Source organism: Lagenorhynchus albirostris, chromosome 6, assembly GCF_949774975.1.
Source record: "Lagenorhynchus albirostris chromosome 6, mLagAlb1.1, whole genome shotgun sequence".
Lineage (NCBI taxonomy): Eukaryota > Metazoa > Chordata > Mammalia > Artiodactyla > Delphinidae > Lagenorhynchus > Lagenorhynchus albirostris.
The window spans coordinates 16,844,752-16,916,840 of record NC_083100.1 but is presented as its reverse complement, the minus strand read 5'-3'; positions in this window follow the sequence as shown (position 1 = coordinate 16,916,840).

The following is a 72,089-nucleotide window of genomic DNA, read 5'->3' as shown; positions in this document are numbered from 1 at the left end:
GGGAGCCACTGGAAAGTTCAGAGCAGATAATGTGACATATTAAATTTTTACTTCAGACGGATTCCATTGCAGGATCTGGGAGGATAATAAACAATGATACAGCTGACTATAAAAACACACACAACCATTTTGGGGGAGAGAACATGTAAAAGAGGAAAGGAGGCTGATTTCTACCAGATAAAATAAGACCTCATTAATTTATACCCTGCTCTTAAGAAAATTGGTTTAAGTCAACGTCGGCTGAACTAAAATTTACCTTTGCATTGTTGCAAAAACAAACAAAACAATACTATTGTCAAGCAAGATAATACTGTGTAAATGAGATTTCTGTGAGGTGGTTTTTAAAGAACAAACTCTTTTCCTGGTTTTGTTGAACTAGTAGAGTATATATACACTTACTTACCAGAAATGTCCCTGGATGATTCCCAATGAGAATTATTTATTCATTAATGCAGACATGGTAGTTCAGTGATCTTAAAATTACAAAACTTCATTAAAAATAAAAAAATTTAGACTGGCGTCTCTCCAATATAAGGAGTTACTCTCCCAGGTTTAACTGATTTGCCCAGGAGGTTAGCAAGCAATTTTGGAATTGTGTAATCAAAATCTAAATGGATCTTAATATCCCCCCAAAATTAATATGTCTGTTACAACATGAGCAAGTTATTCCCTTCACACCAGTAGATTCTGGTTCAGTGATTATTAAATTCTGGATTATTTGTAAGAAAAACATTCTATGAACAAAGTCATCTTTTAGATTTGCCTGTTTTGTTTGATTTTGTTTATTTTCTTTGGGTCTCTTCCATCTATAGAAAGTCATTCATTTCTCAAATACAGGGCACAGCTATGTGCCCACACTGTGCTATTCATTGCAAGGTCTTGGTTGACAAGGGCTCCATCTCTGCCTTCAAAGGGATCAGCATCTGCTGAGGGATATTGTGACATAAACAAACCTCTATTAAATGATGCAATAGATCCCACAGTGAGAGTTTACTTCGGGGGTGATGGGAATACAGAAGAGCAAGAACCCCATTGTCCAGAGGGTAAGTTTAGGGAAGGTTCCCTGGGAGAGGTGACTAAGCAGCTTGATGAAAAGTTCGAGAAGATTTCTTCTGCATTTTAGGTAGAAGGAACGAAGACATGAAACTACATTGATTGTGTGTAAGAAAGAGTGACTAGTTAAGAATGGACAGAAATGTTTTATGGGGAAAAGATATGGGGGGAAGGATAAGAATGTAAGTGAGGAATATTGAATGGTGTTTCTCACCCCAGGCTGAGTGTCTTACAGGCAGCTGTTAAAGCATCTCTACACGAATTTCACGCTGATACCCATTGCTCTAGCCGTGGAAAGCTATTTACTTCTGTCCCATCATCCCCAGGAGGTGTTGACCTCCTGATCAAATGATGGGGAAGTGATAGATTCTGGGATCCCCAGAAGTGAAGCCTGATGTCTTTCCTCACATAGTTTACAGGTTAATAAAATTATGCTCAGCCTATCTGCTTTCATTACTTTTATAGTCCCCTCCATGGACACTCAGATAAGATTTTTAAAAGGCAAGTGAAATTAAGTACCAGTCATTTTGATCACACAAACACACACACACAGTGAGCCAAAATAATTTTAAAATATGAGGAAACGTGGTGGGAAAATCTATCCAGAATCTTGTGTGTGCCCGCATGTATGTGTTTGTGCTCACTTTCTTTTACCCCCATCTATTTAAGCAGAAGTAGGTTTTTGAGAAGTCCTACCCTTGGAGGAAGCAGTTTCAAAAACTTGATTTAACTATCAAGAGCAAATACTGGAAGACTCAGAGCAAAGCGTTTATGTCATAAATCTTCGTGTGGGGAAGAATCCAGGATGATGCAAGAGTTGTTTTCCGGCCAGCCCATGAGGGGATTTGAATCTTCTTGTGTAGGAGAGAGAGAGAGGGAGAGATAAAGCAGAAAAGAGAGACTAGTGTGGGATACCTGGGGTGGGATTCCTGTTTGAGGGCATCAAAGAAGCCCCAGAATATATCTGTGGGATTACAGAATAAAATTTAGCCAGAGAAAGAGAATTTTTCCTAGAAAAGTCACTCCCTTCTTAGAAGAGCCAAGCCCTTCTCCTGTAGTGGGGGAGAGAAGCTGACAGGGCAAACCTACCTAAAGGAGGGCCTGAGAGTCCCTGGCCACGGAGCAGCAGAATGAAGCAGACCAAAGCTTTCTGCGCCTCCAGGAGGGCCAGAAGAATATGGAAGACCCAGAAGTAGTTGACCCTGGTGTTGGGACCAGGAGGGGACAGTGCTTCAACTCAACACACGTGGCCACAGCAGGAGTACTGACTAGCTGAAGCCACACAAGTAAAGGGTGACGACAGGACCTGCAGGACTGGTTACCTGCCCAGAGGGCTGGCAGGTTGGAAGACGCGCAAGGACCAATGCAAGCCTGCTTTCAACCTAGAAGCAAAAGGTCTAGGGGGAAGAGATACTGAATTGATTGGGCAGCTACTCCAGAGTGAGTGACTTTTCAACCCCAAATGATGGAGTGACCTTGATTTGGCAAAACTATGTTCTCTGACACAGCAGAAATGGGATCTTGTGAGCTTGGTAGACCTCAGTAATTTAGAAATAAATTCTATTTTGTACACCTGAATTCATCAGTGCACAATTTCTCTTCATGGCACACATATTCCATCTTAAAGGAGGCAAGTGGAACACCCCAAAAGGTCTCCTCTAAACTATGAAACAACAAGGAGCTTAGTTGGTGGATATAAAATCAATGCAGAGAGCTTTGCATTCGTTGTCAATCATGAAATACGGAGAAATGAATCGGTCCATATTGGAATCAACTCAACAAGCTTGAGTTTACTGGCATAATTCTCTTCAAACTGGCTTAGCATGTAGGTGGAAACATAAAACAGGGATCTTAAGCCTCTTGAGGAGCTGATTCCCCTCCAATCCTGCCTTCCAAATGGCAGAAAACTGGGGGAGCTGGAGTAAATGGCCACTGGGTTCTATGCGTCACCCCGGGGGACCTGTATGGGACATTCTTTGCCCCAGCTGTGTGAGGAGTCCTCTGTAGAAATGACTTCCTAAAGGCCACATCCACGGTGCCTGTCATTACAAAACCTGATAAGACACTTATGAGAAGAGGCTGGGGGTCAGTCCTGTCTTAAAGGACAAGTAAAATATACAGTGCTCCTAGAGGTCCTTTAATAAGCCCAGCTATCAACACCCTTTTGGGGGATACAAACTAGGTTTGTTACCCAACATCCAATGGGCCATATAGGAAAATTCTATCCCACACTCTAAATACCTGAGGTGTAAACTTATTGCCAGGGAAGAAAAAAAAGTGTCAGAAAACCTCACATTACCCCCAAACTATACTATATAAAGAAATCAGGTCAAATAGTTGGCTCTAGAAAGATGGGGTTTTTTCAGTGTAGTCATTGTGTTTAACTGGAGAAAGCAAAATGGACCTCTACAAGTCAGGACCTAGAAACAAGTGTGTAATTACTAATTATATACACTTAGGGTTTATTCTCCCCTAGATACACATGCCCAACTCCCACCAAAATTAATCTGCATTGCTTTCAAGTGTGGAGGGAAAAATAGGCTCCCTGGCTGTAACTGCAGAAGTCATGAAATGCCCTTATAAGCTCACGTTGCCTCTTAATAATACTCCAGTATCGAAGCTTGTTTGTTAAATAGCAAAGACTCACTACAACTATTCACTGTGAAGCCTTTCCAGGAAAAGACCCCAGCGTGCATTGAATATTTTAGTGTTTTCTTAGAAATGATTAGTTTTTTAATTACTTTAAGCAGGGGGAAAACAACGCTTTCAAAATTATTCAGGGGAGGGGTGATTTATAACCATTTGGGTTTGAAGGTGGAGCTGGGGCATGGGTAGAAACAGGATTTTACCAAGTCCTTCAGTTTTCCCTCTACTTTTCAAGCACATTGAACCACATATTTCTTAATGAATGAAATAATGAAATAACATACAGCAAAGAGTAGGGAGTGAAACTGTTGCTTGAAAAACAACAAAAACAATGGAAAGGAAGAGACTTAAGCTATACTTTTTAAAAATAGAAACCTAAATTGCCACTTACTGTACTTAAGCATATTTTTTGACCTTAATTATTTTCTGCTTGTAGTTTAATATTCATTGGAGAGAAATTAGAAAATACAAGGAAAGAAATAAAACTCACTTTTAAACATCACCACCCAGACACTATCATGTTCATATTTTCTGGGTTTTGGCTATTTTCACTGATATACTTTATTTTTATGAAATTAAAATTCAGAATCTATACAGTCATGTGTTGCTCTTTTATGACATTTCACGTGCATTTTAAAATTTTATTAAAAATCTGTGAAAACATTATTTTAACCAATTTGATTATTGGAATCATAATCTTAACCTCCCTCCCCTTTTGTGCTATACAGACAATAGAATGAGACCTATCCTTTTGTATTAACTCTATATAAATTATCTGAGTAAATTCCTTTATGTGAGGCCATCTTTGTAGGTTTTCCCATATCTTTTTTACTGTTTTTAACAAGTAATTCAAGGGCCTGGTGAGACAGAAGTAAAAAACAGGAACACAGTGGAAAGTCAGTCTCTCCTTTCCCACCTTTTGTCCCCAAGTTGTCTTCCTCAGAGACAGCTCCATTACCAGTTTCTTCTGTGTATTTTCAGAAAGACTGTGGCATGAAACTCTGTTTTAAAGATTTTTGGTATGCGTTCATCGACTTTTTTTCCAGCGCATCTCTTGCTATCAGTGGTACCAAGAATGAGGTGCTGGTGGGTGCAGAATTGAATGGTGATGGTTAACAGTGGCTACTGGTTCTGTTTCCCTTTCTCTTTCCTCTTCTTGGAGGAGACAAGAAAAGGCCAAGGGCAAAAGCTAGGCCAACCATAGTAAGCCACCCCCAGCCTAACACTGAAATTGTTTCAAGGATCATCACACGACCCAAGGGCCATGAGGGACCTTGAGGGCTTTTATATATGGTAATGGGGAGGGTGACCTGGCTACTTGCTGGCACTCCTCCCCTGCGGTGTTGCATTCCTGGTACAGCTTGTGGATAGAATGAAGCCAAGTCACAAGAAGCAGATCTCAGAAAGAGAAGACGGCACCGAGTGGCATCATGTGAACACCTACCTCTGCCAGGTGTGATGGTCAGTTACTAAAATCAGCGAATCCATTTGACTTTTTTTAAACTAGTTTGAGGCATGGTTTCATCACTTGTAATTGGAAGACACTGATTCCTAGAGTAAGAGATGCCCTTTTCATGTGTAAATGCAACCTGCCAGCAGTAAAAAGAACCCATACAGCAACCCTGATGCCAGGGAAAAATACAGCTAGAGAGAAGCTCTCAGGAGGGCAGCCTCTGTGAAACAACATACAGGCGCTCACCAGACTTGAGAAACTGAGGCGAAATATACCACAAACTCTATGCTGTGCATCTGGTGTGTGCAGGTGTTTGTACAGAATGGAAGATGGGAGAGCCCTTGCAGACACCTGCCCTGGTGCAGCCTGCAGGGTAAAACTATGCAGCTTCTGTGCATTCGAGTTAGTTGTATCTGGATTATTATTTTATGAGTTTTGAGGTTTTTATCACTTTGCCTGAATTAGAGAAAGAACATAGAGTAACTACTTAGCAAGACTGAGCTCCAAAAACACAGATTTAAACATAATTCAAGCCAGGCCTGCATTACTAGGTGGGGAGTACCCATCTCTAGCACCTAAACTAGTCCTTTCTGAAATTTGCACTTAGAAGACCCAGAACCAGCATAACACTCATTCATGTATGGATGAGGTGGACAGCCCTTGTCCTTGGACTGAACTATGATGGGCTGAGTAGAGAGAATCAATCCAGCTTAACAAAGATTTAACATATCTGCATGCACAAGCATACTCACACACTCATGCACACCTCTGCACACATATACACACATACACAGTTGCACTTATAAATGTTCCAGGCTTGATAAGTCTGTAAGCCACCGTTGCGATAACAGCGCTCGCTGTGGGAGAGGAAGACAAAACAGCAATCCAGTCTTAAGCTTCCAATGTTTCATCTGAACTTGAGTTTACACTACCAAAGAAGGAAAACGAAAAATGTGCTGGAATTTTGTCATTTGGTGACAATCATTATTTGTAACAAATCCCCAGGTAATTTGGACTCATTAATGCTCTGATGCCCGTCATCTATTTGCTCTCTTTAGCCGAGCTATTGAGGGTTGGAAGATCTAAAAATGCTCCCCACCCTCCCACATCTCTGCCTTCTGTCTTTTTGATATGAATCGTAGGAGCAAAGTAAACAGAGAGCTCTGTTAGAATTTCCCTTTTTACAAATGAGCCATAAAATTGTCCATTAATCAGTCCTGGCTCCCAGGGGCCAGTTTGCGTTGTGAAGGTTTCCTTTTCCTTTTCTGATCCCCATTTTGTTGAAGAGATTACAGAAAAGAAAAAAAAAATCACATAGCAATAAGCCCCAAAGAATAGGCTTAGGAAAGCCAGCTTTTTTCTTGGAGTAAGCAGCCTCTGGCCTGAGCCAGATTCCCATCATTCAGCACCGTTCAAAACTTTCAAATTAACCCTGCTCACTTTAGACCTCCTTTAAAATATAAAATCTTCTTCTCCCCTTCCCAGAGGTTACGTTCTCCCAATTACTCCTACAGATACTATGTGTAAGTCTTTAGCTCCATAAAAAGGCCTCTTTGGATGTCTGAGGCAAGAATCCATGAGCACACAAATAAAGAAATCCTGGAAGAATTCACTCTGAGTTTGGCATCTCATGGCTTCCCCAAACTTAACTGCTACAGGAGGTGTCAGTTCTGGCAGTTCTTGAGTTTATCTTGAGGGTGTTTCCTTTAGCAGACAGAGGAGGAAATATCAAGCCGGGAGCTGTCGGAGAGGAGAGGCAGCAGGAGGTAGACCTTTTGGCTGCAGCATCCTCATTGGACAGTTGCTTGCCCAGACCAACCTGCCCACCTGCATTTTCCCCATGAACCAGATTTCTTACCTTCAGCAAGACTCCCGTGCCACACATACAGACACTACACAAGCATCGTCAATACACAGGCTGTTTTAAAATATATATTTGCCATCCGTTTTATGTACAATAAGAAAAGAAAAAGATTGTGCAAAAACTGACTTTAATGGGACTGGAACAAAAGAACTTTCTTTGTTTGGTTTGGGGCTGCTGGCTTTTGTTAGCCTCTGAACCCTCACTGCCCCTCTCCCTCTAGTTCTCCATTTGTATTTTGTCCTTTATTTACACTAAGCATGAAACTTCCATAAGCTGCCTTAAGGGATTTCTTTATTTTTCTTTACCTTTTTTTCAAACTAAACTGTTTGTCTAACCTAGGGGAGTTTAGGAGGGAAGAAAATAGCCAGCAAAGATTTTTATGTCTAAAGGAGAGTCACCCTGAGGTTAACTTGGAAGCCAAACAGCATTAAAAGTTTATCTCACAAATGTTGAAGCTAAATGCTGTAATGCGGGGGTGCTCTGTGTAAAATAGAGCTATTTCTTTTAGAGAAACCCCTTGTTCACCTGGGAGGTGGCATCTAAGCTCTTTAAATGAGCTGAGTGTGACTAACCAGGAATCCTCCTTCTTTGGTCATTAATGTTGTTTGGGTACCACGCATGGTAAATTAAATACATTGGTCTGAATTGATTAATTGTTCCATAAATCTTCTGAGAAAGTGAATGGGCCTCATCATCATTCTTCTTTGTGAGAACTCCTGCAATAACATCGCACTTATGCACATAAAATTCTGGAAAGTCTGGACTTGTATTTGAAGTGACTCACTCACACCTATTGAAACATTCCTCCCCTTCAGAGACAACAGAAGTGTGAGTTCTTTGAATCATTGATTTCCTTCACACAAACACGTTGGATTTTACTAACATACCTTATGACTTTATTAGTCTACCTTATTTTATATGTCCTACAGGCTTTGGCAGTTTTGCACATTTAATTGAAATGCATTGGCTTCCATAAAAAGAACTTGCTTAAATCAGAAAGGAATTTCTCATAATCTCTCCGATGTTAACACTTGGACATTTGACAGTACCTGCTGCATCCTGCGGCGTCGTGTTTATGCAGCTTGGGTCTGATTTAGTGTCTGTTTCAGTCAAGCTGCAGGATATCTCTTGGCTGTCGTGCAGATGGGGAGGAAGGTCGGGTGGGATGGGGGCGGGATGATGAGTCCAGACTAGAAGCCAAGAGTGACCTTCATTATGCATACTTTCATTGGCACCTGTGTCACCCAGGAAAACTATCCTGGAAAGGGAGTAGATGACAGGTCAGCTCTTGTGCCAAGTTGCTTGGCCCATCTGCCCTGCCCCCACTGACTTTCGTGGGTTACAGGGTTAAGTAACTTAACTCCTATTTACCTCTGGGCCAGCCAACTACTGCTGAGATCCTCTGCGAGGCAAATCACAATCCCCTTCTCTGAAAAGACGATGCATTACAGGAGGAACACTTGCAGCCCTGGCCTCATTCTCTGGCATGACACTGGAAGGCAGAAGCCATTCCTGCTAGGATAAGGTGGCCAGTTAGGAGTAGGTGAACATCTCAGACGATCCACATTCCCCATGTAGCTGTTCTACTAATTCTTTCCTTATTGATCTCCACGGGGAGTGGCAAGGTTGTTCTTGGACAGTGAGGCAGAGTTGCAAGCTTACTCACACTTCACTCGGATGTACAAAGGAAATGAGTGCCTTCACGCCTCAGGTGGGTCACTAATCTCTCACAAAGCCATCTATACATACGGAGAAGTTGGGAAGAGCACCCTAGATGTAGTGCAAGTCAGCAGTTTACACTGTTTCTTGAAGCAATGGGTAAATGTTCATTTTTTCAAGTTTCTTTTTACATCTTTATTGGAGTATAATTGCTTTACAATGGTGTGTTAGTTTCTGCTTTATAACAAAGTGAATCAGCTATACATATACATATATCCCCATATCTCCTCCCTCTTGCCTCTCCCTCCCACCCTCCCTATCCCATCCCTCTAGGTGGTCACAAAGCACCAAGCTGATCTCCCTGTGCTATGCGGCTGCTTCCCACTAGCTATCTATTTTACGTTTGGTAGTGTATATATGTCCATGCCACTCTCTCAGTTTGTCCCAGCTTACCCTTCCCCCTCCCTGTATCCTCAAGTCCATTCTCTAGTAGGTCTGCATCTTTATTCCCATGGTCAAGTTTCTTTTCATCCCTGCAGTCCTCTCCAAGATGGCGCCTGGGGTTTGGGGAAGGGGGCTGGATATGGCCACGTGGAGCAGGGACTGGTGATGGTAGATGGCAGAGGGACACATGATCTGGACCTGGTTCTCTCCTTTAAGGTCTGAGGACCATCAGCCACCAGCCCTGGATGACTGGATCCCACTTCTGTGCTACCTAGTGCCATGGTCTCCAAGGTGAGTCTGTGAGTCCCGCACCATCCTTGGACCAGGTGGTCTGCACTGAGGGCCTCGGCCACCTCTCCCCACCATAGCCCCCTCATTGGCAAGCTCACCAGTCAACACCCAGAGAACACAGGAACTTCTGGATACCTTCCTCACTTCACTAAAGCCACAGAAGACTCTGAGAGCACAACTCAATCCCTGCTTCCCTCTAATCTTGTGGATTCTGATGAAGCTGCCTCAGGACAAGATGGTGGCGGAGGCAGATCTGGGTTTTGAAGCATTGACATTTTTTTTTCTTTTTTTTTTTAGCAGCCAGAGTTTATTTCTACTTATATGATACTCAAGGAACTTTCAGACAGTTAGAAGACCCAAAGACATCTTTGGGTTTAATATAATATAGCCAGGTGCTGGCTTTTGCTGCCTCTGTTTTGAAATCCTCAGGATGACCCTGGGCAGTTCAATGCCTCACTGATTCTTTTGGTCCAAGAGTGGAGTTTTCTGAGTTTCAGTGTGATCCATACATGACCATATTTCCATTAATGAGGAAAAAAAACAATGCTGGAAGCAGTGATTGTCATTGAGAGGAAGAAAGGTAAATGATCAGAGAAGAAAGCTATCAGAGCAGTTATGAAGAGCAAACATTTTAATCCGATTTAGAAAAAACAGATGTGTTTATGGAATCTGTGTGAAAACCCTTCTTGTTTTATTCTTTGAAACCAGACGCACTGACCACCAGCTTGAGTAGCTGGGATCATGAGGACTCTTTTATGATTAAATGACTCTCCTTAACAACAAGCAAACACCTTTCAAGATGTAGTATATATACATATATACATGTGTGTGTATATATATATAGAACACTACTCGGGAATAAAAAAGAATGAAATAATGCCATTTGCAGCCACATGGATGGACCTAGAGATTATCATACTAAGTGAAATAAGCCAGGCAGAGGAAGACAGATAGCATGATATCACTTATATATGGAATCTAAAAAAAGGATACAAATGAACTTATTTACAAAACAGAAATAGACCCACAGATATAGAAAACAAACCTATGGTTACAAAAGGGGAGGGGGAGGGGGGAGAAAGATAAATTAGGAGTTTGGGATTAAAATATACACTCTACTATATATAAAATGGATAACCAACAGGACTTACTATATAGCACAGGGAACTATACTCAGTGTTTTGTAATAACTTATAATGGAAGAAAATATAAAAAAAGAATATATATACTTATATATATGTATAAAAGAATCACTTTACTGCATACCTGAAACTAACACATGTTAAATCAGCTATATTTCAATAAAAATTTTTCAAAGAGACAAAACGTCTGAAGCATAGACAATTTTAAGGGCTTTCTTTAAGGAAAATAAAAGGGTGGGGGAGAAGGATGCAGTATTATCAGTACAAAATCAGGTACAAAGGTTAACATTAATTTAAGTGAAAAATAAAACAAAGTATAAAATTTTAAATGGTGGAAATTAACACGAACATTATAAAAACCAAGAAAAATATAATATTTTTGTTACATTGCTGTCTGGAGCACATCTATAAGATTTTCCCCTATAACTTTGGCTGTATGTTTTTTTATTGCTTCTTCATATGGCAGTCATTTTTATTATATTTCATAGAGAGAATAAAAATAATATGTAGTTGGATCTACTATGGTTGACCAAAATTTGTCTGTAGTATTCTTAGTTTAAAAAGTGAAATTCATCTCTAAAACATTTCATTGAGAACGTCATATAAGTTTGTAGGATTACATATTGCCAAATTTCCTTCATGTATGAAAGCTTAACATTCCATGGTATTTCAAATTGTCTTACTCAATGACAAATCTTAAATACTCTTTAATTGATAACACTGACTAACCCATTTGCTGTTGATTTCAGGCAGTAGTGGAATATCTGAACTTTAAGTTATCCATGTCAGTATTTTATATCACATCAGCAAGAAATTTAAATTTTTTCCAATGTGTTTATATTACTTATTTCTCATCATTAATTGAATTATCAAACAATCCACAAGTCTACTCATTATTGCAATAGGAAATTCCTTTCTTCCTTTTATATGACTTAAAAAAATATGTATTACAACTTGCTTTTTGGTGGTGGAATAATTTCTATTGAAGTCATAAAAAATATGAAAATAATTGCATTTTATAGCTCATTTATAATTATATATGGTGCATTATTGAGTGAATTCCTGTCAGGATAGAATTTTTATTTTTGAGTAGGTGTCAATAAAGATTGAATTCTCCATTAAAATGTTACATAAATGATGAGAGGGAATTTTTTTTTTTACAGACTAACTTCTGGTCCTGTACCCTTCACATACTGTTTCCCCTTTAGGGTCCCTACTGAGAACCAGGATATGAGAATCTTCTGTCACTACATTATGGCATCACAATAGCAGGTGAGTCAGTGAATTATAACCCTGGCTATTACAATGCAGGGCATTTGCATAAACATGCCTACACAAGAAATAACTATGAATTTCTAAATATATTCCACTAACACCAAACTGACACTCCCGCAAATCAGTTTCCCCTCAGCCATATCCCTACATTGTCTATTGAGACCTGATAGGAAGAGAAGGTGTTGTTAATACACTTTACTTTTATTTCTCTTTTTTTTTTCCCCTTCCAGGCCCTGCAGCTTAAGTTTCATTAACTTCACCATAAATTCAGCTTTTGGTAGAGCCTGCAAGGCGAATCCTTACAAACAACAGTGTTCCAAAAGTGTAGGGGCAGTGGGAGCAATCTTGTCAGAGTGTTAAAGATACGAGGGAGGATTTAAAATCCATTGACATATACACACTACCAAATGTAAAATAAATAGCTAGTGGGAAGCAGCCGCATAGCACGGGGAGATCAGCTCGGTGCTTTGTGACCACCTAGAGGGGTGTGATAGGGAGGGTGAGAGGGAGATGCAAGAGGGAGGAGATGTGGGGATATATGTATATGTATAGCTGATTCACTTTGTTATACAGCAGACTAACACACCATTATAAAGCAATTATACTCCAATAAAGATGTTAAAAAAATAATAATAATAAGACTGAACAAAAGATAGTCTGCTGTTTATTGTTACTGTGAACCAGCAATTCTAAACAATGTCAATGATTAAAATATTTTATTGTTCTAAGTCCAAAACAATTGGTGCAAAAATTATTGGGTTTTAATAATACATATGTAAAGTTCAAATTAGTACATTTTTATTATGTATCTTTTCACAAACTTGAAAGTTTATTTGGAGGATTATCAATTATACAATGAGTCCCCAAAACAGACTCAGCTACAAATACTCTTACTAGACATCTCCTCTTAGAGGTTTAATAAACATTTTAAACCCAAGAATTTCAAATATGAGCACCATATCTTCACCCCAAAATCTGGTCCATCCACAGCTTTCCTCATCTCACTTGATGGCAACTCCATCTTTCCAATGGCTCCAGTCAAAAGTCTTGAATGGATTCTTGTTTCTTCTCTTTCTTTACATCCCATAGCCAACCAGCAGATCCTGATGGCTTTACATGTTAAAATATATCCGGAATCTAACCTTCTCTGACTCACCACACCGACTCCAGTACAAATCCCCATCACCTCTCACCTGGACTACTCTAGTAGACTCTGTTCTGGTCTTCCACCATTGGATCTGCCATTGGACCCCATGGTTAGCCAGAGTGAGCTTTTAAAATCATATACTTACTGGCTCTCTGGCACAATGGATAGCGCATTGGACTTCCAAAATCATATACCAGATCATATCTCGTTTCTGCTCAGAACCTTTCAGTGGCTCTCCACTTCTCTCAAAGTAAAAGTAAAAATATTTGCAATGATTTACAAACAGGTACAGCTGGCTCCTCCTAAAGCTTTGCATGAATTAAAGTGCACAAATCGGAAAAATGACGCCTAAGACCTTTGTTCCACTAATAATCTTTCTAATAATGTATCCTAAGGACATAATCATAAATCAAAGCTAAAATTTGGATTTTATTTCTCAAAGCATTGTTTATAACAACCACAATAATAACTACAATAGATGACATTGATGGAGTGCTTATTACATGCCTTTTTCTAAATGCTTTGGACAAATCGACTAATTTAGTCCTCACAAAGCTTCATGAGATATGTATTATCATTGTCCCCATTTTATAGGCAAGGAAACCGAGGCATTGACAACTAAATTGATTAACCAAGGTCACACAGCCGGAAAAAGTATAAACAGAATCTAAACTCAGGCAGCCTATCTGCAGAAATCATGCTCTTAACTATTTTGCCAAAAGAACAAATGGACTAGAAACCAGGTAAACGTCCAACTCTACAGATTTGGTAAATAAAATAAGGGGTAACTATAGAATCATTAAACACAATATTTTCTAAATCTTTAATGATATGAGAAAATATTTGTGATGTTAAGTGAAAAATGAGTAGATCATTAATAATATTCTGAATTTAACAAGTACACATACACAGACGCATACATGTACACAGACATACACACATATACGTATTTGTGTATCAAAAAGCAAATATCAGAAGGACATTTTAATAAAGATGATTTCACAGAGGCCCAATTACTAGACGATTTTAGTTTCTTCAACATACTTCCTCTTGTTTTATACATTTTCTTCTGCAGTTGTCTTTATTTTACAACCATGAAAAAAACTTACTTAAAAAATGCTAAAAACTTTTATGTCAAAATTGCTAATTAAATGACTATGTTATAAGTTCATAATAAAGTCATGAAGATTATGGCAATATGTCATAATAGTATAACAGAATTTTCCAAACTTCTTTCTTACCAAGGAGGATTTACAATTTTCCCCATCTAAATCCCAAAGTTTGGAAAGTCCTATTTACTTGAAAAGAATGCCTTTAATTACTTTTACTCATTTAAGAAATACTCAAAGACATAGAATTGCAAGATTGATACCTTTATGATCAAACCGAGACAAGCTACTTTGCTAGAATTCCTAAAAAAAGCAAAAAAATATTCTTAATTCAGTTCAGTGAAACATAATAATATCACTAGGCTTTTTTAAATGTTGAAAATTACTTGAAGACTCTCATTTCCACCCTACAGAGAACTTTAAATTTGGAGGCACCTCTGTAAGTGATGATGATAAACTCTTAAATGAAAAGGCAGAATAGAAAATTGTTATTGCACTTGAATTTCTCTATCAGTTTGGAATGCATTTGGCTTTGAGGAACAGAAAACTCACCAAGCAGAGCTGGACACTACCAGGCATACCTGTACAGACATGTACTAACTCATTTTGTCCTCACCACAACCCCAGGAGGGGATGGCACTCTTACAGATGGAGAAAAAGAAGAACACGGTGGTTAAGAAATATATCCAAAAACATAGAGCGATGAAACGGCAGATCTGGGATTCAAGCCCAGGTGTTGGATTCCAGAATCACTTCCTTCTTAACCCAAGTCATCCTGACGACAGAAAAGGGAGGGACGCCCCATGTTACCCAGAAAAGGATTCATTGTGACTTGGGTCTCTTCCATGGTTCCTGTACATAGGGAGCTTGTGGGAAGCATAAGGAACCCAGAAGTCGGTGTATTTTTTTAATTCAAAATGGAAGCCATTTGGGACTTGTGCTAATGCAGCACTTTCTCTACCTTTCTGTCTCCAGTAAAATTGAATGAAATGCCTTCCTCCTCACAGGAAAGAACCCACAGATAAAACCAGGAGACACAGTTGCTGTCCTCGGTGAGCTGTTTGAAGGGCAGACAATTCCTAGCCCATCCATTACCATGTAAATAATTAAACACGCTGAGCCTGCAGCCAAGGTTGGGAGGTCTGTGGAGGAATTTGCTGTAAACATGAGTGAGTGCAAGCTTGCCCAGTCATTAGCTCCTCTCAGTGGCTCTCTGGCCTTCAACCAGCAGGCGGCTGAGGTGTTGCTGTCCTTGAGGAACAGAAGCCCTGAGGGAGGAGTAGCCTGAAGTTTCCTCTGAAGTGGTAAGCCCGTTCTTCACCTCTTGAGTCACAGGACCTCACCACTCAGTGTGAGCTGCTCCAGCCCTAAGCTTGGAAACTGAATTGGTCAACCGACTGCATTTGCAAAACCAGGACAGAGCATGGTATAGTCTATGTATGTGGCATTCATGACAGATGGTCAGGCGATCCTTTATGTATCACGCTATTGAGTCCAAACACAATTATTTTCTTTGCTGAAGATAAGTAGAGACATGAATAATCCAGAAAGACAAGTAATGCATTGATTTACATTTGACATTTAATTATGTTTTGCTCTTACATGTGAATGAAGGCATATCTGCCACTCTTTAGTTAATCACTTCAAGTAGTATAATAAGGCCACAACTGTCAAAAAAAAAAAAAGAGAGAGAGAGAGAGAGAGAGAGAGAGAAAGAGAAAAAAAGGTCTGGGAAGCTGTCCAGTTTCCCCAGCTTGCCCTCCTCCTCAAGTCCAATGTGGAAATTCTTCCACATTATGAATCAACAGACCACTCTCAGACTGATGCAAGAGTTCACCCTGCCCGAGACCTTCCTGGATTAGGTGAAGATGACCAGTGTTTGAGCTTCAAGGGACATTGGGCAATAAACTAAACAGAAGGAGCTGAGATGTCAACAGAGCCCTCCTTGTAGAGTGGACATCATTCATAAATTTGAAAGCCACTTGAATAAACTTGAAATCCACACTAAAATAATCTACCTGTTAGACCTGCGCGGTCTCCTAGGAGTTTCAACTCGCCCAGGAAACAACAAGAGTCGGAAGTCGATGCAAAACGCAAGAGGTTTATTGAAGGCCGGTGCACCGGGGTTCCTTGGTCCTCACGCAGGAGGTCGAAGAAGGAACCCTTTTGGGCGCGAATATGCCAGTTTTATAGGTTCCCACTTCCCCGTATGTAAATTATAGATTTGGTTGTGTTCTCCTGCTGATTGGTCCCGGCTTAGGCTCGGACCAGAGAGGGAACTTGTCCCCAGCTGCCTGCTTGGTCTTTGACAGACACCTTTTTTACATTTTGTTATCTCCCTCCTTCTCGGAAGGGGGCCGGACATCCTGGAAATTCACCCATTGTCTAAGAAGCCCCTATTGTCTGGAGAGTTCTTAATCATTAGCTGGAACAATGTCTCTCGAGTCCCACATTCCCCCCTTTTTCTTGTGACTATTGATTCCAATCATGGAATCTCAACCTTCTGTTCGTAAACTTTGGTACTGTTGTCTTAACATTAGAACTTGTACAGTACTGATACATTCTCTAATAAATGCTATCAAGCGATTTAGAACACATGGTCCAAAAGTTAAAATCAACAATAAAACAATAAGAGGTCCCAACAGAGTAGAGATTAAGGTGGTAAACCAGGGGGACTTATCAAACCATGATTGAAACCATCCTTTTTCGTTTTCTCTCTCCCTTTGCCTTTTATCTAAGCGTTCCCTTAGTTTATCCATGGTTTTGGTAATGGTTCCTGAATGATCAATATAAAAGCAACATTCTTCTTTTAGAGCGGCGCATAATCCCCCTTCTTTAAGAAACAGCAAATCTAGGCCTCTTCTATTCTGCAACACCATTTCTGAAAGTGAGGTGAGTGATTCCTTTAGTTGAGTTATGGAACTTTCTAATGCTCGAAGGTCGATGTCTACAGCCTGTCTTAAACTTGCATAATACTGGGGTTGTTGTATGAGGGCTGTGGTTCCTGTTCCTATCCCGGCAGATATTCCTAGTCCTAGAAGGACAGCCAATGTGAGGGTTACAGGTTCTCTCTTCCTTCTTGTTTTTCCCTCGTATTCATCTAAGAAGGACGAATCTGAATGATAGATAAGTCTAGGAACTAATTGCACTAGCACACAAAAATCAGCTGAATTGTTGAGAACCTCTAGAGAGACACAAGGGGTGAGCCCCGTGTTACATGCCCACCATCCATCTTGGGGAGGTACAAGATATCCCGAGCCTGAAGGGAGGCTGAAATCATGACAAAGGTGTCGATGGGACTGGGGAGGTGTTCCTATACAAGTACCATTTCCAGAAACCGAAGACAGAGTTAATTTACTGTTCCCTTTGTTTCCATCGACAATGGTCCGGGGAGCTGACATTAGTATAATTAGAACTATATCCTGTAGCATCATAATAAGGGGGAGGGGCAGCATAACAGAGCCAACATGATTTTGTAGCCTCCGGGTTTGTAGCATTAAGGACCGTAAAGGCTGCCTGCACCAAAGAAAGCACCCTATCCTGAGGAGTCCCAGCCTTAACTGTGGGTTCTTTGGATCCAGAGGTTTCATTAGTCTCATTCTTTGTTGACGTAGTTGAAGGGGCCGGGGGAAGCAAAGGGGGGCCAAGTACGGGATTTGGGCCTATTAATATAGGAGCAGGAGTCTCAATCTTTAGCTTAAGGGTCATTAATATTCCTAAATCATATCCCCTCATGTAAAATCTAACGCCCCAAGAATGACCATTTATCCATTTTTCATCTCTTTTTCCGGGATTACTAAAGGAAATTTTAAGGGGATGACACCATCCTGAACATTTACTCCAGTGTCCGGTATCCTCATTATGAGAATAATTAGCCGTTACAGTAATAAAATCCCAAGTTGAGGTGGGTTTCCAATTAGTATCCCCGGTAGTTTCACATCCCCAGCTTTTGCAATAAAAGTTTTCAGTTCCACCACATTTATAATTCAGAGATCAAGGGCGGTGGAACCCGGGGCATACGTAGAAAGTGAGGATACCAAGCATCATTCTTTTGCCTGCATTTTTGCAACCCGGCCCAAACCAGTTTCCGAAACTTTGGAAGGGGCAGTGTTCATATCATGAGAATCTTCTGTATCCCAATAAGGTGCTCCTATAGCCAATTTACAAACATCAGGAAAAAGATCTGGCCACCAGGTCCAGGGGGGTTCAGTATGACTAATGGACCAGGTTACATCTCCAGTCTGAGAAATTACCTGCCAAGTTAAACGTTGGGGGAGGTGAGGGCTAAAATCACTTACAGTCAATAAAGGCAGTAAAACCAAAATTATAAGTCCTAGGTTCGTAGAAGCTTGAGTTTGAGCGGGTTGTCGGTTCTTTGGGCCTGCCATCCTGATGATGCCGCCGCTGGTGCAGCTTTCACGTGTGAAGCATGGATCCAGGCAGCGATGCCGTCCACTTTTATGGCCGTTGGGGTGGTTAGGAGGACGGTGTATGGTCCTTTCCATCGAGGTTCCAACGTTTGGGTTCGATGCCGACGGACGTATACGGAGTCCCCGACTTGGAAAGGATGAGTTTCTCCCAGTGTTCCTGGTTGGTAGGCCTCGGCGAGTTGGGACCATATCTCCTTTTGGACCAGTTGGAGTCCCAATAGCCTAGCATACAAGTCAGTGTTATTTTGACAGTCTGGTTTTATTTCTTCTCCTAAGGTGAGAAGGGGAGGTGGGGCCCCGTATAGCACCTCAAAAGGAGTAAGATGGTACCGGGAAGGTGTATTCCTAACCCGGAACAGGGCTAAAGGAAGGAGCACCGTCCAATCTGTACCGCCAGTCTCCAAGGACAATTTGGTTAGGGTCTCTTTTAGAGTTCTATTCATTCTTTCTACCTGACCTGAACTCTGGGGTCTATATGCACAATGTAATTTCCAATCAATCCCCAAATATCTGGCCACATCCTGACTTACCTGGGCGACGAAGGCTGGACCATTATCAGACCCTATTACCTTTGGTGCTCCAAATCGAGGAAAAATTTCTTCTAAAATCTTCTTGGCTACTACAGCAGCTGTTTCTTTCTTTGTTGGGAAAGCCTCTATCCATCCTGAAAAAGTGTCTACAAAAACTAAAAGGTATTTATTACCGTACCTTCCAGGACGCACTTCGGTAAAGTCCACTTCCCAGTAAGTTCCTGGGCGGTCCCCCCTGAGTCTCTTTCCAGTTTCAAGTTTCCCTTTGTGAGCATTTACCTGTTGACATGGGACGCATTCCTGCACAATTTGTTCAGCTAATTTTGTCATTCCAGGGGTTTCGTACCCGGCTTTTTGTAACAAGGCTACCATATTTTTAGTCCCCAAATGTGTCCATCTGTGCATCTGTTGTAACATGGATTCTGCTTGCTGAGGGGACAAAGTTCCTTTTGTTGTGGCCGGGATGATTTCTTCATTGCGGCCTGGTTTTTCAGGAACTTTATCTGACAGTCCTAAAATGACTTCTCCCGATGCTATTTTTCGGGCCACTTGGTCAGCCATATTATTTCCCCTAATTATTGGGGTATTTCCTTTTTGATGTCCAGGGCAGTGGATGATACTGACTTTAGTAGGAAGCATGAGTGCAGTCAACAAAGCCACGATTTCGTCTTTGTTTTTAATTTCTTTGCCACCTGAAGTTAGTAGCCCTCTCTGTTGGTAAATGGCACCGTGGATATGAGCGGTAGCAAACGCATATCTACTGTCTGTGTAGATGTTTACTTTTTTATTCTCTGCCATCTCTAATGCCCTCGTCAGGGCAATTAATTCAGCTCGTTGGGCTGAGGTCCCTTGTGGTAGCGCCGCTGCCCATATGACTTGTTTTCCGTCTACCACGGCTGCCCCAGTTCGACGTTTACCTTCCTCCAGGAAACTGCTCCCATCCGTGAACCAGGTGAAATCAGCATCAGGGAGGGGCAGGTCCATCAGATCTGGCCTACTGCCGTGTGCTGCGGCCAGTACTTCCTGACAATCATGTATGATGGTGGAGCCTTCCAAGTCAGGATCAGGTAGCAAGGTGGCTGGATTGAGTCCTGTGGCTGGAGCAAACTTGATGCGATCTGAGTTTAGCAACAGGGTTTGGTAATGGGTCATCCTGGCATTAGTTAGCCACCTATCCGGTGGTTGACGGACTACATTTTCCAGGGCATGAGGAGCTGTTATCGTTAGATTTTGTCCTAAAGTTAGTTTGTCAGCATCTTTGACTAGAACGGCTACTGCAGCGATTATCTTTAAACAGGTGGGCCATCCTGATGCCACAGGGTCCAATTTTTTTGACAAATAAGCAACTGGGCGATTCCAGGGACCCAATTTCTGAGTCAATACTCCTTTTGCAATGCCCTTATTTTCGGCCACATATAAATGAAAAGGTTTGGTTACATCTGGCAGTCCTAGGGCTGGAGCTGAAAGTAAAGCTCGTTTGATTTGGTCAAAAGCCCGTTGTTCCTTATCGCCCCAAACGAAAGGAGTGCTGTTTTTGGTTAGGGGGTACAATGGGGATGCCAGCTCAGCAAACCCTGGAATCCATAGTCTACAGAATCCAGCCGTCCCCAAAAATTCTCTAACCTGCCTGGCGTTTTTGGGAGCCAGAATTTGGGCCACCGTATCCTTTCTGCTCTCCGTGAGCCATCTTTGCCCCCCTTTTAATAGATACCCCAGGTAACTGACCTGTTGTTGGCATATTTGTGCTTTCTTGGCTGAGGCTCTATATCCCAGGGTTCCAAGTTCCGTTAACAGTTTTTCAGTACCCTTGATACAATCTTCTTGGGTCTCAGCAGCTAATAAAATATCATCAACGTATTGGAGTAATGTTACCTGGGGATTTGATTCTCTATATAATGCCAAATCCTGATGGAGGGCTTCATCAAAGATGGTCGGGGAGTTCTTAAATCCCTGAGGTAGCCGTGTCCATGTCAGCTGACCAGACATTCCCGATGTTGGATCTTTCCATTCGAAGGCAAAGTAGGGTTGGCTCAGGGGAGAGAGTCTTAAACAGAAAAAAGCATCTTTAAGGTCCAAAACAGTATACCACGTATGTTGAGGTGGAAGAGTGCTCAGGAGGTTGTAAGGGTTTGGAACTGTGGGGTGGAGGTCTGCCACCCGTTTGTTTACCTCTCGTAGATCCTGCACCGGCCGATAATCATTTGTTCCTGGTTTCTTTACCGGCAAGAGAGGGGTGTTCCATGCTGATTGACATCTTATTAAGATGCCCAAGTCTAGTAGCCTCTGTATATGGGGACGGATACCGTCTTCGGCTTCTCTACTCATGGGGTATTGACGGACCGTTATTGGGGTGGCAGTTGCCTTGAGTTCCACTAGCACCGGGGGCCGATTTTTGGCCATCCCCATTCCGGCAGTTTCTGCCCAGGCTTGAGGGAACCGAGTTACCCAATCTGTAACATTAACTCGTGAGGATGAAGGCTGCTCGTATAATTTATATTCATCTTCTAATTTCATAGTCAATATTTGAAGTAACCTTCCTTTATTATCAGTTATGGTGGGACCTTCTGGCTGAAAGTGGATTTGAGCCCCTACTTTGGAGAGTAAATCTCTTCCCAGCAAAGGATAGGGGCATTCCGGAATAATCAAAAATGAATGGGTTACTCGTCCAATCCCAAGATCTACTGTCCTTCGTGTGGTCCATGAATATTGTTTATTCCCAGTGGCTCCTTGTACCCATCACCTTTTAGCTGAGATAGGACCTTTTGAGTGGAGAAGTCGGGAGTGCTGGGCTCCGGTATCTACCAAAAATTGAACAGGTTCCCCCTCCACTTTGAGTTATCTGGGGCTCGGGGAGAGGGTTCGAGCCCTGACTTTCCTAGTCTTCTTCTTCCAATGTTAAGATTTTGTTTCTGGTTGGCCTTCCTCCACTCTTTTTCTTAGGGCATTCTCTCGCCCAATGTCCTTTTTCTTTACAGTAGGCACATTGGTCCTTGTCTAATGGCCGCCTTCTGTCTGCCGTTCGCCCTTTCTGCCTATTTCTATCCCCTATATTTCTTCCTCCAACCACAGTGGCCAGTATCTTACTTAAATTCCTCTCCTGTCTCTTATCCCGTCTTATTTCACGGGCTTCCTGCTCTTTCTGCTTTCTTTCTTCCTTCTCTTCCTCTGTTTCTCTTTTGTTATATACTTTATCTGCCTCTTTTACTAACTCCTGAAGCGAAAATCCCTGCAAGCCATCTAGCCTCTGTAATTTCTTCTTAATATAAGGGGCCGCTTGATCTATGAAAGCCATTGCTATAGTAGTCCTATGTTCCTCCGAAGTTGGATCATAAGGGGTAAAGCGTCTAAAGGCTTCCATTAAACGTTCCAGGAACACAGTTGGAGATTCCTGGGGCCCCTGAGTGACTTCCCTTACCTTAGCCAAATTAGTGGGCCGTCTGGCCGCTCCATGGAGACCCGCCACCAGAGCCTGGCGATACACTTTCAGGCGCTCCCTACCTTCCGGGGCATTGAAATCCCAGTTTGGCCTGACGAGTGGGAAACCAGCATCAATCTCGTTAGGCAGCTGGGTAGGTTGCCCATTGGCGCCTAATACATTTTTTCTGGCTTCTAAAAGAACCCGTTGCCTCTCCTCAGTCGTTAGGAGAGTCTGGAGCAGCTGCTGACAATCATCCCATGTGGGCTGGTGGGAGAAAACAAGAGATTCTATTAAAGCGGTAAGGGCCTGTGGATTTTCGGAAAAAGTTGGGTTATGCATTTTCCAATTATAAAGATCTGCAGAGGAAAAGGGCCAATATTGGAGAGGTCTATTCCCTTGGCCGTCGGGGGGGCCATACTCTCTAAGAGGTAGGGCAGTGGAGTCCGGGGAGATAGCCCTCCGGCTCCTAGTGCCCGCTGAGGGACCCCTTTCTTCTTCCATCATGGATGGTTCCCTTGGTGCCGAGGGCAGTGGAGCTGGGGGTCCTCTAGGTGGTAGGGGATTTGGGGCCGGAGGATAAGGGGGTGGGGAATCCAAAAGAAGCAAATCGGACTGCGGGTCAGGATAAATCGCCTTCGGTGGATCCGGGGCGTCAGGTAGCTTTTCCGTGTTGGGGTTTTTCTTTAAGGCTAATATCTCTGACGCTCCTGATGTATGCGCGGACGTACCTGTTGAGGAAACAAAGGGCCGGACCCACGGAGGTGGGGAGAGAATTAAATCTTCCCAGACCAAGACATATGGTACTTGGTCTGGATGTCCGTGGGGATCTATATTAAATATCTTAGACTTCAGCAGCTTAATCTTGTCTAATAAAAAGGATCCTTCGGGGGGCCATCCTATCTGAAATGTTGGCCATTCAGAGGCACACAAAGTCTGCCACTTTCCTTTCTTTACCTCTACCGAAAAATTATGGGCTCTGGCCCGAACTTCGGTCCAATGGCTTAGGGTAAGGGAAAGAGGAGTTGTCCCATTGTCGTCCGTCAGAGAAGAAGAATAGACCACAATACAGAAACAGTTAAAACTCCACGAAACACATATACGCATGGGCCACCGCGAGCTCGCTTCAAAACCGAAACTTCTTCAGATGGCAGTTATCACCAAGGGAACTGCCGAAACCGAGTGAAGGGGAGACAGAGTTTGCCTCTCCTTCCAGATGAGCCACCAGGGCGTCCCCTAGGGCTCATGGACGCCGGCTATTAGCACGTCTGCCTAGCCAGAGGTCCGATACAGATTCCATAATAAGCCGATTCTTACGGCTTTCCTCCGATAATGGCCCACAAAGAACAAGGGACAAACAGACAATCAAGCTCGAGCTTACCTGGTACCTCCAACTCCCGATGTTCTTGTGGTCCGGGGCGAGTGGAATCCCGGACGAGCCCCCAAATGTTAGACCTGCGCGGTCTCCTAGGAGTTTCAACTCGCCCAGGAAACAACAAGAGTCGGAAGTCGATGCAAAACGCAAGAGGTTTATTGAAGGCCGGTGCACCGGGGTTCCTTGGTCCTCACGCAGGAGGTCGAAGAAGGAACCCTTTTGGGCGCGAATATGTCAGTTTTATAGGTTCCCACTTCCCCGTATGTAAATTATAGATTTGGTTGTGTTCTCCTGCTGATTGGTCCCGGCTTAGGCTCGGACCAGAGAGGGAACTTGTCCCCAGCTGCCTGATTGGTCTTTGACAGACACCTTTTTTACATTTTGTTATCTCCCTCCTTCTCGGAAGGGGGCCGGACATCCTGGAAATTCACCCATTGTCTAAGAAGCCCCTATTGTCTGGAGAGTTCTTAATCATTAGCTGGAACAATGTCTCTCGAGTCCCACATACCCACAGATAATCAGGGTACTGGCAGTAGGCAAATCCAAACAATATTGAAAAACATAATTAAGGAAAACCCTTTATTCTATTAGAGTGCAAGTATAATCAAATGGAAAGACATTGCAGCTACCAGTATTGCTACTGTGAGTCCGATCACATCGTCTGATACGTGATTCATGATCTACTCCACACTGGGTAAATAAATGTACTATCAATTTTATTACTGCATCAGGAGGTATTAAAATTCCACCTCTTTTCTTTCACAGGAAGGTAACATAGTTGAGATGGCAAAGTTATTCCAAATATTTGTCCCATTTACCCACCCAGCATTGTTTAGAAATAGAAGAACACACACATATTTGCCCATATGTGCATTTGCAAACACATACGTGCACACACTGCCCTAAGGCAGCTTTAGAACTCTAAGAATAACTTGTGCCATCTCAGAAGACTTAGAAAATCAGCAGCTACACTGGAAGATCTTTAATAAGGAGGGTGGTGTCTAGAAAGAAACTACAGGCCCTGGAGTCAGAAATAAATCTGGGTTAGAATCCTTGCTCTACCCTTGAACACTGTTTCCCCTTAAGCAAACTGGTGACATCTGTAAGCTCCAGTCTAAAAGAGCACCACAAATCCCTAATTCACAAATCTGCCTGTGGGAAAGAACTGATCCCACATATAAACTGCTTCACCATGCCTGGCACAAAGTAAGGGATTCAAAATGATTACTGTCCTGCTATTTCCTCTTCTTGACAAGTTCTTGTTCCGGAGGATTTCCAGGGAGGTAGGTCAAAGTGGACACACTCCTGAGAATACTAAGGTCTCTGGAATATTCTTTTGCTTCTGATAGTACTGTTGATGGATTTGGAACCTCCTAGTAAGATTTTTTTTAATCACATTTTGTAGTATTCTTGGCTTTGTAGATCAGTATTTTCCCAGGGTCCACCTGACATACCCCCAGTCTGTCTTCAACATTCAGCCCATGCTTTTTTTGAAATCTGTGAATCTTTCCTAGGTTTTGCTATATGTCCTTATTCACTCACCCATTCATCCAATGAATAGCATGTGCTCATCTTATATTGGGAATATATGGCGGCTAAGACAGGCTTGGTTCCACCTTCTTAGAGATCATGTCTTTGAGGAGGAGACAGACAGAAAAGAGATACCCAGGCACATAGTGGTTTAATTATTACTTAGGACATTGTAGTGAGTGTTGTGATGGGGACTCCAGGAGAGAATGGAGGTGGAACTGTTGGGGTGCTGGTTGCCATCCTAGAAAGGATGGTCAAGGAGGCCTCCAGGAAGAGGGGGTTATTAGGGCAAAGTAGGGATGGACTTCCTGGCAGAGGGACAGCTTGTGCAAAGGCCTCGAGCAGGAAGAAAACTAGAGCACCTGCTCCAGGGGAGCTTCGAAAAGGAAACAATTGGGGTCACAATACAGTGTCAGATTCTCTTTTCTAGATTCTACTTCACGTTTACAATCCTGAGCTCCTTCCTCAGGACTTATTTGCATAACCTTCTCAGGATAGCTTTCTGTGGCTTTGTCCCTATTTATTTATTTAAAATTTTCTCTTTGTTATGTTAAGAGGTCAACTTACTAAGCTAGATTCTTTTTCTCTTAACTGGAAAAATCAGAGATAAGTGTTGCCCGGATTCCTACTGCCTTGGAACAGTGTTCTACTTTTTAATCTATGAAGGATTTGTGTAACTTTTTTGGTCTCATTAATGCTCCCATGGAAAAAAAAGCATGGGCCATGTACATGGCTTCCCACCTCACTACAGGAAGCCCATAGCCCACTACCCTCCTGTTGATACAGTGAATAGAGTTCCAAGGTGGCCTCCTGTGTCCTCCCCACACTCATCCACTAGGGAACCTTCCTTCACACTCTGTGGGGTACACAGTGCTTCCAGAGGCAGCAGCTCCTCTGGAGACGGGCTCTACAGTCTACAAAGGTCAGCTCTGGGGAAAAGGCTGCGGGGCTGCAGGTGACCGCATGTTTTGTGCAGGAGTCTTCAGCCAGCCTTTCCTCCCCAATGGCAGCACTGAGTTTTCTTCCAGCTCATGCTCTGAAAGGCACCTCAAGCTCTTCGTGGACCACATCCCACCTTCCTCTCCTCTCCTCCTCTTATTCCCTCCCTCTCCCTCCCACCCCACAGAGAACCAGTGCTGATTGACTTATGGCCAGGCACACATACCAGGGAATCAATCCAAAGGTCCTTTCCCCGCACAGAGCAGCTCACTCCTCTCCACAATCTGCTCCCTCTGACATTTCCCGCATGCCCAGACTCAGCCTGCTTGGAAGCCTCCCACCTCCTCCTATCAATCTGGACTCAGGCTGGCATCTGGGCGCTCAGGGCTCCAGCGGCTGCTGCGTGGAGTCCTGACACTCTGCCAGGTCAACACTGGTCTGGCCCATTTTCCTTAGCACTCACCTGCTGGACCCACACTTCCTGTTGGCTCTCTCCCTCCCTGTGTGAAAGGGCTCCCTGATGCCTTAGTTTCTAGCAGTGCGCCCCTTGCAGCCTTCTGGCTAAAGGACATTGAATCAGGTCAAAGCCTTGGTTCACAAAGAGAAATCAGTTCAATGCAGACTTTACACCCTCAAACAGCTTTTCTTGCAGATTGTACCTGCCGGCCTTGGCACTATCTTCTTTGATTTTCCTGACTGTCTTTCCTCCTTTCTGTGAAAGTAGAATGGGCTCAAGGACCTGAGGGAATTCATGCATGTATTTCATCTGGACTTGGTTACAACTTTTATGAAGCCAAATTCTTCCCCTTCTGTCTAGAAAAAAAAAGAATCCCTCTCTCACTGTCTCTTTCCCCACACCGATACCCTCTTCTTTCTTTTCTGAAAAAAGGCAGTCCCGTGATAACAAGGCTGCTTCTTATACAGCATATCTCAACTAATTCCCACGTGTCGACTAATTGGGAAACACAGAAAACCAAAAAGAAGTAAATTTAAAAGTCATCTATCTTTAAAGAGCAGGAGATCACACCTATTCACATGCCAGGGTGCACTGTCGTGTCTGCATTAGACACACAAAGAATAAACATATACACATAGGTGATCTTTTTTTTATATAAATACTTAAAAGTGGTATTACTTTACCCAGCAATTTTCTTTGACCAAGAATTTTACCTCTAGAATGGACAAAAACATCAGAATGTGTGTATGAGGGTACTCATTACTACCATCACCATATTAGCCCCAAATTAGAGACAATTTTAATTCCCAACCATACTGGACTTGTTAACTAAATTGTGGGATAACTGTTTAATGTAATACTACAAGAATATTAAAAATAGTGACATAAATACATACAAATTAATATACAAACATGCTCATGGAATATTGAGTATGTGTAGTATGATAAATTTGTGCATATATATTACCTTTAGAAACAATATCCAAAGTATTAAAAATGCTTCTCTCTGGGTGGGTATTTTGTGAGTAATATATGTTTTTAGCTTGTCTGATTACATCAGTATTTTTACAATCAACACTTATGCTCATGTAAAAAGTTAATAGGAGAAAATATATAAGGGATAATATTTTCCGTATCATTATTTTTCTCAAAAATAACAGTTAATGGCACTAGATACCACAGTGTAGTTAACTATTTCTCTATCTCAACTCCTTTGTTTTATGGGAGGTGGAGGAAGTGAGGGTGGCTATTCAAGAAGTACTTGACTAACTTATGGACAAGCCTGGATTAGAACCTAGGCCCTCTGTGGCTTTGCAGGTGTTACAAATCCAGTAAATTTTATGATAGATTTTAAGAGTGCAATGTGTATGTATGTGTGCTTGTGTGTGTGTGCATGTAACATATGGGCACAAGATGTCACATTATTATTTTAAAAAGAGCAGTTCGAGGTTGGCTTATAAAATAATTAGTTACACTTTTTTAGATTCCTATTGTCATCCCAGTTTTGAACCTGAAAACCATTTCCCACTCTAACCTCATCTCAATTTTCTCTATACCAGTTTTTCTTAAACCGTGGTCTCCAGCATCAGCATCAAGTATCAACTTGTAAGAAATGCCAATTCTTAGGCCTCACTCTAGACACACAGAATCAGAAACTTGGAGGTGACAGGGGGAGGGGGGGACTCGTGTTTCAGCAAGTCCTCTGGGTGATTCTGATGCCTGCTCAAGTTTGAGAACCTCTGCTCTATGCACATCACACCAGCAAGGTCAACAGGCAAAACCAAGACAAGACAAAAACCAACCAGCAGAAAAACTAGAGTGGTCATTATTTCTCATTAGTATCTTCCTTCCTCAAATTGCCTTTCTTTCTGCCTCAACTGCCTCCTCTTCCCACAAATAATAATAAGTAATTGTAAGTAATGTTGATTCTAGCATCAGATTGCCTAGGCTTCAACCTCAGTTGTATCACATATTAGCTTCATGACTTTATGCAAATTACTTAGTATTTTGTGTCCCTTTCCTCATCTATAAAATGGTTTGAATATCATAGCACCTACTACCTGGCACTATTATACATGCAGATTTGAGTGTCAGGCTGTGGTAAGCATATATAATTGTGTATTAGCTATCTCTATTACTCTGCCCAATACCCAAACTCTATGCTGTGTTTTGGGACTATCCCATCAGAAACCCTGTGTGCTCTGAGTACCCACCAACCCCATTCACACTTTCAGGTCCTGTGTTCAGTCACCTAGATTTTCTAGATTGGTAATATAATTTTCTTATATTCCACTCTGTATTAATGATAACCAGTTGTTTGGGGTTGAATTGTGTCCCCCTAAACATATGTTCAAGTCTTAATCCCCAATACCTGTGAATGACACCTTGTCAGAAATACTGCATTTGCAGATTTAATTAAGTTAAGATGAGGTCATACTGGATTAGAGTGGATCTTAGTCCAATAACTTGTCCTTTAAAGGTGAGGAAAATCTGGACACAGACACACACAGGAAGAAAAACACTGGAGGATGCTGCCTTCAGCCAAGTAAAGTCAAGGTCGTCAGGAATCACCAGAAGCTAGGAAAGGACAAGGAAGGAGCTTCCCCCAGGGCCTACAGAGGGAGCATGGCCCTGCCAACACCTTGATTTTGGACTTCTGGGCTCCAGAAAAATAAGACAATAGATTTTTGTTCTTTAAGTTGCCCAGTTTGTGGTAATTTGTCACAGCAGACCTAGGAAACTAGAATATTAATGGTTCAATATATGGGCCCTGTAATACACATACATTAGTATCCTATTTATCTAGAAAACATGTTTTCACCATTTTCAAGAGTACAGAGAATAGTCATGAGCGCTGGACTTGAAGTCAAAATCCCTGGATCTAAATCACAACCATAATACTTTCTAGCTATGCAAATTTTTATAAATTCCTAAGCTCTCTAAAATTATTATTTTAACATGTAAGTTTGCCAGATAAAATACAGAACACGCAGTTACATGTGACCTTCTGATCAATAACAAATAATTTTTAGTGTAATTATGTCCCACGCAAGTATGTTCCAGGGAACATACTTATAGCAAAAAATAAATATGTGAAGCTTAACATTAACTAGGAGTTCTGATTTTTTTTTGGGTTAAATCTGAAAACCCTATGCACATGAAAGTATGGTTAATAATATCTAATTTGTACTCTTTTTGCACAAATCACAGGGAAAATTGTATGTGAAAATGCCTTTATAAGTACTTGACAAATGCAAATAATGATAAACCAGCAGAAATAACCTTTGAGAGACTCAAGTAGAGAACATAAGTTATTTCATGAAGGAGCTCTCAGGCCATCATTCAGATTCTACTCATATCTAATTTTCATAAGCATGATTTCTCTGGTTTAATTAGAAGAGGCAGGTTGAATGTAACTAAGGGTAAGATTGTGGGCAGAGGTCACAGAGACAAACACGCAGATACACACACAATATATATTTGCATTACATATGTAATTATATATTTGTGTCTGCATTTTATAATTGTTCTGTACAAGTAGATATACTTGGCAGTAAAGGATGGAAAGAACAATTATAGAAAGCGGACACAAATACTTGGAAAGCCATAGTTTGGGGTCAGTTAGTATAGGGGGAAAAGCAACCTTATGCAGCAAGAACTCTCAAGTATATCATGGTTTCATTAATCATAGTACAGTGATTAATGACAATAATTACAACTCTGTGGCATTGGATAAAGTTGACTTGTGTTTGTTGCGCTGTCTTTTTGACAGCAAGGCTGCATGTAGCATTTCAGAAATATTTCTCTCTAAAACAAAAATCTAAATATGTTTAGGCACAAAAGAGTGATCTTCACTCAACTAGACATTGTGCTCCTCAGTAGATAAAACATTAGCATATTTTAAGAGTGGTCTTCTGGGGATATAGGGCCTTAATCCCAACATTTAATGTGCTGGTGGAAATTTCCAGCATTTCGTATCCTTGGGGAGCCCCTCAACTGACAAGGAAAGGTTAGTTACTTATTTTCCTCCACAGATAGCTGGTCTGCAAAGACTGTTTTTAGATGACTAAGTCAAAACAGAAATACTGAGTAATTCATTAACTAAAGGTTAGCATAGAGAAGTGAAAATAGCATAAGGCAAAAAAGAAAAGTTTGTTGAATAAAAGTCTAATGGAGTCATATTTTTCCCATCTTTAAATGACAGAATTCAATTCCAAACACAGTGCCAATTTTTATGAACCTAATATTTGCAGACATCTTCAATAGTTAACTATTGAATAAAAATAAAATGGAAAAATATAGTCTTTCAACTCAAGAGCTTAGTGAGATAGAAAATAGGCATCCATGAAGCCATCACAGACTCTTCGCCCTATAATAATGAAATTTTATAATTTAAGCCTGCAATTTCCAAACCTGTTTGACAGTAGAAACCTTTCATTTTCAATTTCAAGGAATCTCTACTAACATTCAGTGGAAAACACTGAACTGCAGGATACCCATCACTATTGTCTAACCCCTGACCAACTTTTTTGCATCATCTCTGGCCTCCACTACCCAAACCTTTTGAATTTGAGCCATGTTGGAATATTCACTATCGAGTTTTGGAAGCAACAATTCTACAAAGTGGGATGGGTATAACATAGGGAATACATTAAAATTTATTGGGTATTGAAAAACCTAAGAATTTCTCTTTCTGTTTAATCCAAAAATTAAAATACAATAAATTTTGTAGCTATCTAATGTATAGACCAACATTATTACATATACATAACTTATAAATTACATGTATATAATGAGGGTCTATGCTCAAAGTATTTTTCCTAAAAGGGGTGTGCAATTAAAAATAAAGGGACCACTGCTCTAAAGATTCTGGGGTGTCTTTTCTCATACTATTTCTATCCCCATTTCCTTTTTCTGTTTATGGGTAAGTCTATTCCACCAGACTACAACTTCCTTAAAAGATCTTTGTAGATCCCTCAGCCATTATAGCATTAGGGATTCTATAAAGATTTTTTGAATAAACGGACAAGTGTGCAAATGAATTCCCAAGCTTGGATGCATTGTTTAAATCACACACAAAGGAAACCTGAAATAACAAATCACCTTTCTGCCAATTTAGTTTTCCTTCTTGCCAAATTCATACCCTACCCAGCCAAACATTCTTTACCTTGCATTTGTTTTTCAGAGAGGATCACTAGGAAATTTTCTCTTTATATCCATTTCTGTCTGGTCTTCAAAGCTTAGATAGACGAGAATGCAGAAGAGAATCCCAGCTAGAAATTAGAAGCTATGGGAACATGTAAAAATTGTAATTATTTATGGTGGAAAAGATAATTAACTGACAGATGCCTTGCCCTAATTATAACACGCCGTCAATTACTTGGCCCCATTTATCAAGATCTCCCACTTCTCCAGATCATTTTGCTGCTCAAATTAGTATGTGTAGGGATCTTTTTTTCCCACTCCCTTCATTAGGCTAATGTGCTTATCCTCTTGGAAGTTTAGAAATGACTGTAGAATCTTGTTCCACTGCATAACACTTCCCCAGGCACTTTCTCATGTAAGAGAAAGGCTTGAAACATCTTTCAAGATTATCCATGTCTGTATAGATCCAGATTGTTCCCTATATACCTTAATTATATTGAGTTTAAAAAATATAAAATAAAGATCATGTCCAATTGTTCAAAGTAAAGACTGAAGAAGAAGAAAGGCCAGCAGGAGAGATTTGTGTTAGAGAAAGACTGGCTATCATCAACAAGACCTATGGAGTATTAAAAAATAACAAGTGCTACACACATTGGTTTAGGGTCTGCAGGATAGGATAAAGAAGTCCAGGATTTTTTCATCTTTAAATTTACCTGTAGGAAAAAGTCAATAATTTTTCAAGTTTCTTTCCAACTGTTCAGGGATTGGAACAATGGCTATGTGTGAAGATTGCCAAGGATACAGAAGAGGCATGGTGGTGATTTATACATTTGTTTGCATTTTGTATTATGTCACAGAGTGAAGAGAGGAGGGATAGTTCTGTCTTGCATTATGACTTAGAGAAGGTATTGAGTTGTGGGTTGGTGAAATCACACCTAGAATACCACAGTCAAGTTGGGACATCACAGTTGCAGAAAGAAGGCAGTAGATAATTTGGAGGGAGTTCAGAGACAAACAAGGGAGTGATAAAGGTGTTGGAAGACATGACTTACGTGGCAAGATTGATGCCCCAGACATAAGTATAGCTTGCCAGAGGGATGACTAAGGTGATGACATAATAATACTTGAAAAGCATAAACAACCAAGGAGCAGGAAGATGACTGGGGTTGGAGATGCTCATAACATACAGAGATGAATAATTAATGTTTCCAAGGGCTGGAAGGAAGGGTTTGTCTGAATATCAGGAAACAACTGTGCTCTCAAAGTACTTAATTAAACTGATCGGGATTTTTTTGTTTTGTTTTGTTTTACCAGAATTACTTGGTTGTTCTTCAATTATGTGATGTGCTAGAGAAAGAAGGAAAGAAACAGAGTTCTGGGTAGTGAAGGGTAAACCTACAATTACTATGCCTTACTAGAACCACAGAGTTAGGGAGAAAAAGTCCTTCAGCCACGATTGGACTGATAGAAATTTATAAAAAGGAATGATGATGCCTTTGGTGGTGACAAGAAAAATATATCATCAACCTGGGGCCTCTGTAACTTACCAATTACTCTTATTTCATAGAAATAATTTGGTAGGTTTCCCAAAAAGAAAGAACAAGGAGGATAACACATGTAAATGTTCTCTGCCTACTCTGTGCTTTTCTTTATCTGTGTTTCCCTAAAAGAAAAACAAAATTCCTCTTTCTGTGCCACAGAAGAGGAATAGGAAAGATAAATTCTTTCACAGCCACTGAGATCTTCATTTTGTTTGTCTAACCATACAGATATCCTTTCTGCTAGCTGGACAATCAGTGGACAGGACACTGGCATTTCCTTTTACTTCTGAGTCAGTAAGATATGGATGAAATGTTACTAAAATATGAAAATTAAAGCTACTAAGAGCTTTAGATTCATTATTAGAAGTAATTAGGCATTGCTGTAAATCAGAATGTCTATCAAAATGGCCAGTTTGGAGCACTATAAAAATAAGCCACAATCTCAAACAGCATCCAAGCTCAAATGGTCATCTCAATGGAATGACTTTTTTAAAATTGATACCTCCAGTTCAGGTGGTGACTCAGGTATGGCAGCCGAACTGTGTATGTTATTTTGTCTAATAGAGAAAGGGATGGCTTTGGTTTCTGTTGCTTTCAATTCACTTGAGTGAAAAAAAGCATACAAGTGAGCACAAGTTTATCTTTGCAACTAAATAGAAATTAGTTTCCCTTTAAGCTTTACAGAGTTTAGTAAAAATAAATTGGGACTTCACAACTGCAACTTTTCCTCAGCTTTATAGAACAGTTTTACATTTTTCAATGTCTTTTAATAGGTTTATGGCATCAAAGTTTCCAATGTTTAATAAAGCTAATAAATAACTGCATTATAATTTTGAATGTTTATGTTGCAAAAAGGTAACAAATTCACCCTTGGTGGAGGAAATATTTTAGAGTACATGCATGAAAGAATAAATGAGAAGAAAATCAACTACATTTTAACAGTTGTAAGGCCAGCTGAATTACTACCATTTTCTAAATCACATGAAGCAATAAGAATTTATAATAAAAGAATATTTTCTCTGTGAAACAGATTGCAGATTTTGATCACTGCCTCTAGCTTAACTGCATATTCCATACCACTACAGATAGCATGCAGCAAAATAAGAAAATAGTATTGATTCTGGAGAAAATGCATACTAATTTTGATAAATTTATATGGGTTACAAAATAAAATTTGATTAGTTTCCAAATATGTAGGAAAACAAATTGGAAAATACATAAACACGAAGATACACTGAAGTTTAAGAACAAGTGGGACTGGTTGATTCAAAGGATGATGCATTAAAACAGTGACACAACAAGAAGGTGCCTAGGAGAGTAGGGATGGAGAAAGAACAAAATACATGAAAACAGAGGATTGACCATGAATCTTTTTATGTCCTGCTCCACTTCTAGATGCTCAGGGCCAAGACTGGAAAATATTGTAAAAATGAAACTTTAGTTTAATGTTAATGTTTAAGATCATAGGCTTGGGAGCCTGGATCCAAACCCAAGCTCTGCTATTCACCTGCTGTGTGTCCTTGGGAAAGTTACTTAACCTCTCTGTGCCTTAATTTCATCATCTGTAAATAGAAGGAATGCCTACCACCCATAAAATGATAATGAGGAGTCACTGAGTTACTATTAGTAAAATACGAAAAACAGTACCTGACTGGGTGTAAAAGCTAAATAAATATATGATAGTGAAATAAAATTTACCTTTTTTGACCCTTTATTTTCTCTTCTCTGTTCATCAGCGAAGTCCCCTAATACTCACAGCAGTTCTTCTGCCCACCTTGGATCCCTCCACAGGCAAGTGCATCCCCATCCTCTCCCATCATCCATTCAATAACTCCTTCCCTTTCATCTTACCAAATCTTGCTTTTCCTACATCAGCTTGCTAAATCTGATAAGCTATTCATGGCTAACATCTTTGAAGCATGAAGTCTTTCCATACAGCATCTCATTTAATTTAATTTAAATCTGTGGGGTAAGGACTCTTCATCATCTTAGACCTAAGGAAAGCGATGCTCACAGAGTGAATAAATTACACAGGATCAGAAAACCAGCACCTGGCAGAATCTGAATAAAAGTCAAGGACCTGGGCTGGCCCAAGCCACCACAGTGCATCCACACACTCCCCCTACTGAAAATCAAATCTGGGCCAATGTGGAAACTCATTGTTCTGGTTCTGCATGTGCATTTTAACAAATGCCTCTGCAGATCACCCCTCAACCCCAAATTCCAGTTCCCAAGAAACTAATGGAGAAGTGTTGGAGGGAAAAGTGGAGTTATGGACACTGCCCAGATCATTCCTTCTTATGTCACTCTGCTCATCATTCCCTTGGAAGAGTTTGTAGACTATAGAGTTAGGGTAGATTTGTCATGGAGCAGGAACCACAGAGTGTTTTTGTTTCTTTCTTAATGGAAACAAAGACCTCACCCTGCCCTAAATCACATAAGTACTTTGACTGGATAGCTCAGCGTGGGATTGTATGTCACGAAGTGTGTGCATGTGAAGGGGTTCTGGGAGCGGGGTTAAGGGAATCTTTCTAGTAAGGAAAGAACTGCAGGTTTGGAAAGAAATGGGGAGCGATTTTGCCCCTCCCTCCCTCTATCCCACGCCCACCCTCACCATTGGAGTATGCCTTTGGCATATAAAGAAATATTGACTTATCACAGTTATCTCCTCAGATAGTTAACAATGTATTTCTTCATTGAACATTTTCCTGAAAATTATTTATCTTCATCAGATGAAAATAAAACGCTACTTATTTATTGATCCTTCTATACTATTTGATCATCTACACAAGAAGAATCCATGTCCTACTTTTGAGGCACGAAATTAGCCAGGTGCTGAGAGTAAGAGGGACTATAGCCCTAGCAAAGATGGATGAGTGAAGAAGTTTAGGAAATCGAGTGACTGACTAAGTCCACAGTAGTCTTCCTGTGTGACCATTTGTCTAATCTTTGCATTTTCAGAATTTGAAGTGTTAGTTCCTTAAGTCTTCTCTGTGTCATTGTATGCTGCAAACCCCTACAACTCATGAATTCTGTTTAAATTTGGAAATGACTTCTCAGACATGAGTCTTGACACAGGTAAAGTCAAAAAACAAAATTAAAGACGTGTATATTACTCTCCTGCTCCAACACGGATGCTGACCTGCAGAGACCACTCGGTAGAAGCCATCTTATACATATGCACCCACTAGCCCAGTTTTCTTTTTCTACATTCCTAATCATTCATTTGCCTATAATTCATCATAGTGTGTTTAATTTTAAAATTAATTCCCCAGCTAATTTTAAGATTTATGGCCCAGTCTTTGTCTCAAATGCTGACTGCATTAAAAAAAAAAAAAAACTCAATTGAAAAATAATTAATCTGGAGTTTTAAACTGTCCTCGCATTGAGTTGCTATGAGTGCATCACCCGTCCAATAAACCAGGTCTCACTTTTTAATAAATTAAAAGAAAATAAAAGGCAATCAGATTACATTTCCAGCAGGTCAGATTTTCAAGAGGCCCAACATGCCTTTAATTCTGAAGAAAAATTGCCTGTCCCAAGAAGAACCTGAAGAGAGGAATGGCCATGATTTAGATGTCTCCAATGTGTAGTCCCTGGGGAAGATATTGTCAAGCATATTTGATGGGGAGGTGAGGAAACTGAGGCATGGAGACATTACACGACCTGCCCGAGGACTACACACCTGTAGAGACCCACCATTCCCATTCCCTCTTTCCTCCTAATCCACCTCCAGCTCACAGGCCCATTTTGGGGGGTTCTAGGAACAGGCTAAGATTTTCTTCTGACTTGAGACTCTTTGCACTGTTCCCTCCTCTTACCAATCCCTTCTCCTGGCTCCATCACGTACTTCAGTCTCAGCTTAAATCTCTTGAGGCCTTCCACGACTACTCTACCTGAAAGTAGACCTCATTTTCTGTTTGTTCACAGCATGCTGTTTGTTTGCTTCATAACAGTTGATTTTTAAAAATATGAATTTGCTTGGTTGTTTTCAGCTTCCTCTTTCATCCACCCACTAAGATAAAAGCTTCAAAAGGGCAAGACCCTTGGTCTCTTTCAATAAACCCCATTGTACACAAAGCACTGGCACAGCATCCAATGCATGAAAGCCTTCCAGTAAGTTTTTTTTTTTAATGGATAAAGGCAAAAAATAAACAGAAGGAGGAAAGGTGGGAGTGTTGAATGGGAAGGAGAGAGTGAGCCCAAATTCTGTCTGACTGTAGGATGCTGGATTTGAACACCTTTGTATCCTAGGTAGAGAGCAGCTAGGATCATTTGAGACAGATAGGAAAGTTGGACATTAGGAGTGAGAGATGTGTGGTCTTGAGAGTAGTATAAACCATTGGCAAGAGTGGAAAGGCAAGGTCTAAGGGACTTGCTGTCAGCCAATGATTAATCTGCACAACTGCTCTCCACACAGGGGAACATGCCCCACCAACAGGGACAGGGAATGTAGCCCATTGGTCACGTGTGGCCCACTCCATCCAAAGAACTGTTTACCTTGCAGGGGAGGTGTGTAACTTTCACCTTTGCATTCTTTCTTTTCCTTGAATCGTTTTCTCTCTATATTTTCTTTCTTTCTTCTCTTTATTGCTGAGTTTTTAAGATGTTTGTATTTACTAATTATCTTATTCTAATTATTTTAAACTTGGTGTAATTTAAGTCTATCATGCTTTATTATTCTTTTTGATATTCTGATTGGTATTTTTCTATTAAAATATTCATAAGCTTTATTTTGTCTCTTTAAGATAATCGTTTGTATTAACTTGGGCTGCCATAACGAAATAGCTTAGACTGAGTGGTTTAAGTAACAGAAATTTGTTTCTCACAGTTCTGGAGACTGGAAGTTCAAGATCAGGGTATCAGCATGGTCAGCATGGTCGGGTATGGTGAGAGCTCTCTTTCTGGCTTGCAGACAGCAGCCTTCTTGCTCTGACCTCCTTTGCCTGGTGGAGAGACAGAGCAAGCTCTCTGGCATCTATCCTTATAAGGACACTAATCCCATCATGAGTGTCTCACCCTCATGACCTCATCTAAATCTAAGTATCTCCCAAAGTCCCTGTCTCCAAATACTCTCACACTGAGGGTTAGGACATCAACATAGAAATGTGAGGTAACACGATTCAGTCCATAGCACTGTTTAACCATTTTATGGCCATTTTCTTTTCTTTTCTTTTTCTCTTTGATTCCTTTAATCCCTCCTTTCACTTTACATTATTTACTTATTAATACAGAACTCCATTTAAAACTTCAAATCATAATTTTTGTTTTCCATGCTTTGTTTCAAGGGCTATAAATGGAGCTCAAGACAATGTATTTATTTGTTAAAATATTGTCGAGCAGGAAGATCTAGTGACCAATCCAAGTGGCCCCTGTAGGGCCACATAGATCACCTAAATAATGCTCCTCATGTGGGGTCTTCGGCCAAAGGAAAGCAAAGTCAGGGAGGAGGAGAGGGGACATTCAGGGATGAAAAGGACATATGGTGTTTTTTTCACCTACATGTCAGAAGGCATGAAACCAGTAGACACCAGGAAGCAAAGGGAAATATGAGTTCTAATAACACCTACTGTAAGTTTTTCCAGCTACCATATTTTTAAATGTACTTTTCAGGTATTTTTCAAGAAAATCTCTGGATAGGCCTTTCAAATGTTTTTTTTTTTTTTTGCTTGTTTTTGTTTTTGTTTTCATGATTCAGATATATTCCTTTTATAATTAGAAAAAATACAACTATTTACTCTTCAATTTTTATGCCACCACAAATGTGTATTTCACCCAGTTTCCTTCTACCCCCTTCACTTCCCATCCCCTTTTTCATAGGATGTTACTTGTCAGCTAACAGTTGGTATTAAGGGGTTATTATCAGAGGGAACTCAATCAACTTTTCTAAGGCTTTTTAGATATTTGAAGACCAGAATGCTTACATATAAATTGAGAAAAACATTTCTCTGTTACTTTTCCAGGTCATCCTGTATGGCCACCACTATATTTGAACAGTAAAAGTGTAAGAAGAAGGAAGAAAAATAACTAGGCTAGATAAAATCTCTGGCCCTTTACATTGCTCTTCTTTCCATGAAAATGTTATCAGAAATTTTAGGCATTCTGTGTTTGAAAAAAGCAACAGTATTACCCCCCCCATCTATAGATTATAATGTTAACTGAATAATGAATGAGTAGATTCAGTTTCCTGACTATTCAATATAAAGTAAGTTTCTTTTCAAGGTAAGAACAGCAACAAAATCTGACTAACAAGGTGTCTTGCATTTAATAAGAACTCGACATAAACGTGGGATTGATTGCATACTGTCTTAAGCCACTTAAACAACAAAATATAAACAACTGTGAAGGCAATATAATTTTTCTTGCTAAAAAAAAATAGCTCCATTAATGTGGCTAAAAACATGAAACATTAATTCTATGGGGTGTTGTATTTATGAAGAGGCACAGATCACATACGGGCAGAATATATCTTACTGCCTTTTGTTCTTGTCTTACATATACTTCATCATTAAATATTTTTATAAACATAATAGAAATGGTTAAATATAATAGAAATGGTTAAACATAATTTTGTCAACAACTAAAAAAATAAGACAAGCTTTATTAATTATTAATGCACCATACCAATGATTTACCATGTTAAATAAAAGTGAGTTTTATTTTTCTCTCTCAAGCACACAATTGGATAAAAGTGAAAATTTAATTCAACTGGGATTTGGGCTCTGTGCAGCTTTAAATAAACATCTGGATTTTCTTTTAACCAAATGCATTAGTAGCTTTTAAACCATGTACAATGGATAGATTTAAATAATTTTTAAGAATATAAGAAACAGGAGAATATTTTTGTATAAAGATGATTAGAAAGAAATGAGACTGACTTTTTTTGTTTGCTCTATAAGCATACTCTGAAAGCAATTAAAACAATTTAAATATATATATATATATATATATATATTTAGTATCCATGGAACATATGTATGTCAGGGTTCAAATTTCAGCCTCTGGCCAAAAATTGCCCCGTGATCTTAGGAAAGTAACTTAAACTCTCTAGGCTTCAGATTCCTCATCTATAATGTGAAGATAATAGTAGTATCTCCCATAAAGCTTTATGAAGATTTAAAAGATAATAGATGTAGAAAGTTTGGTGTCCTACATATTGTAAGTACATGGTACCTTCTAGCTGTTATCAGTGTTATTATTCTTATCATTATCATTGTCATCTTCCAGCTTTCTGCCAAGCTTGTTAAAAAATCAACATTTTTACTTGAATCTATGCAACTTCTGATCTTACTTTTTAATAGCATGATGGTAGTTGATAATGCATTTTAAGAAAGATAAATAGAATACTTAGCCATAAAGAAATCTTGGGCAGGCAGGAGGGGCCCTGCAGTTCTGAAGGAGAGGGAGAGGAGCAGAGGGCATTTGCCCCACCCACTCATGCCCGGGAAGCCTTCTGAGCTCCCAAGTGGGGTCCCCCGCCCTCTGAGACCAGAGGCATGAGGCATGTCTGGGCTCCTTCTGTTCTGTTTAGCCTAAGCCCCACCCCCCACCACCCCAGGACCTTTTCCAGCCTTGTGGATCCTAAGAATAAGCCCCGCCTGACACCCAAACACCACCCCTGCTTAGGCCCTGCCTTCCACAGCCAAGGCCTTTTCCACCTTTTTTTTTTCTCCTCTTTTTTACTATTCTGGTTCTGTTTTACCTTCCAGTTGTTGTTTCACCTATATTTTTATTTTTACATTATTTCCAACATCTGTTAGTTTCCTAGTCTAATTTTATTTTTTACTCTTTGTTATTGTTCTCCTTTTTTTTTTCTTTTTTTTTTTTTTGCTGCCCCACACAGCTTGAGGGATCTTGGTTCATGAGCCAGGGGTCAGGCTGAAGCTCCTGCAGGGAGCTCTGAGTCTGAACCGCTGGACTAACAGAGAACCTCAGACCCCAGGGAATATTCATCAGAGTGAGATCTCCCAGAGGTCCTCATCTCAGCACCAAGATCCAGCTCTACCCAATAGCTTACAAACTCCAGTGTTGGAAGCCTCAGGACAAACAACCAGTAAGACAGGAACATAATTCCACCCATCAAAAAAAAAAAAAAAATGAGACGGCAAAAAAATATGTCACAGATGAAGGAGGAAGTTAAAAACCTACGGACCAAATAAATGAAGAGGAAATAGGCAATCTACCTGAAAAAGAATTCAGAGTAATGATAGTAAACATGATCCAGAATCTCGGAAACGGAATGGAGGTAAGCATTGAGAAAATACAAGAAATGTTTAACAAAGATCTAGAAAAACTAAAGAACAAACAAACAGAGATAAACAACACAATAACTGAAATGAAAAATACACTAGAAGGAATCAATAACAGAATAACTGAGGCAGAAGAACGAATAAGTGAACTGGAAGACAAAATGGTAGAAATAACTGCCGAGGAGGAGAATAAAGAAAAAAGAATGAAAATAATTGAAGACAATCTCAGAGACTTCTGGGACAACATGAAACTCACCAATATTTGAATTATAGGGGTCCCAGAAGAACAAGAGAAAAAGAAAGGGACTGAGAAAATATTTGAAGAGATTAAAGTGGAAAACTTCCCTAACAGGGAAAGGAAATAGTCACCCAAGTCCAGGAAGTGCAGAGAGTACCATACAGGATAAACCCTAGGAGAAACACACCAAGACACATATTAATCAAACTAACAAAAATTAAATTCAAAGAAAAAATATTAAAAGCAGCAAGGGAAAAACAAAAAATAACATACAAAGGAATCCCCATAAGGTTATCAGCTGATGTTTCAGCAGAAACTCTGCAGGCCACAAGGGAGTGACAGGATATAAGGATTAAGTCTTTCATCACTTAAAGTGATGAAAGAGAAAAACCTACAACAAAGATTACTCTACCCAGCAAGGATCTCATTCAGATTTGATGGAGAAATCAGAAGCCAAAGCTAAAAGAATTCAGCACCACCAAACCATCTTTACAACAAATGTTAAAGAAACTTCTCTATGCAGGAAACACAAGAGAAGGAAAAGACTTATAATAACAAACATAAAACAATTAAGAAAATGGTAATAGGAACATACATATGGATAATTACCTTAAATGTAAATGGATTAAATGTTCCAACCAAAAGATATAGACTGGCTGAATGGATACAAAAAGAAGATCCTTATATATGCTGTCTACAAGAGACCCACTTTAGACCTAGGGAAACACACAGACTGAAAGTGAAGGCATGGAAAAAGTTATTCCATGAAAATGGAAATCAAAAGAAAGCTGGAGTAGCAATACTCGTATCAGATAAAATAGACTTTAAAATAAAGACTCTTATAAGAGATAAGGAAGAACACTACATAATGATCAAGGATTCAATCCAAGAAGAAGATATAACAATTATAAATGTTTATGCACCCAACATAGGAGCACCTCAATACATAAGGCAAATGCCGACAACCATGACAGGGGAAATCAACTGTAACACAGTAATAGTAGGGGACTTTAACACCCCACTTACACCAATAGACAGATCATCCAAACAGAAAATAAATAAGGAAACATAAGTTTTAAGTGACACAATAGACCATATAGATTTAATTGATATTTATAGAACATTCCACCCAAAAGTGGCAGAACACTTTCTTCTCAAGTGCACATGGAACATTCTCCAGGATAAATAACATCTTGGGTCACAAATCAAATATAGGGAAAATTTAAGAAAATTGAGATCATATCAAGCATCCTTTCTGACCACAATGCTATTATATTGGAAATCAATTACAGGAAAAAGACTGTAAAAATCACAAATACATGGAGGTTAAGCAGTGCACTACTAAGTAACCAAGAGATCACTGGAGAAATCAAAGAAGAAATTTAAAAACACATAGAAACAAATGACAATTAAAACAACAACCTAAAACCTATGGGATGCAGCAAAAGCAGTTCTAAGAGAGAAGTTTATAGCAATACAATCCTACCTCAGAAAACAAGAAAAATCTCAAATAAACAACCTAACCTTACACCTAAAGCAATTAGAGAAAGAAGAACAAAAAGAAACCCCAAAGTTAGCAGAAGGAAAGAAATCATAAAAATCAGATCAGAAATAAATGAGAAAGAAATGAAGGAAACAATAGCAAAGATCAATAAAACTAAAAGCTGGTTCTTTGAAAAGATAAACAAAATTGACAAACCATTAGCCAGACTCATCAAGAAAAAAAGGGAGAAGACTTAAATCAACAGAATTGGAAATGAAAACAGAGAAGTAACAACTGGCATTGCAGAAATACAAAGGATCATGAGAGATTAATACAAGCAACTATATGCCAATAAATTGGACAACCAAGAAGAAACGGACAAATTCTTGGAAAGTTAAATTTTCCAAGACTGAACTGGGAAGAATTAGAAAATACAAACAGACCTATCACAAGTAATGAAATTGAAACTGTAATTAAAAATCATCCAACAAACAAAAGTCCAGGACCAGATGGCTTCACAGGCAAATTTTATCAAACATTTAGAGAAGAGCTAACACTGATCCTTCCCAAACTCTTCCAAAAATTGCAGAGGGAGGAACACTCCCAAATTCATTCTATGAAGGCACCATCACTCTTTCCAAAACCAGAAAAAAAATCACAAAAAAAGAAAATTATATACCAATATTGCTGATGAACATAGATGCAAAAATTCTGAACAAAATACTAGCAAACAGAATCCAACAACATATTAAAAAGATCATACACCATGATAAAGTGGGATTTATCCCAGGGATGCAAGGATTCTTCAATATATGCAAATCAATCTATGTGATACACCACATTAACAAATTAAGGAATCAAAACCATGTGATCATCTCAATAGATGCAGAAAAAGCTTTGGACAAAATTCAACATCCATTTATGATAAAAACTCTCCAGAAAATGGGCATAGAGGGAAACTACCTCAACCTAATAAAGGTCATATATGACAAACCCATAGCAAACATCGTTCTCAATGGTGAAAAACTGAAAGCATTTCCACTAAGATCAGGAAGAAGACAAGGATGTCCATTCTCACCACTCTTATTCAACATAGTTTTGGAAGTCCTAGCCATGGAAATCAGGGAAGAAAAAGAAATAAAATGAATACAAATTGGGAAAGAAGTAAAACTGTCACTGTTTGCAGATGACATGATACTATACATAGAAAATCCTAAAGATGCCACCAGAAAACTACTAGAACTAATCAATGAATTTAGAAAGGTTGAAGGATACAAAATTAATGCACAGAAATCTCTGGCATTCCTATACACTAACAACAAAAAATCAGAAAGAGAAATTAAGGAAACAATCCCATTTACCATCACAACAAAAAGAATAAAATACCTAGGAATAAATCTACCTAAGGAGGCAAAAGACTTGTACTCAGAAAACTATAAAACACTGATGAAAGAAATCAAAGATGACATAAACAGATGGAGAGATATACCCTGTTCTTGGATTGGAAGAAACAATATTGTGAAAATGACTATACTACAAAAAGCAATCTCCAGATTCGATGCAATCCCTATCAAACTACCACTGACATTCTTCACAGAATTAGAACAAAAAATTTTACAATTCGTATGGAAACAGAAAAGACCCTGAATAGCCAAAGCAATCTTGAGAAAGAAAAACTGAGCTGGAGGAATCAGGCTCCCTGACTTCAAACTATACTACAAAGCTACAATAATCAAGACAGTATGATACTGGCACAAAAACAGAAATATAGATCAATGGAACAGGATAGAAAGCCCAGAGATAAACCCATGCACATATAGTCACCTAATTTATGACAAAGGAGGCAAGAACATACAATGGAGAAAAGACAGCCTCTTCAATAAGTGGTGCTGGGAAAACTGGACAGCTACATGTAAAAGGATGAAATTAGAACACTACCTAACACCATACACAAAAATAAACTGCAAATGGGTTGAAGACCTAAATGTAACACCAGACACTATAAGACTCTTAGAGGAAAACATAGGAAACACACTCTTTGACATAAACCACAGCAAGATCTTTTTTGACCCATCTGTTAGAGTAATGAAAATAAAAACAAAAATAAACAAATGGACCTAATTAAATGTAAAAGCTTTTGCACAACAAAGGAAACCATAAACAAGATGAAAAGACAACCCTCAGAATGGGAGAAAATATTTGCAAATGAAACAAAGGACAAAGGATTAATCTCCAAAATATACAAACAGCTCATGTAGCTCAATATGAAAAAGAAAAAAAATGCTAGCAACAAATTGATACAGTCACTATGGAGAACAGTATGGAGGTTCCTTAAAAAACTAAAAATAGAATTACCATAGGACCCAGCAATCCCACTACTGGGCATATACCCTGAGAAAACCATAATTCAAAAAGAGTCATGTACCACAATTGTCATTGCAGCTCTATTTACAATAGCCAGGACATGGAAGCAACCTAAGTGTCCATCAACAGATGAATGGATAAAGAAGATGTGGTACATATATACAATGGAATATTACTCAGCCATAAAAAGAAACGAAATTGAGTTATTTGTAGTGAGGTGGATGGACCTAGAGACTGTCATACAGAGTGAAGTAAGTCAGAAAGAGAAACAAAATTACCGTATGCTAACACATATATATGGTATCTAAAAGAAAAAAAAATGGTACTGATGAACCTAGTGGGAGGGTAGGAATAAAGACGTAGACATAGAGAATGGACTTGAGGACACGGGGGTGTGAGGCAGAGGGGGAAGCTGGGGCGAAGTGAGAGTAGCATTGACATATACACACTACCAAATGTAAAATAGATAGCTAGGGGGAAGCAGCTGCATAGCACAGGGAGATCAGCTCGGTGCTTTGCAAAGACCTAGAGGGGTGGGATAGGGAGGGTGGGAGGGAGGTTCAAGAGGGAGGGGATATGGGGATATATGTATGCGTATGGCTGATTCACTTCGTTGTACAATAGAAACTAACACAGTATTGTGAAGCAATCATACTCCAATAAAGACGTATTAGAAAAAAAAAGAACTCTTGAATCCTACTCCTATATGCAGGTAAAAGTATTTAGAAGAGGGAAAATACATGGGCAGCATGAGAAAAACAGTGATGAGATTTGTTAGTAATTTCATAGCAAATCAGGAAGCCACGTTGTAAACATTCATGTTTGTGAATTGATGTGGTGTCTGCAGGCACTGCAAATACTTTTATGTTCAGCATCTTGGATTTCCTTTTTCTATTTGTGAAGAAGGAAAGACAAAAGAATAAACGGTACAATTGACTTGTTCCTGATGGGGACACATTAAGTCCTCAAGATGAGCCTGCAAGAGGCCTTTGAATCCTTACTCAGTTGTGCTGGTTTATAAGTCCCTAGGGATTAGCTGCTCATTGACAAGTAAGCCTGGGAAACACATTCAGTACTGGTTCTTTTTAATAAATGTTAAAATAATTGTCTAGAAAATTCAGTGCTGATTAGATACAAATCTTGAGCAAACAAAAATCCAATTCTATAAACAGCTTTTAAGTTTGGGAGGTTTTCTATCTGTTTCATGAAAGCACAAGGAGAAGCATTAATTGCAAAGCACATTTAAATATAAAGACTCCAAGGAGCATTCAGTGCTTCCTTATGTGAATTTTCAACAGGAAAAAATAGGTCTTTCATGGAAAACAATCTTCAACTACTCCATTCCCCTCAGAATTCATAATTACGCTTAATCTGCTACTCCTTTTGGCTCCTTTACAGCTCCTGTTGGCAGGTAGTGAATGCAAAATCATTTTAATGGGGGGTCCCCTGGGAAGGGAGCAAAAGTTCTGAGCATTTACCGGTGGTTCACAATGGAATATGGCCAGCTGTTGGGCACCCTGAACGCCCGGACCACAGTTCTCTCAAAGCTGCCATTTGCAGGGGTACCTTCAGGTCAGCAACCTGGAAAGGAAGAGGCCACCTGTGAGAATGGGAAACAAGCCATTGAATGGACTGCCTGTGACAAAGCCAGCCAGGAAAGTCCCCGCGTGATGGGGCAATGCCCAGGTGGGTGCACTCCTGTCTGCTTTCCTTTTGGCCGAGGGCTGCCCCAAGGGGCAAGTGCTAATGAGAATAAGCCTCCGGAAGATGGGAGATGCTTGGCTGCATCAAAGGGCCCATTCAAAGCTGCAGTGTCCCCACCACCCACTCAGGAGCTGCCAGACTGGCTCAAGTTACTATCCTCTCTGCATACCTTAAAGGTATGGTTACGAGCAGACTGACCAGACAGCCTGGGAATAAAAGAGAAAGCATTTTTAATTGTGTGTGTTAGACATCAACATTTTGTGGCATGTATTTTATTTGTGTGTGTGCATGCATTTTATTTTATATTGAAAGTAAATTTGAAAGAATCTTAATGTTTCCTATTTCAAAGAAAGTTCTTTGTTTTTCTGTCGAAATCATTCTCTCATTCATTCACCCATTTAAATAAATATTCTTGAGTGGTTAAGGCATTAGATTATAAATCCCCTGTGCCCTTTAAAGAATAAAACTGTTATCAAAAAGAAGTTTCTTGGGCTTCCCTGGTGGCGCAGTGGTTGAGAGTCCGCCTGCCGATGCAGGGGACACGGTTCGTGCCCCGGTCCGGGAAGATCCCACATGCCGCGGAGCGGCTGTGCCCGTGAGCCATGGCCATTGAGCCGGCCCGTCTGGAGCCTGTGCTCCGCGGCGGGAGAGGCCACATTGGTGAGAGGCCCGCGTACCGCAAAAAAAAAAAAAAAAAAAAAAAAAAGTTTCTTTAGCTATTTTTTGAAAAGACCCCCTTTCTCAAGCTCCCAGCATTTTACAGAGGCACTCCATGTTTTGCTTTTTTCTTTCTTTTTGGGAAAAGATTTTTACAAACATAACGTATTAACTTTTTACTCCTGATTTCTGCAGTCCTTTAATCTTAAATATAACATATGTGTATACATATATATATATATACACACACATACATACACATATGTTTACCCATGAATAAAATTATTAAGCACTTATTACGTGCTGAGCTCTGGACTAATTGCTGGGTGTAGGAAGAGGAGTAGGACACAGCTCAGACGTCCTGAAACTCCCAGAAAATAGGAAAACATGCCTGTCAGCATGCTTGGTGCTTGGTGCTAGGAGCTATTAAAGGCTCCAAAAGTAATGTGTATTCGTTACAGCAAGAGTCCAAAAGAAAAAGTACCTTTTGCTCCAGGAAAAGTGTTCGTTAGAAAAAGATGCCTGGCTTGGGTTCCACTGTTGTGCTTTAGTTTTAATCAAAAATACCAATAACAATGTGTTTCTAAATTTCTATCCAGCATCTCTATTTTATTTTGAGCTAGCCCTGTAATTAAGTCATGATCAAGGCTCACAGTAACCACATGTTGATTGTGGGCCAGAGCTCTGTACCATTCAGACAGGGAGGCCAGAAACTCTAACATGTGCGTCCATACATGGAAAGCTTGAGGCCTTTGCAGTGAGAAGGAAGATGTCGGAGGTTATTTGCTTGGGTCCTTAACACCTTTAGATTCTAGAGAGACCCAAGTAGCTCAATATTCAATTAAAAAGAGAAGAAGGGGCTTTCCTGGTGGCGCAGTGGTTGAGAGTCCGCCTGCCGATGCAGGGGACATGGGTTCGTGCCTCGGACTGGGAAGATCCCACATGCCGCGGAGCGGCTGGACCCGTGAGCCATGGCCACTGAGCCTGCGCGTCCGGAGCCTGTGCTCCGCAACGGGAGAGGCCACAACAGTGAGAGGCCCGCATACCACAAAAAAAATAAAATAAAAATAAATAAAAAGAGAAGAAGAAAACGCCGGATCATGAGAGCTTTTTCTAATTTTTAAATTTTTGTATAAAATTTTTAAAAATTACACTTCATTTACAGTTATTACAAAATATTGTCTATATTCCCCATGCTGTACAGTACATATCTATAGCCTATCTTACACCCAATAGTTTGTACCTCTCTCCCCCTAACCCTTACACTGCCCCTTCCCCTCCCCCTGATAACCACCAGTTTGTGCTCTGTATCTGTGAGTCTGCTTCATTTATGTTATACATACTAGTTTGTTGTATTTTTTAGATTCCACATATAAGTGATATGATACAGTATTTGTCTTTCTCTTTCTGACTTATTTCACTTAGCATAATACCCTCCAAGCCCATCCATGTTGTCACAAATGGCAAGATTTTGTTCTTTTTTCTGGCTGAGTAGTATTCCAGTGTGTGTGTGTGTATGTGTGTGTGTGTGTGTGTGTGTGTGTGTGTGTGTGTGTGTGTATACACCACATCTTCTTTATCCATTCATCTGTCTATGGATACTTGGGTTGCTTCCATATCTTGCTAATGTAAATAACGCTGCTATGAACATCTTTCCAAATTAGTGTTTTTATTTTTTTCTGATATATACCCAGGAGTGGAATTGCTGGGTCATATGGTAGTTCTAGTCTTAGTTTTTTGAGAAACCTCCATACTATTTTCCACAGCACCTGCACCAATTTGCATTGTACGAAGCAGTGTACAAGGGTTCCCTTTTCTCCACATCCTCACCAACATTTGTTATTTGTGTTCTTTTTGATGATAGCCATTATCATGGGTGTGAGGTGATAGTTCATTGTGGTTTTGATTTACATTTCTCTGATGATTAGTAATGCTGAGCATCTTTTCATGTGTCCATTGGCCATCTACATTTCCTCTTAGGAAAAAATGCCTATTTGGTGCTTCTGCCCATTTTTTAATCAGGTTGTTTGTTTTTTTGATGTTGAGTCATATGAGCTGTTTGTATGTGCTGGATATTAATCCCTTATCCCTGGAAAACTTACAGAAAACCAAATTGAAAAGAGAGTATAATTCTACATTTTTAATTATAGGAAATGTTTATTAAAACATTTTAGGGCCTAGCATTTTTTGTAATAATAGCTGACTAGAGAATGTGTAATACATAAACACACAGACAGAGACACACATGCAAACATTTCTAACCAATGGCAGTTAAATGTTAAATCAGAGAATCTAGGTGAACAGTGCTAATCTTAAAATGTTTCTGTAGGCCTCAAATTGTGTAAAAATAAAAAGTTAAAAAAAGAAAGAGTTCCTCCCTGGCTACCCAGTCACCTTTCATATCCTTCACCTATTTCAATTCTCTGTATTCCATCTGTTGATATGATTCCTGACTTTTATGTAATTCGTTTATCTGTAGATTTCTTGCCTTCCCCACAAGAATGTGAGGTTACGAGGGCAAGGAACTTACATCTTACCTTTGGTATAAACTATAGCTATAACATTCTATTTCTGACTCATAATTTCCTTAACTGTCTCATTCCATTTGTCACTGCCATTCTAAGCTAAGCCAACCTCATGGCTTGGAAGGAAAAATAGGAGGACTTTCTAAATGAGCTACTTCCATTCTTACTCTGGTGTAGATTACTTACCAATTAGCAGCAATAGTAATCACATACAAATATAAATCAGATTTTAATAATTCCATTAAAAATGCCATAGCTTCGGGCTTCCCTGGTGGTGCAGTGGTTGAGAGTCCGCCTGCCGATGCAGGGGACACGGGTTCGTGCCCCGGTCCGGGAAGATCCTACATGCCACCGAGTGGCTGGGCCCGTGAGCCATGGCCGCTGAGCCTGCGCGTCCGGAGCCTGTGCTCCGCAGCGGGAGAGGCCACAACAGTGAGAGGCCCGCGTACCGCAAAAAAAAAAAAAAAAAAAAAAAAAAAAGTCATAGCTTCCCTTTTAGATTCAGAATAAAATTCAAAGTCCTCACCATGGTTTGTGAGGCCGCTGGCCTCCTCTTAGATTTTCTGTTCGCCAATCTCCCCCTACCTTGCACAGCATCACCTAAAATGTGGTTTCTTATGCCTCAAACATGTTTTTCCCACATTCTCCCCCAATCATTCACATCTCTGCCCAAATGTCGCCTCTATCACTCTCCTTGATCTATTTTAAAGGGCCTTCATACAGAGTGAAGTAAGTCGGAGAAAGAAAAACAAATATCATATAATATTGCTTATATGTGGAATCTAGAAAAATGGTAGAGATTAACTTATTTGCAAAGCAGAAATAGAGTCACAGATGTAGAGAACAAGCTTATGGTTACCAAGCGGGGGAAGGGTAGGTGGGATGAATTGGGGGATTGGGACTGACATAAACACACTACTATATATAAGATAGATAACTAATGAGAGCCCACTGTATAGCACAGGGAGCTCTACTCAATGTTCTGTGGTGACCTAAATGGGAAGGAAATCTTAAAAAGAGTGGATATATGTATACATATGACTGATTCACTTTGCTGTACAGCAAGAAACTAACACAACATTGTGAAGCAAATATATTCCAATAAAAATTAATTTAAAAAAAAGGGTCTTCTCCTCTACCCCACTAGTTCTTGTCCTTAATCTGAATCCTTTGAAAGTAAATTGCCCTTTTAACTCTGAATATCAATACTTTCTCTCTCCTTATTACCTAAAATTATTTAACTTGTATTTATATGCCTGTTTGTCTCCCTATAAGAAGGTAAGTGTGGTTTTGTCAGAATATTCATCACTTTACACCCAGCCTAGGCACTCAGTAGGGGATCAATTAATTTGTATGAAATGAATCAACACTTAATGCTTAGTATAAATGGTAACTATAATAAGGGAAGGCTTATAAATGAATATAATGTCTTTTTTAGTAAAACAATTTTTGTAACCATCGAAGTTGGGTCCAGATTTTTTTATTAGTAGGCTATACATTTATTAATGGTAATCACAATTGCTTTATGAGATCATCCCTGGTCCTGTAGTTGCAGGGTCACATGGCTAGGTTGGCAGGCTTTGAAGGACCCATAGATACCCCACAACCAGAATCCCCAACCTGTGTTGAGTCAACCTGGGCTCCAGCCAAGCAATGGTCCAACGGTTGCCACCAAAATACCATGGTTTCCACAAATGCCCCAACATCTCTCAGAATGTTCTTGGCATCCTGAGAGAGGTTCATTATTTTGCCTTCATGGTTGGGAGCTGGCAGAAACAGCTTCTGAGGAAAGCGTCACAGTGATATAACTTTCCTAGAAAACAACAGATTATTTTCTCTATAGCTATCCTCAATTCCTCTTTCAGAAACTTTTCCCACATTGTTGGGAGTAAGACAAAAACATCTGTGCTTAATATTCAAAAGCCATGGCTTACGTTCAAACTGCTGCAATCCTGGTGGGAGTTTCCCACAAGGGAAACTGGTAGCACCTCAAATCCCTTAACTCCTCAGGCCCCCATTACTTCATCTTATGTGCAAATATATATCAAGCTCCCACAGTCCTGTGGATGAGCAGGCAGTAGACAAATCCCTCAGTAGTCAGGATGGCATATTGGAAAGAGCACAATTTTCAAGTCAGGCAGATTTTGTTTCTAACCTTAATTCTACTACTGACTTTGACTAACAAGTGACTTGGGATAAGTGACTTAATCTCATTGGCCTTTTGATTTTTCAGGGGCTTTCACTTCTGCCTCAGAAGGATTTGGGGAGGATTAAAAGAGGAAACAGATGTATGCCACCCAGCCTGGAGTCTGATACACAGTCAATGCCCATTGCTTAAACATGCCTATTGTGTCAGCCTGGCACAGAGTAGGAACTCAATAATAATAATTTGTGGATGGTTGGGTGAATGAATCTCTGCAAAATGTGAGCTCCATGTCCCTTCCCCTCGCCACCAGTTTCACTCATTCCATCTACAACATTTTCACAAGAGTAACAATAATGTGCACTAAATTTCATGAATGTGAAGGATTTAAAATCGTATCAGGGGGACTTCCCTGGTGGTCCAGTGGTTAAGACTCTGCTCTTCCACCGCAGAGGCATGAGTTGGATCCCTGGTCAGGGAACTAAGATCCTACATGCCGCACCTCAGCAAGAAAAAAACAAAAAGATTCATCTGTGGTATCACCATAGAAAAGCATCAAAAATTTATTAAGTGGAAAAAAGCCACATGCAAAACAATATGTAAAATTATATCATGAAGGTTTGAGAGATAGATTGGCTTCCAGAGATAAAACAAAAAACAAACTAAGAGAAAAGAAAACAACTTTTTTCCGTTAGCAAAAGCCTCAATTGGAAAGCCAAACTTCCGAGCAATGGCACTCCCTAGTGGGGGGAGGAGAAAAAAACAAACTAATCCACCACTAAATTAAAATGAGATCTTTAATTAATATATAAACCTGGGGCCATCTATCACAGTCACTCATTTTACTGAGTGGTTTGATATGTGAAGACAACTTGCATAAACTGAACTGATATGGCAGGTCATTATACCAACTAACAGGGACAATCATTCTTCCCAGTCTCACTGTTTACGGTAGAGACTTATGGATATTCCCCCAAATCTATATTCTCTTATTGTACAGGGCACACAGCTAGGCTACATTTTCCAGTCTACTTTGCAGCTAGATGTAACTGTCACGTAAGCTCTAGCCAATGGAAAAGTGAGCAGAAATGAAGTATAAGTATACCTTGTTTTATTGTTTATTTATTGTACTTTGCAGATCTTTTTTTTTTTTCTTTACAAACTGAAGGTTTATGGCAGCCCTGCATTGTCAGATGACGGTTACCATTTTTTGCAATAAAGTATTTTTTAATTAAGTTATGTATTTTTTTAGACAGAATGCTATTATTGCACACTTAATAGACTACCGTATAGTAACTACAGTATGTAGTAGACTACAGTACATAAACATAGCTTTTATATGCACTGGGAAACCAAGACATATGTGTGACTTGCCTTATTGCAGTAGTTGCTTTCTTGTGAGGATCTGGAACAGAACGTGCCATATCTCTGAGGTGTGTCTGGGCACCACTTTCAGCTGGTCCACTGAAACAGCCCACTAACCACCTTCCATGTTTATCGCCTTCTCTCTCCAAGAATGGAGTCAGCCTCAGGGTGATCTTAGAAGCTACATGTTGAAGATAGCTACACCTCTGTAAACCTGGGGCCCTGAATGACTTCATGGAGATAAGCCATTTCACTAACCCATTCATCTGCCCTGTTATATGAGCAAGAACTAACCTATTGTGTTGAGTCATTTTACATTTGGGAGTCAATTTGTTATAGAAGTTATCCTGCTCTATCAGTATCCTGCAAAGAAACAATCTTTCCCCATCATTCATCCCCTATAAAAATAAAAGAATTGTAAAATCAACCAATGTCAGAGCGGGTAACATAAAGATAATCCTTAAATTGTCTTTATCTTAGAATTCCTTATCCTTAAAACATTTTAAGACCAATTATGGGAGTTTTCCATCAGTATTTGTTTTGCTTTCTCACATCTCATGGGCCTCAATCTATCCTGCACTCAGCATTACTTTAGCTAATACTGAAACAAATGATTTTTACATTCATTTCCACATTTTTATTATCAACTCAATTACTAAACAGAGTTACTTCTTAACAAATTTTACATCCAATATAGATTTCAAATCTCTGCAATTTCTTCCTTCATTACATGTGATGAATTACTCAAGGGCAGGACCAAAGTCTCTTAGTTATGAACTTCCAGGTCACAGTACAATGCCTACATACAGAGGGCACTTGGTTAATATCAAGCTTCTTGCAATCAAAGAAACACAGTTGTCACAGGAAATACATTTTTATATTAACTCAGTTTCTATACTTTGGTCAATCAATGATGTATATTGTGAATCTAATATTTGACAGCAATTAAGTAGGCTGTTTAAGAAATGGGACAAATGGTAAAGACACAGAAGAAATGGCCTCTGCTTTGATGAGTTCCAGGAAAGGCACAGACAACACAACAGCAGTACTGAGTTGGAGGATGTGACCCCAAGAAACGGCTTGTCCTGAAATGGGAAGACTTCACTCCTCTAGTTTTGGGCCCGATGCATTTGCATGTCTTGCTAGGCCTGAGGCTGACCTTAAAGCCTATTTTAAGAATCAGCAGCCTATGTCGTTTTTGTTTTTTTTTTTTTAAAGAAGCTTTCCTAAGCCTTTTTGTTACACAAAGAAAAAGCTTTCTCCAAAAATAAAGAGTTGCTGAAAGCCAGCAGCTTTTGATTTAACAGAAAACTCCAAACTCATCGATTTTAATCAATGTTAAATTGGGAGATTTCAGAATCTTAGATTTTGTATATTTCTTAACATCCAGTGTTTTAGAGAATATTTAATTAAATCAGCTAACCTGCAAAAATATATATAGAGAGAGAGAGTCAAGGAGAAAATACAGAGAAATGTCTTAAGGCTTACATAGAGGATTCTTTTATTCATCGTGAAAGCTGTAGGTTCATGGGACTATAATCCAAGAAAAATTAGTTCATTCATCTTTAACCATATGCATAGATGGGCCTCTCATATTTTTACCTGCCTGCACTAATTTATAACTGTCAATCAGCGTTTAAAACCTTGATTATGGTTGATGATCTTGGTGAGGTTAGCAGGCCATGTTATAAAATCCTCCTCGAAATCATTATATTTCCTTCAGTGTCAATGTTCTCCACCTAAAAGGAACCTTCTTTCCAAAATTGTATACCCTTGCTTGCTACAAGTCAATAGGAGGGGCTTTGTAATAATTATGAACATAATATATTCACTTAAATATAACATGAAAACCATTAGCTAAAAGAATTAGCCAATTTTAATCAGTAACAGGATTAAATTTGTTTGTGAGTTTTCTCATCCTTCTTGGTAGTTTTAGTCATTGTGTTTCCTTCTCTAGTATGGCAGAAAAATTTTTTACTAACATTTGAAATTCCTTAAATATTCTGAATATTGTTCAGGAGTCCAAAGTTGACTACAAAAGACTTGCAAATCTACCCATTGTATGACTTGGTAACCGCATGAGGGTATGACTATTTTTTCAGTCTGCTTTTGAAAACAAAAATGATCACACATGAACTTTCATATATATATATATATATATATATATATATATATATATATGAAAGTTTTTATTTTGTGTGTGAAGAGTTTTAAATTTTATTTGTTTATTGAGTAAAGAATATCATTGCATAATTTAAAATTTTTAAATGTTTTGAGTTTTAAAATGAACCATTTCATTTTCTTCCTTTTTCTAATCCACTGTCCACACATTGTACCCACTATTATTCATTTCTTGCATATTCTTCCAGAGTTTCTCTATGCATATACAAACAAATACAAAATACTTATTACAATTTCTGCATTTTTGACACAGGTGGTCCCAGGAGCTACACACTCCCTTATGTCCTCATTCTTATCCTTATCAAAGGAAACCCTGTAAATATTAGTCACACTGTCTGAAAAAGTCTCCTCCAGATATTTTTAATAGGAATATTATTTAGAGAAGAAGAAAAGAGTGAAAAGCTGAACACGTAATAAAGGGCAAAGACTAAAATGAAAAAATTCTAATTGCAGAGCACAGTAGAAAAACGTTGGCAAGCCAGGTGCCTCGGTGACAATGAAGCTCTTCCAAGAGCTGCTGACTAACCTTGAATGGGTCTCTTAGATTCATTTATAAAATTAAGGTACAAACAAGAAGCTTATTTTTTTAAAGTTATTCAACAGACATTGAGCTTATACCGGTCCACTGCTGAGGACAGATGAGATGGAAAAGTCCCTCTTCTCATGGAGTTTATATTCTAGTGGGAGGGGGTGAGCTACTTGAGATGCGTGCTGAGGCAAAGTCTGTGTAGAGACCAAGTTTTAGCGGGTTCATGAGGAGACCTGTGGGCAGGGAACGTCTGGTGAGGAGAGCCGTGAATATTAAAACAAATGAACATGGCAGAAATGCTCAAGAGACTTTCCAAGTCTGGTAGGGCACTGTGGTTTGTGGCAAGCAGCTGGAGTCTTCTACGAGTGTGACGGGAAGCCACTGAACATTTTTTTTTTTTTTTAAGAAGGAAACAACATGTTCTTTTTTCCTCCAGGATAATGTTTAAGTGAATTCCTTCGACCTCTTTTGGTGACTGAATGTTCATGTGGCAGATTTTGAGATAGAAAAGTAAATCCAACCTCCATCCCCTCGAAGGCGGGGGTCCTCTGCTTGCTTTATAAAGCACTGTAATCAAATAATGTCTGAATCTTGGAATCTACTCTGATTAGTCTGTTTAACTATCAAAGTAACTCTTTAGCCTTAAGTCTTTTCACAGAGGGAAAATTCAAGAGTAAAAGGATAGATCAAAAATAAATGTCTTAAAAGTTTGTGTCTTATTTCCTAGGGAAATAGATATATTTGTGGTCATAAGAAACGTTAGTAATTCTCTTGAATTGAAGACTTGAATCGTATTATTGAACACGTAATAAAGACGTAATAAAGACTTGAATCGTATTATTGAACAAGTTCTCTTTAGAAAATCTAAACATTTCTATTTTACTACGTATCTCAGCAGAGAAAAGATTTCCATGAAATAAAATGCAGGTGTTTAAGATACTTTGTGGCTAGGAAAGGATGATTTTCAGTTTGTTGATAAGCTATATGTTACTGGATTATGCCTATCTTGTTGATAACAAAGATTTGGTTTCATACATTGATCCAGAGTTATAGAATGTGATAACACTCAGAGCAAAAGAAACTGGAGGCATGAATTTCCCAAAACAAGAAAAGAAAATTCAAAGCATTTTCTAATAGAGGGAGGTTTAATTTATTGTCTGTGAATTTCTATTAACTTGATAATGATAACATTCCTTTCTGCCAACAGATTAGCAGCTAGAAGCATTGAAATGACATACATACAGATACTTTAAAAAGATTTAACATACATACATATATTTGTGTATATATGTGTATGTGTGTGTGTATATATATATATATATATGTAAAACTGTGTATATTGTTCAGAATATAAGGTTATGTCTTTAGGTAGAAGATCAAATTGAATACAATGCTTCATTTCTATGGAGTATGACACTGTAGATGGAGAAACCAATAATTCCCAGTCCCTGACATCTGGAAGGCTGTGTATGTGTTTATTAATTGAAGCCAGTATTTCCTGAGCACCTAGTGTGGCTTGTGCACTGTAATAGGCACTGGGACACAAGCAGTGAATACCACAGACAAGGCCCCTACTATCACACAGCTTACATGCTAGCATAGCCACGTAATGAAACATATTGCTCATTAACCCGCATATGTGCATTTGTCCTTTATTTCTTTGTATTCCATATTTTATTTTATTTTTTTAAATTTATTTATTTTTGGGTGCATTAGGTCTGTTGCTGCACGCGGGTTTTTCTCTAGTTGAGGCGAGCAGGGGCTACTCTTTGTTGTGGTGTACGGGCTTCTCATTGCAGTGACTTCTCTTGTTGTGCAGCATGGGCTCTATGTGCTCGGGCTTCAGTAGTTGTAGCTCGTGGCCTCAGTAGTTGTGGCTCACGGGCCCTAGAGCGCAGGCTCAGTAGTTGTGGCACATGGGCTTAGTTGCTTCACAGCATGTGGAATCTTCCCGGACCAGGGCTTGAACCTGTGTTGCCTGCATTGGCAGGCGGATTCTTAACCACTGTGCCACCAGGGAAGCCCTGTATTCCGTATTTTAAATGAACATATTTCCAAAAAAATTAGTAGTCACCATTCTATCCAACTTTAATTGATGGACTCAAATCTTTTAATGGCAAAACATGTGTAGGCATGTAATAGTTTAAAATATCTTTTTATGGAATATGTTAAGTCTTTTTAAATTATCTAAAAATGTCCATGCAACAAGTTCAGTAAATTTAAAATATCTTAAGACGTTCTTCTCCCTGCTCCTCCATTTGTGTTTTTTAAAGAATTCTTTATATACAAGTATATATAGAACAAGATAATGACTATTTTTATATCAGGTATGAAAAGCATAAAATTGAATCTCTAAAGACAAGCTCTGTTTTCATGATTTGTTGCAGTTCTAGAATCACGTTCAAAAGTTGTTTTTTTTTTTCAAATCTCTTTGTACCTACTGTTCTTTCTTATTGTCATCCTTTTTCCATTGGTGGGGTAGGAAGAAAGAAGAGATACAAAAGCTTTTTTTGTTTGTTTTACTTTAAGAAAAAAATATTCATCTTTTCCCATGATGAATCTCTGGCCTCAGTCTAGACTACCCTACAAACAAAATGATCAGCTGATTATAATTGCAGAAAATTTTCTCTTGGGCCCCTGGGTCAGATCTCTATGTCTTCTCAAAACTTCCCAAACAATCATTGACCTAAAATAGGTGGTTCCCCCAGGTCACCACTGCCTTCAAGCTCAATGCCATTCTGCATCTTACCCATGTCCCTATGAGAAGTGCAGAATCTGAGAGTCCGATTCCCAGTTCCTATGCACCTGATGTTGTATTGAGGATATACAAAAATATAGGTGCAAAGGCAGGCTGACTTTTCTTCAGAAGAGTTGGAGCAGCTGTACCATAAATAGTACTGGTACTGGTACCATGAACAGTCACATGACTGGTACTGGTACCATAAATAGTAACATGACTTGAGGCTTCTCCTACACTCAAACCTGAAATGGAATGCTTAATCAGAGGCATGTCTCGATTTGAGGACTTTTTCGGAGGACCTCCAAATGGTCTGTGAATTACTAAAGAGAGGTCCTTCTTTGTAATGCAGTGGAGTCACATATTAACAGATTTAAGAGAACAAGCACAGAGTGAGACATTAGAAGCTACAACAGCATACACAATCAAACCATTAGGTGTAAGTAACTATAAACTATTCACATGTAACATTTTTTTCCTCTCCCTGCATCCAGTCTAGAAAAATAATTCTTCCCATTCATAAAAATATATCTTTTAATCCATTCATAAGCTTGAGATTTTGCTCTGTAACTCAAAAAGGAGAGGGAAGGTTTTGGTGATAAAGAATAATGAGGGGAAAGAAGAGTTTCAGACTCTGTCCCTCAGTGTGTCCAGCTGAATCATTTTGACTGCCTGAAGTGAGGGAGAGTTAGAGGCCAAAGCTGATAAAGTACTTCAAAGAGATTTTGTGTGGAGCAAGGTATAAGGTGGGCTTCTTCAGAGTGCAGAGGAGCATAAACCTCTCCCAACCCTGCATATGGCCTCTGATAATCGAGTACCTGGAATTGGGGAAGCTTTGGAGGCATCCCAAGACTTTGGAGTTTCCATGGGCCATGGCAGTGGAGAGAGTTGTCTATGTAGTTTGGACGGGAGATGGACACGTGAGAGCCTGAGCCGGAGAAATCACCAAGGTCAAGTCTGTCACAACTCCTACTAACAGACCACCTTGCAGATTCATGGGAGGCATTCCTTTAAGTGCTCTCCAAAATAACAGGTGTGGGCTTTGCTTTTGGGGTGGCCCTGAAGTCTACTACTAGGAAGTTTGGCCTATCAAGCCAGTAGATATTTGGGCTAAGAGGTGGTACACACAGGGTACTGTGAACTACCACAAAAGAATTTGAATTTAATGAATATCAGGTAATATTTTAAGAGTTAACTATAAAACTCACTCAACTGGATCATAACGGAGATGTGAAAGGTCATTTGAAAGAAATTAAACAATTCTTAGACATGCTACCCTTGTTTATAGGTTTTAATGTATCTAATAAAAGAAAGTATCGGACTTCCCTGGTGGCGCAATGGTTGAGAGTCCGCCTGCCGATGCAGGGGACACGGGTTCATGCCCTGGTCCGGGAAGATCCCACGTGCCACGGAGCGGCTGGGCCCGTGAGCCATGGCCACTGAGCCTGTGTGTCCGGAGCCTGTGCTCCACAATGGGAGAGGCCACAACAGTGAGAGGCCCGCGTACCGCAAAAAAAAAAAAAAAAAAAAGTATCAGTGAGAAAGGGGATTTTCAGTCAAGGGGTGTATTAGTATCTTATAGTTGCTGTAACAAATTACCACAAAGAAAATATATTACTTTACATTTCAGGAGTCAGGAGTCTAAAATGGTTCTGGAGGGATGTGTTCCTTCTGGAGGCTCTAGGCAAAAATCCATTTCCTTGCTTTTTAGAGCTTCTAAAGGCTGCCCACTTTCCTTAGCTCGTGGTCCCCATCTAGCGATAGAATCAGTCCAACCTGTTTCGAATTTCACATCTCTTGTTCTCCCCCTGCTTGTGCTCTCATGTCACCTCCCCTGACTCTGACCTTCCTGCTTCCTCTAATAGGCACCCTTGTGAATATATTACACCCACTTGGATGATCCAGAAGAATCTCTCCATATCAAAAGTCTTGTCTTAAATCTGCAAAGTCCCTTTTTCCAGGTTAAGTAAAGTATTCACAGGTTCTGGGGGTCAGGACATGGACATCTTTGGGGGACCATTATTCAGTTCACCACAGGGGTACTAAAAAAGAAAGACACTGGCAGAGCTCAATGAAGTAAGAGCAGTTCAGGTGGAGATCCATTCAATCCAGAGGGCTTGACTCGACTGTGGGAACAAACATATGAAGCTGTTTTGTCCTCATGCCATTAATCTCCTCTAGCTCTTCCTCCAAGCTTACCAAACAATCTCCTGTGGACAATGGCGACCCATGGGATTTTCCTACTTGGAATGAAGGCAGTCAGGCTGATACATGAGTGGGCACATCTGACGGCTGCAGTTCTCATTGTGAATGAACACATTTGGCATCTGGCTGTCCCACCCCGCCCCCAGAGCTTTCTTAGCTTGAGAATTATTGGTAAGAATAATACCACTCACCATCATGTACTAGACATACCTGCTGTGGGCTATACGAGGCACATATAGTTTTGTTTATTTAAGTTTCAAAATAATCCTGGAGATACTTTAATTTTGCCACTTTTTTTTCAAAATTTAATTCATGTACTACCTAAATATTACCCCAGATAATAGATACTGAGTTCATATCAAGCCAGGTCACTTGATGGTCCTCACTGAGATTTCTCCACTGTATACACCTGTTGGACTCACAAAAGTAGAAAATGATGGCATATGAAAAGGTTGAAGGAACCAACACTTGAGTAATTAGGAAGGAAGAATTCTAGCATGAGAGGTGACTTGGACAAGTTCATAACTCTAGGTAGATTTAAAACTTAAGATGCCAAGTCTCATTCTTCCTTATTTTATCATGTTGCCTTCTAATCTGATCTAAGTTTAGAATCAGATTTCTTCTCTTTTCAGCAAAACTCAAGTTTCCCCAACTGGAGCATTTTTGCTTATCTGTTAAATGGAAATCTGATATAAGGATTTTATTTTTATATACTGGCATGTGACATTAAATACGGTCATCAAAGGCAAATACAAACTTTCGAAAATTGATATTGGAGACTGTGGAAAATAAGTTAAGAGAGGAAAAAAACGTGAGAGAAATGTAGCAGGAAATTTACCTAAGAAATAAGGCTCAGTGGAGATATTACAATAATAACAGGGAAAAAAGTTTGATTAAATCTAATTAAATCCCTCAATTAATGTTCAAAGTGGTGCTACAAGATAATCCCCAGTGGAAAGAGCCCTGGGTAACTAAACTTGCGTTTGACCTCAACCTTTTTCATATTCTCAGAGAATGGTGTCCAAAGGTGTTTTTTTGTTTGTTTTGTTTTGTTTTTTATATTAGCAAACATTATTTTGGAAGACAAAATTATATAAGGGAAGAGACATGAACTTTGGAAGCAAACAGCCCTGCACCTTGTTCTGCTACTTCAGAGCAATATGACTTAGGCTAAATTTCTCTATTCATAAAAAGGAGATAACACTTCCCCAAGACCACCCCATAGAACAGCACCAGGGAGCTTCATTCTTGGAGTCAGAGACTTGGGCAGTGCACAGCCTACATCTGATGTGGATTACATGTTCTATGCTCATACAGCATCTGGGACCAGGTGGGTGCTCGGTAAGATTTAATCACTTTTTCCTCTTACAATTATTGAAATAAGAAATATAAGCTCCATTGGGGCAGGAAGCTTTTTTAGTTTTTCATTCCCTTAGCCCTAATATCTACAGTGTCTAGATTGGTATTTAGCATACAGGAGCTCAGAACAGGGGATCTTGTTATATTACTGTTTAATGAATGAAAACATGAGAGCACACAAGTGTTACAAGGAAAACTATCTGCACATAGTTGGCAAGATATGGTCTGCCTGAATTTTTAATATTGGACATGACAGCATAAAGTAGACAATATATGAAACTCTTCTTCCCAATCAACAGAAACAGCTCTAAAATCACTGGCATAGGTCCTTGGAACTGCTTCTTTTTCCTAGACTGGGGCCTGCAAACGATGGCCCACTGTCTGTTTTTGTACAGCTCAAGAGATAACGTTTTTCACATTTTTAAATGGTCAAAAAGTCAAAAGAAGAATGGTATGTGAAAATTATGTGAAATTCAACTATCAGTCTCCATAAATAAAGTTTTATTAGAACACAGCCATACCCACTTGTTAGGTGTGATAAATGGCTGCTTTCATAGTTGGGACAAAAACAGCATGGCCTGGTAAGACTAAGATATGTGGTCTTTTCCCAAACAAGTTTGTCACCTGCATCCTAGACAGCATATTTTCAGTATTAGTGGTGGCCCAACCGACATGCGATGATGCTTTTGCTGTGGAGTCATATGAGACAGATGGTATTAGTGAAAGGGAGGTCAGTATGCCTTATATATACTAACAGCACTTCTCTAATAACTGTGTAATAGTATACTCTAATTATCTCTATCTATGTAGCAACATGGAAGAATACTATTTGATGCAGGCTTTTAAAAAAACAGGATATCAAAAGAAGAAACAGATGTTTTGACACCAAGCCCATAGTCCTTAATCTTTCTTTGGATTATTTATCTTTCTGAGATGAGAATTATAAGCTCTTTGTTATGGGTTGAACTGTGGCCCCCCAAAATTCATATGTTGAAGCCCTAACCACCAGTACCTCAGAATGTGAATGCATTTGGAGACAGGGTCTTTAAAGAGGGAATTAAGGTTATGAGACCATATGGATGGGAGCTAATCAAGTTCGACTGACATCTTTCTCCGAAGAGGAAATTTGGACACACAAAGAGATAGCAAGTATACGTTAACGGAGAGAAAAGACCACGTGAAAAGGCAGCAAGAAGGTACTTGTCTGTAAACCAAGGACAGAGGCATCAGAAGAAAGCAACCTTGCCCACACCTTGAACTTGGACCTCCAGCCACCAGAACTGGGGGCATGTAAATTTCTGCTGTTGAAGCCACTCAAGTTATGGTATTTTGTTATGGTAGACCTCATCCCACATGCAAAATTATGCACATGATTTTTAGTGGGGGGCTTGGGGGCTAGGCTTCTTGGGAGACCACACTGTCCACGGGCTCCCAGTTTAAGAACTTTTGTGAGAACAGTTATTTGTTGTCATTATTTCATATTAACCTTGCTTAACTTAGAGTTGCAAACTATTTCTTGAACAGTCCCTTATAAGTTCTCACAAAGGAGGTCTGTAGCTTATAAAAACTTGTTTGAAAAACGAATGCCTGTGATTCTTTCCTTGAGCAGCCTCAGGAAAGCTGTGCCTGAAGAAGCAGCTTAACCAGCTAGGTCCATCCGACGAACCCTGGGACCAATGAATGACAGAGAGATGTCGCAGCCAGAGCACCCTTATATATGGAGTTCTTTCTGGAGTCACAAAAAAATTTTCCTTCTTCCATCCGACCAACTCCACCAGCTTTTAATTAATTCCCCAACCTTATCCTCAAAAATGCTGGCAGTCCTTTAGGTCTGCTATGGCCCAAAATAAAATCTACCTCATTCTTCAGCTAGATCTTTGACATTCTGATTTTTCTTTCTCTGTAGTTAAGGTTTTACGTTTGTATCCTTGTTTTGTTTGTCTTGTAAACTCCCTTAAAAAGAACAAGGTGCTCAAATGCCTGTGGTTTCTCAGGGACTCTCATTTGCTATCAGAATCTGAGCATCTCTTATTTATGCTTGGCAGCCATGCAACTGGTACTTTACTTGTTTCTTTATTTCCCACTCTCCCTCTTCCTTTTTGATCAACAGCAACCTGTGGTCCTTTACTATTTTCTGAATATTTTATCTCTAGCTTTGATCAAAGCCCTTTTGGTGTAGATTTTTATAATGTAATCTATCCTTGGTTTATTGTATATTTTCATCGTCATTTGGAAAGAAGTCTTTGTAATGTAGTGCTTTACAGTAGCCACTCTCTTCATTTTATTGTTGATTTTTAACTCACAAATGAAGTGTTAGAGGTGTTATCTCTGTTCTGAAGAGCCTAATTAGAGAGGAGTTGGCAAATATTTTTACTATACCATATTTCAATTTAAGTTTCAGGAAATTTCCAGATCTCACAGACTTTCAGATCTTTAAAAAGAATTCAGTATCATTTCTTTCTATGCTTAAGATATTCAAGTTGAGGAGGAGTAAAGCTTGGTGGTTAAAAACATGTAGTCTGGAAGCAAACCGTATGGGCTCAAATCCCAGTTCCCTGGAACATGTGACCTTGGGTAAGTTCCTTCAATACTCATTGCCTCAGTTTCCTCATCTGGATAATCCAGAGAATATTTGGGTCTACCTCATAAAGTTGTTGTGAGCCTTATATTAAATAACATAGGAATTAAAAGATAGCCTGTCACAGAGTAAATGCCATGGAAGGGTTTGCTGTGACCAAATCTTATGTGTATTTTTGCTTATACAGAAGAGTCATTTAACATCCCTGTAATTCAAAATTGGCATCCTTCCCATGCAATTCCTGTTATTGGGGAGATAGCTATTAGCTAAATTTGCTCACGTGGTTCTATATTCCTGAATCTGGTGGGATCAAAGATAAAACTCTTTCTTTCTGAACTGTGAACCATAATGGATTACATTAAAAAAGCTCTAATGTGTTGGGGGGATCCTGTTCCAGGACATTCATATTACATTAAAGTTATACAAATCTAAGATATTATCTTCCTTTTCTGTCAATTTTTCAAAGACTGACAACTAGACTCCATTGCCTATTGGTGCAAATCAGTTGGAAAGTCTTATGTGTTAGGTTCTTGTGCAATTTAAGATGCTTACTCAATAGGTTTAAAGATCTCTGAGAAAGGATTATATATATCCAGCAACATTTTGAAAAGGTGGCAAGAATGGGCAATAAACTTAAAATAAGATTGCTCCCCAGCTGCATTAATTAGGGGGTGGTGAGCAATGCATCCTCTTCTTCGAATACATTTCTCCAGAGTGGTAATTTTTTTGGATAATGTAACAAGAGTGGTTCCTCAGTATTCACAAATATTTTCTAGATAACCCAAAGACGAGAACCAAATTGGGTTTTCAGAGACAATGAAATGAAAACTTAAGATGATTTCTGAATTCATAGTGAACTCATAGTCTGAAAAAATGTGTAAGGCTTTTTAAGACTGGGTTAAATTTCACAATTGAAATATAAGCCCAAAATATTTCCACTAGATTATTAAACTTTTATATTGCACATTCTTTAAGCTGTATTCATGCCTCCATTTTACAAGTGAAAAGAAAAAGGTGGTTTTAAGGGAACACATATTTGTTTATCTGTTATACAATGTAAATACTTTGTCAGGAAGATTTTGTCATTGAGTCTAGCTATTATCTTGGTGTTGTTTTGAAGAGGATGAAGTAGAATTGTGGTCAAGTTCAGATATATTCGTGGTGAGACAGATTGGGTTTGAATGCCATCCCCACCTGCCAGTAGCCTTAAGTTAGTTATGCAACCTCTCTTAAAACTCAGTTTCCTCATCTGCAAAATGGGAATTAAAAATAGCTCCCTCACGATGTTGTTAAATGATAATTAAGCGACACAGGCAGAATCCTTACCACCACCAACAGCCCATGGCAAGTGTTTAGTAAAACAGTCTCTTCTAGGACAAGGAGCGTCAGTCAGCCTCCTGCGCTTTAGTATCTGATAAGTATCTCCTCAAGAATCTGGTTTATTCCTGATGTCTTCAATCAGATTTTGTTTTTTGTCTCCTTTAGAAGTTTACTTGCTTGAACAACAGGTGAAGCTCTATGTAGAAACCTTGTAATTTAGTCCCTAAATGAAAATATCATGATATTAGAACTGGTGGGGCAAAGCAGCAGTATCACAAGGATATCACCTAAGGAGTACTTTGCATAAAACTGTACACATACTCATCAAGAGAAAACCAGAGAGCTTGGCACCAACTTTCCTGCCTGCTGTCTGTTCCCATCTACCATTTAGTCCCAGCTCCCTCTGGCTCTATTGTACACTTGGTAATATTTCGCAGTAAACTCTATTGAAATCTTCTTCCTCATTGCTTGTGCCACCATCCTTTCCTGCAATGCCCACTTCCCTTCCTCACCTGGCTGACTGCTGCCAACCTTATCTAGGCATCAGAACTGGAAGAAGAGACACCTGCAAATACCCGCTCTACTCTTCGGCTGCCTACTTACCCTCTTTGATCTCAGAGAGCCTATAATAAACCACATGCCTGCGCTCTTCACACTGGGCAATGTGACAGCCCAGTGGTTCTGCATGGGGACCCCGGAATTCGACCTCTTGGATACAAATCTCAGCTCTACAACTTGCGTGATCTGTTTAACTTCTTTCAAAAATATTTATTTTTAAAAGATATTTTTACCTAACTTTTTGTTTCGAAGTCTCCTCATCTATAAAGCAAAGATAAAAATTATGCTGCATGTAAAACATGCATAAGATGCATCTGCTTCTTGTAAGGTCAGTAACACTGTAGTAATTTATATTTGTCTTCCTAGTGCCTAGCACAGAGTCTAGCAAATAGTGTACACACACACACACACACACACACACACACACACACTTGTTGAAACTGAGCCAGATATAAATGCCAATCTCAACAGTAGAATCCTTCTCAAAGGTATTAAACTTTCTGTTTTGCACCGTGGACCCCTTTGGCAGTCTGGCAAACTCTGAATTCCTTCTCAGAAGAGTGTTTTTAAATACATGAAATGAAATGCGTTTAGGATTAATTACAAAAATTCCAATTATATTGAATTACAACTGCTAAAAATATTTTAAAATAAATTTGTGACATAGTAATATTGTGCTTCTTTCTTATTAAATAACAAAATGGAGTGACAGATCTAACTACTGTAATTTCAAAGAAGTGGTAAAATTTGACCAATAAGGTGAGATTGCTGCAGCGATGGTAATGCAATATGAAAATAACCATGGCGGCTTTGGCACCAAATTCAAAGGCACTGCTGATACTACGGTGATGTGTTTCTTTGATTTACTTTTGAAGAAAATGCTAAATTTCCATAATGCTAGTGAAAATATAGATGTAATGGTTTCCTATCTAAGTTCCAAGATCCTCTTCATCTGCGGTTAAGGTCTTCAAGTTTGAAGCTTAATTCATAAAAATCCATGAAGTCTTTTAACAGAGACTGCAGTCATGACTGTATGAAATTGCTGATTGTACCTGTCTTGTTCATGAGCTTTACAGGCAAAACCAGCTTCCACAGGAGTGAAAGGTAATGACTGTCCAGTGGGGTTGATTTGGATGAACAGGTTGTGATGTTTCAGAAACAAAATGGCCTTTCCTCACCTTTCCTAATGCTTTCCTTCAAACATGGTCCAATTTAGAAACCTCCTACTTAATGGCTTCATTATTGCATTCAGAAAAAGTAAATATGATACCTTGGCTTTAGTTAGAGGGGAAATATGTCCCATTTACAATGCTGGCACCGTATCGAAGTGTGAGGCAATTTGCACTAGAGAAAGCTCTCTCTCCTTTGAGCTGGAGCCAGGAATCTTGATAATGCTCCCTTTTATCTGAGTGAATCCTGGGCCAATGCTCTGCTAATATATTCAACCTCTTTCAATTCTAATTCTGCCTTTTTAATATAATACTAAAATCGAATAGGAGAGTCTGCATTCTCAGTTCCCATCTTTTAGATGTCATGAATTTGCATCGTTTTTGCATAGGGAAAAGACCCCGGGAAGGTGCAAGAGACATTCAGTAATTAAATCAATTGAATGTCTTCGATGGAGTATTAGAAATCATCTGGATAATTCTAAATTTATATTTTTCTTTAGATCGTTGAAATGAAAATAGTGAGTTTATTTGATCTAACATGGTAACAAAGCACGAAAAAAAGCAGACTTGGATGAGCCCCTTCCTGGCTGGGTGACCTTGAATAAGTTTGTTGCACTATCTGTGAAAACGAGGGCAGGGCAGCATTCCTCACCAAACTGTTGGGAGGAGGCCACTGGACATTTTGTAAACTACAAAGCACCATGAAAATAGTAGCCCTCGTTACTGTAATATCCACATTATTTCCTCAGTTTCACTTTGTCAAGAACTATTGCATGTAACGATAAAAAGTATGTAACACTTAGAGGGTATAAAAATAATTTTGTTTAGTGGAAATGAAATAAGCAAATTTCAGAAAACCAGTATCTTTTTGATAGATTGGGAACTATAAACTCCTCCCCCCCAAAAAAGAATATTTTATCTAAAGAATATTTGAATTGCTAACATTTTAAGATATTTATTAAATGCTAGTATAAAAGTAATGATCCAAGAACTGACCAACTCTGTGAAGACTGGCATAGATACTTCCAACCATCTACTAAAGCAGAACAGATTGTCAAGTGTAAAGTTTTACAGGACATATTTCGTGTTTGAGGATTGATATCATATGCTTGGTGAAAAGAAGGAAAGCTATTTTAACTCAGCTGCTGTTTTTTTTTTTTTTCCCCAAACATATGAAATAGCAAACTGAATTGAGCCATTGTGTAAGGTATTATTAAGGTCAGTTTTCTCAATACTCAAAGGTTGTAAGATCCATGGGGCAGTGCAGAAAAAATGCTATACAGCGGGATTGTGTATTTACAAAATATATGACCCATAAAATCCTGGACTCAAAACAAAAAGAAGTTCCAAGTTCCCCAAATGATGAAAGGTAGAAATTTGTCCTTATTATAGTATAAATCTTAGTAAAGACATCTCTATTTAAATGGCATGCTGCTCTCACCATTCTGTTTATTAGCTTTTCATTCTATGTGATGTTTTGGACTATTAATTCTGCTCAATAAGAACAGTTCAATAATTAGTTTTGCAGTGTTATTTATCTTGTGGAGTTTTTCTTTTTCTTACTCAAAAGAGTGGGGCATTTATGAATAAACAGTAACAAGCTTAATCAAACTTAAAGATGTGAGAGATTTTTAAGCAGAAACAAGAAACCTAAACGACATTCATAATACTATATGATTTCCAAAGTCTTCTTTTCCAATTATGTAGTATTATGAAAACTTAAAATACAAATATGTCATGACAATACCCTATAAATTTCATCCTAAAAATTACAATTGGGGATTGTACTAAGGCAAAATAGACATCTAAGGCTATGATATACAATTATTTATAAGTCATGAAACTTCACAGTCTCTAAAAGGGAATCCTGCAATCTCAAGTTGACATATTTTTTAAGAAAATGAGGTTTCATTTCAGAAGAACAGTTTGAGGCATGCACTTAAAAAAATTAGGTTATTTCCCCTTAAAATGTAGACTATCTGATTTGTCACAGCTCATCTTCAGGGCCAAGTCATGAGGCCAAAAGCTGAATGCAGGGCTTTTTCTGAACCAGGTGGACCTTATTTTCACAGTCTCACATCCAGTTTGCTGTCTGTCATCACACAGACTTAATGTCGGGAACTGACAGGTTTCAAATATTGATGGGCAAACGCTGGTGGATTCAGAAACTTGGAACTTGCCCAAAATATCCAAATCTCACATGTCTGTAAAATCAGCCAGGAAAACAGGCTGTTTTGTGAAATGTCCACAGCCTCTTATTTTCACATGAGATTTAAAATAAAATACCACAGGAGAAAACTGCCCTTTTGATATTTTAACCCATGAATTTTTGAAGTTTCACCACCTGGCCTTAGAATCTAGTTTCAAATATGTACTACACCTCTGCTAGAGAGACAGAATAAATTTCTTCAAATGTATTTGGCACTTTAAAAATTTACTTGAGAGTATTTTTTATTCATTTTGTTTCCTTTAATGCTTTTTTTTCTATTTTTCTACATCCATGATGTTCAAGAGGGAATATGAAATTTGCTTTCTACTTCAGAGAGTGTCATGACCTCTCAAATAAGCCCCCTGTCTGTGTGGCCTTGTCTCCTTTTGTGACAAGTACACTACTTAGAGTCATGTATGTTTCAAAGAAATCTGTTGCTTTTTTCACTTTGTTGCCTACTGCAACAAAGTGTTCTCTTCTGTGAACTGAGGGAGGAAAGTTACAACTGTGCTGGTTCTGTGTGTAAAGAGTGTGAAAGCTCTCACCCAATCTAACCTAGAGGAGTTATTTAATTTTCTTAATTACTCCATGCTAATGAACTGCCCATTTTTTGTAACTAGTACTGGAGAATAGTGGAATGCATAAGAACACGAACATTCCATACTATCTTTTAAAAGTTCAACTTTGTGTGTGTGTGTGTGTGTGTGTGTGTGTTTAAAATACAGATAAAGAACCAGGGTGTGTCTACTTGAAATTTTAATGCTGAAGGAGAGAGCCGATTTCAGGATTTGAATAATTTCATTTAGTCAATAAAAGGATAAATCATTCTGCAACAGCTGTTTTTCCTTGACTCGACTTTGGATTAGAGATTCAGTCCATCTCAGAGAAGCACTTATGTAAATATGGGCGTTAGTGTTGTGGCTGATCACATTAGAGCCACGGGTTACCGTATTACCTGGGTGGCTGTGATGAAAAGATCTGTGCGTCTTCATGCTGAGATGCAATGATGCAACACAGTGTCTCATGTCATCAGCAAATGTCATTTTAATAGGACTACAAATCATTGTGACA